Source organism: Petromyzon marinus, unplaced genomic scaffold (assembly GCF_048934315.1).
Source record: "Petromyzon marinus isolate PM22_M1 ecotype Great Lakes invasive population unplaced genomic scaffold, UKy_Petmar_22M1.pri1.0 PM_Scaffold_458, whole genome shotgun sequence".
Classification (NCBI taxonomy): Eukaryota; Metazoa; Chordata; class Hyperoartia; order Petromyzontiformes; family Petromyzontidae; genus Petromyzon; species Petromyzon marinus.
The window spans coordinates 282-72,370 of record NW_027423455.1 but is presented as its reverse complement, the minus strand read 5'-3'; the positions used below and the strand labels follow the sequence as shown (position 1 = coordinate 72,370).

The following is a 72,089-nucleotide window of genomic DNA, read 5'->3' as shown; positions in this document are numbered from 1 at the left end:
CACTCACTCACCACTCACCCACCCACTCACCCACCCACTCACCCACTCACTCATTCACCAACTCACTCACCCACTCATCTCACTCACTCACCCACTCACTCACCCACCCACTCACCCACTCACTCTTCACCAACTCACTCACCCACTCACTCAGCACTCACCCAATCACCACCCACTCACTCACCACTCACTCAGCCACTTACTCACCCACCACTCACTCACCCACCCACTCACCCACTCACTCACTCACTCACTCACCACTCACTCACCACTCACTCACCCACCACTCACTCACCCACTCACCCACCCACTCACCCACTCACTCACCCACTCACTCACCCACCCACTCACCCACCCACTCACCCACTCACTCATTCACCCCCTCACCACTCACTCACTCACTCACCACACCACTCACACCCACCCATTCACCACTCACTCACTCACTCACCCACTCACCCACTCACTCACCCACCCACTCACCCACTCACTCACTCACCCACCCACTCACCCACCCACTCACCCACCACTCACTCACCCACTCACTCACTCACCCACTCACTCACCCACCCACTCACTCACCCACTCACTCACCACCCACCCACCTACCCACCTCACCTCACTCACCATCACCCACCCACACACCACCCACTCACTCACCATCCACTCACCCACTCACTCACCACCACTCACACTACCACTCACTCACCCACTCACTCACCCACCACTCACTCACCACTCACTCACTCACCCACCCACTCACTCACCCACTCACTCACTCACTCACCCACTCACCCACTCACTCACCCACTCACTCACCCACTCACCTACTCACCCACTCACTCACCCACCCACTCACCCACCCACCCACCCACTCACTCACCCACCCACCCACTCACTCACCCACCACTCACTCACCCACTCACCCACCCACCCACTCACCCACCCCACTCACCAACTCACTCACCACTCACTCACTCACTCACCCACTCACCACTCACTCACCCACTCACTCACTCACTCACCCACTCACCCACTCACTCACTCACTCACCCACTCACTCACCCACCACTCACTCACCCACTCACCCACTCACCCACCCACTCACCCACCCACTCACCCACTCACCCACCCACTCACCACTCACCACCCACTCACCCACTCACTCACCCACTCACTCACCCACTCACTCACCCACTCACTCACTCACCCACTCACCACTCACCACTCACTCACCCACTCACCACTCACTCACCCACCCACTCACTCACCCACTCACCCACTCACTCACTCACCCACTCACCCACCCACTCACTCACCCACCACTCCCTCACCCACCACTCACTCACCCACTCACCCACTCACCCACTCACCCACCCACCCACTCACCCACCCACCCACCCACTCACTCACCCACCCACTCACTCACCCACCCACTCACTCACTCACCCACTCACTCACTCACCCACTCACTCACACACTCACTCACCCACTCACCACACTCACCCACTCACCCACCACTCACTCACCCACCACTCACTCACCCACTCACCCACTCACCCACCCACTCACCCACCCACCCACCCACTCACCCACCCACCCACTCACCCACCCACCCACCCACTCACCCACCCACCCACCACTCACCCACCCAGATTCACCACCCACCACTCACCCCCACCCACTCACTCACCCACTCACTCACCCACTCACTCACTCACCCACTCACTCACACACTCACTCACCCACTCACCACACTCACCCACTCACTCACCCACTCACTCACCACCCTCACCACCCACTCACTCACACACTCACTCACTCACTCACCCCTCACTCAACCACTCACTCACCCACTCACTCACCCACACACTCACCCACTCACTCATCCACCACTCACTCACCCACTCACCCACTCACCCACCCACCCACTCACCCACCCACCCACTCACTCACTCACCCACTCACTCACTCACCCACTCACTCACCCACTCACTCACCCACTCACTCACACACTCACCACACTCACCCACTCACTCACCCACTCACTCACCCACTCACTCACTCACCCAGCTCACTCACTCACCCACCCACCCACCCACTCACTCACCCACTCACTCACTCACCCCTCACTCCACTCACTCACCCTCACTCACCCACTCACCTACTCACCCACCCACTCACCCTCCCACTCACCCACCCACCCACCCACTCACTCACCCACCCACTCACTCACCCACCCACTCACTCACCCACCACCCTCACTCACCCACTCACCCACCCACCCACTCACCCACTCACCCACTCACTCACCCACCCACTCACTCACTCACTCACTCTCTCTCTCTCACTCACCCACTCACTCACTCACTCACCCAATCACCCACTCACTCACTCACTCACCCACTCACTCACCCACCACTCACCCACCACTCCTCACCCACTCACCCACTCACCCACCCACTCACCCACCCCATCACCCACTCACCCACCCACTCACCCACTCACCCACCCACTCAACCACTCACTCACCCACTCACTCACCCACTCACTCACCACCACTCCACTCACCACTCACCACTCACTCACCCACCCACTCACTCACTCACCCACTCACCCACTCACTCACTCACCCACTCACCACCCACTCACCCACCACTCACTCACTCACCCACTCACTCACTCACCCACTCACTCACACACTCACTCACCCACTCACCACACTCACCCACTCACTCACCCACTCACTCACCCACTCACTCACCCACTCACCCACCCCCTCACTCACCCACCACTCACTCACCCACCACTCACTCACCCACCCACTCACCCACCCCCACCCACCCACCCACCCACTCACCCACCCACCCACCCACTCACCCACCCACTCACCCACCCACCCACCCACTCACCCACCCTCTCACCCACCCACTCACCCACCCACCCACTCACCCACCCACCCACTCACTCACCCACCCACCCACTCACTCACCCACTCACTCACCCACTCACTCACTCACCCACTCACTCACACACTCACTCACCCACTCACCACACTCACCTACTCACTCACCCACTCACCCACTCACTCACCCACTCACTCACACACTCACTCACTCACCCACTCACTCAACCACTCACTCACCCACTCACTCACCCACAAACTCACCCACTCACTCATCACCACTCACTCACCCACTCACCCACTCACCCACCCACCCACTCACCCACCACCCACTCACTCACTCACCCACTCACTCACTCACCCACTCACTCACCCACTCACCCTCACTCACTCACACACTCACCCACTCACCCACTCACTCACTCACCCACTCACTCACCCACTCACTCACTCACCCACTCACTCACTCACTCACCCACCCACTCACTCACTCACTCACCCACTCACTCACTCACCCACTCACTCAACCACTCACTCACCCACTCACCCACTCACTCACCCACTCACCCACTCCCTCACTCACCCACTCACCACTCACCTCACCACTCACTCACCTCCACTCACTCCACTCACTCACCCACTCACTCACCCACTCACTCACCACTCACCCACTCACTCAACCATCCACTCACCCACTCACCACTCACTCACCCACCCACTCACTCACCCACTCACTCACTCACTCTCACCCACTCACCCACCCACTCACTCACCCACCATTCACTCACCCACCACTCACTCACCCACCACTCACTCACTCACCCACCCACTCACTCACCCACCACTCACTCACCCACCACTCACTCACCCACCACTCACTCACCCACTCACCCACCCACCCACCCACTCACCCACCCACTCACCCACCCACTCACCCACCCACTCACTCACCCACTCACTCACTCACCCACTCACTCACTCACACACTCACCCACTCACCCACTCACTCACCCACTCACTCACCCACTCACCCACTCACCCACTCACTCACTCACTCACCCACTCACCCACCACTCACTCACCCACCACTCACTCACTCACCCACCCACTCACTCACCCACCACTCACTCACCCACCACTCACTCACCCACTCACCCACCCACCCACCCACTCACCCACCCACTCACCCACCCACTCACTCACCCACTCACTCACTCACCCACTCACTCACTCACACACTCACCCACTCACCCACTCACTCACCCACTCACTCACCCACTCACCCACTCACTCACTCACCCACTCACCCACCACTCTGTCACGACTCTTTCTCAGGTTCTGTCCTCGCTGCTCCCAAGAACGCAAGAAGAAGTGAAGACAACAACCACAACAACAATCACAACAATCACAACAATAACAACAACCACAACAACAACAACAAGAACAACAACAATCACAACAACAACAAGAACAACAACAACAACCACAACAACCACAACAACAACCACAACAACAACAAGAACAACAACAACAACCACAACAACAACCACAACAACAACAACCACAACAACAACCACAACAACCACAACAACAACCACAACCACAACAACAACCACAACAACAAAACAACAACAATCACAACAACAAAACAACAACCACAAGAATCACAACAACCACAACAATCACAACAACAACGACAACAATCACAACAACAACAACAACCACAAGAATCACAACAACCACAACAACAACGACAAACACAACAACAACAACGACAAACACAACAACAACAACCACAACAACAACACGGAGAGACACGGGGAGACACGGGGACACTCTGAGAGACACGGGGAGACAGAGAGACACGGGGAGACACGGGGACACTCTGAGAGACACGGGGAGACAGAGAGACACGGGAGACACGGAGAGACACGAGGAGACAGGGAGAGACACGGGGAGACACGGAGAGACACGGGGAGACACGGGGAGACACGGGGAGACACGCAGATACACGGGGAGACAGACACGGGGAGACGGAGAGACACGGGGAGACGGGGAGACACGGAGAGACACGGTGAGACACGGAGAGACACGGGGAGACACGGGGAGACACGGGGAGACACGGAGAGACACGGGGAGACACGGGGAGACACGGAGAGACACGGAGAGACACAGACACGGGAGACACGGGGATACTCTGAGAGACACGGTGAGACAGGGTGAGACACGGAGAGACACGGGGAGACACGGGGATACTCTGAGAGACACGGGGACACTCGGGGAGACACGGAGAGACACGGGGAGACACGGAGAGACACGGAGAGAGACGGAGAGAGACGGAGATACACGGGGAGACTCGCAGAGACACGGGGAGACAGGGAGAGACACGGGGAGACACAGACACGGGGAGACACGGGGAGACACAGACACGGGGAGACACAGGGACACTCTGAGAGACACGGGGAGACAGGGAGAGACACGGGGAGACTCGCAGAGACACGCGGAGACACGGGGCGACACGGTGAGACACGGGGGGACACGGGGAGACACGGAGAGACACGGGGAGACACGGGGAGACAGACACGGGGAGACACGGGGAGACACGGAGAGACACGGGGAGACACGGGGAGACACAGACACGGGGAGAGACATGGGGATACTCGGGGAGCCACGGAGAGACACGGGGACACTGAGAGACACGGGGGCACTCGGGGGGACACGGAGAGACACGGGGAGACAGAGAGACACGGGGAGACTCGCAGAGGACACGGGGAGACGGAGAGACACGGGGAGACACGGAGAGACACGGGGAGACAGAGAGACACGGGGAGACTCGCAGAGACACGGGGAGACAGACACGGGGAGACGGGGAGACACGGAGAGACGCACAGGGAGACACGGGGAGATAGGGAGAGACACGGGGAGACAGGGAGAGACACGGGGAGATAGGGAGAGACACGGAGAGACACGGGGAGACACGGAGAGACACGGGGAGACAGGGAGAGACACGGGGAGACACAGACACGGGGAGACACGGGGAGACACAGACACGGGGAGACACGGGGACACTCTGAGAGACACGGGGACACGTGGAGAGACACGGGGAGACACGGAGAGACACGGGGAGACACGCGGAGACACGCGGAGACACGGGGCGACACGGGGGGACACGGGGAGACAGACACGGGGAGACTCGCAGAGACACGCGGAGACACGGGGACAATACAAGGGGCTGTGATGAGGGGCTGTGGTGAGTGGTTGTGGTGGTGGTGAGTGAGTGGTAGTGTTGAGTAGTGGTGGTGAGTAGTGAGTGGTCGTGGTGAATGGTAGTGGTGAGTGTGAGTGGTTGTGGTGAGTGAGTGGTGGTGGTAGTGGTTGTTATGAGTGAGTGGTGGTGGTGAGTGGTGGTGAGTGGTAGTGGTGAGTTGTGTTGAGTTGTAGTGGTTGTGGTGAGTGAGTGGTTGTGGTGAGTTGTGAGTGGTAGTGGTGAGTGGTTGTGGTGAGTGATAGTGGTGAGTGGTAGTGGTGAGTTGTGTTGAGTTGTAGTGGTTGTGGTGAGTGAGTGGTTGTGGTGAGTGGTTGTGGTGAGTTGTGTTGAGTTGTAGTGGTTGTGGTGAGTGAGTGGTTGTGGTGAGTTGTGAGTGGTAGTGGTGAGTGGTTGTGGTGAGTGATAGTGGTGAGTGATAGTGGTTGTGGTGAGTGATAGTGGTGAGTGATAGTGGTTGTGGTGAGTGATAGTGGTTGTGGTGAGTGATAGTGGTTGTGGTGAGTGGTTGTGGTGAGTGGGAGTGGTAGTGGTGAGTGGTTGTGGTTGTGGTGAGTGGTTGTGGTGAGTGGGAGTGGTTGTGGTGAGTGATAGTGGTTGTGGTGAGTGATAGTGGTTGTGGTGAGTGATAGTGGTTGTGGTGAGTGATAGTGGTTGTGGTGAGTGATAGTGGTTGTGGTGAGTGATAGTGGTTGTGGTGAGTGGTTGTGGTGAGTGATAGTGGTTGTGGTGAGTGATAGTGGTTGTGGTGAGTGGTTGTGGTGAGTGGGAGTGGTTGTGGTGAGTGATAGTGGTGAGTGATAGTGGTGAGTGGGAGTGGTTGTGGTGAGTGATAGTGGTTGTGGTGAGTGATAGTGGTTGTGGTGAGTGATAGTGGTTGTGGTGAGTGATAGTGGTTGTGGTGAGTGGTTGTGGTGAGTGGGAGTGGTTGTGGTGAGTGATAGTGGTGAGTGATAGTGGTGAGTGGGAGTGGTTGTGGTGAGTGATAGTGGTTGTGGTGAGTGATAGTGGTTGTGGTGAGTGGTTGTGTGTGAGTGATAGTGGTTGTGGTGAGTGATAGTGGTTGTGGTGAGTGGTTGTGGTGAGTGATAGTGGTTGTGGTGAGTGGTTGTGGTGAGTGATAGTGGTGAGTGGGAGTGGTTGTGGTGAGTGATAGTGGTTGTGGTGAGTGATAGTGGTTGTGGTGAGTGGTTGTGGTGAGTGATAGTGGTTGTGGTGAGTGGTTGTGGTGAGTGATAGTGGTTGTGGTGAGTTGTGAGTGGTTGTGGTGAGTGATAGTGGTTGTGGTGAGTGAGTGGGAGTGGTTGTGATGAGTGATAGTGGTGAGTGGTGAGTGATAGTGGTGAGTGGGAGTGGTTGTGGTGAGTTGGTTGTGGTGAGTGATAGTGGTTGTGGTGAGTGGTTGTGGTGAGTTTTAAAAGGTCAATGTTTCTGCTCGCCTCGATTCCGATCCTCAATTAAACGTCATGTCTTTGTGACGTCATGTCTACCTCGTGGTTTTATTCTCCCACCCCCCCACCTGGAGACGTCATTTCGTTGATGCAATCTCACGGCCCGCTGCGTCACGACCGCAGCGGGCCTTGCATCTCGTAGTGACGTCACGTGCGATGACGCGTTAACGACGAAGGTTTTTTGACGCTCCGCATTATGACGTCACCGCGCGTGCTTAGTTTTGGCCTGACGTCACCGCGCGTGTTTTTTTCGCGTGACGTCACCCCACGCGTGCGTGTTTTTACTGCGTGACGTCACCGCGCGCGTTATTTTTTCGCGTCAAGTCAACGCGCGCGTGTTTTTTCGCGTGACGTCCCCGCGCGCGTGTTTTCGCGTGACGTCACCGCGCGCGCGTGGTGTTTTTCGTGACGTCGCCGCGATCCCGGAAGTTGCCTACAGTAGACCCCCGTGTCGCGAGACGGCGGTGAGGGAGACAAAGGTGAGGAGACGCCGTGGTGAGGGTGAGGGAGACGCTGTGGTGAGGGTGAGGGTGAGGGAGACAAAGGTGAGGAGACGCCGTGGTGAGGGTGAGGGAGACGCTGTGGTGAGGGTGAGGGAGACGCTGTGGTGAGGGTGAGGGAGACGCCGTGGTCAGGGTGAGGGAGACGCCGTGGTGAGGGTGAGGGTGTGGTGAGGGTGAGGGTGACGCTGTGGTGAGGGTGAGGGAGACGCCGTGGTGAGGGTGAGGGTGAGGGAGACAAAGGTGAGGAGACGCCGTGGTGAGGGTGAGGGAGACGCTGTGGTGAGGGTGAGGGAGACGCTGTGGTGAGGGTGAGGGAGACGCCGTGGTCAGGGTGAGGGAGACGCCGTGGTGAGGGTGAGGGAGACGCCGTGGTGAGGGTGAGGGAGACGCCGTGGTGAGGGTGAGGGAGACGCTGTGGTGAGGGTGAGGGAGACGCTGTGGTGAGGGTGAGGGAGACGCTGTGGTGAGGGTGAGGGAGACGCCGTGGTGAGGGTGAGGGAGACGCTGTGGTGAGGGTGAGGGTGAGGCCGTGGTGAGGGTGAGGGAGACGCTGTGGTGAGGGTGAGGGAGACGCCGTGGTGAGGGTGAGGGAGACGCCGTGGTGAGGGTGAGGGAGAGGGAGACGCTGTGGTGAGGGTGAGGGAGACGCTGTGGTGAGGGTGAGGGAGACGCCGTGGTGAGGGTGAGGGAGAGGGAGACGCTGTGGTGAGGGTGAGGGAGACGCTGTGGTGAGGGTGAGGGAGACGCCGTGGTGAGGGTGAGGGAGACGCCGTGGTGAGGGTGAGGGAGAGGGAGACGCTGTGGTGAGGGTGAGGGAGACGCTGTGGTGAGGGTGAGGGAGACGCCGTGGTGAGGGTGAGGGAGAGGGAGACGTTGTGGTGAGGGTGAGGGAGACGCCGTGGTGAGGGTGAGGGAGACGCCGTGGTGAGGGTGAGGGAGAGGGAGACGCTGTGGTGAGGGTGAGGGAGACGCTGTGGTGAGGGTGAGGGAGACGCCGTGGTGAGGGTGAGGGAGACGCCGTGGTGAGGGTGAGGGAGAGGGAGACGCTGTGGTGAGGGTGAGGGAGACGCTGTGGTGAGGGTGAGGGAGACGCTGTGGTGAGGGTGAGGGAGACGCCGTGGTGAGGGTGAGGGAGAGGGAGACGCTGTGGTGAGGGTGAGGGAGACGTTGTGGTGAGGGTGAGGGAGACGCCGTGGTGAGGGTGAGGGAGACGCCGTGGTGAGGGTGAGGGAGAGGGAGACGCTGTGGTGAGGGTGAGGGAGACGCTGTGGTGAGGGTGAGGGAGACGCTGTGGTGAGGGTGAGGGAGACGCTGTGGTGAGGGAGACGCTGTGGTGAGGGTGAGGGAGACGCTGTGGTGAGGGTGAGGGAGACGCCGTGGTGAGGGTGAGGGAGACGCCGTGGTGAGGAGACGCTGTGGTGAGGGTGAGGGAGACGCTGTGGTGAGGGTGAGGGAGACGTTGTGGTGAGGGAGACGCTGTGGTGAGGGTGAGGGAGACGCTGTGGTGAGGGTGAGGGAGACGCTGTGGTGAGGGAGACGCTGTGGTGAGGGTGAGGGAGACGCTGTGGTGAGGGTGAGGGAGACGCCGTGGTGAGGGTGAGGGAGACGCCGTGGTGAGGAGACGCTGTGGTGAGGGTGAGGGAGACGCTGTGGTGAGGGTGAGGGAGACGCTGTGGTGAGGGTGAGGGAGACGTTGTGGTGAGGGTGAGGGTGAGGGAGACGCTGTGGTGAGGGTGAGGGAGACGTTGTGGTGAGGGTGAGGGAGACGCTGTGGTGAGGGAGACGCCGTGGTGAGGGTGAGGGAGACGTTGTGGTGAGGGTGAGGGAGACGCTGTGGTGAGGGTGAGGGAGACGTTGTGGTGAGGGTGAGGGAGACGCTGTGGTGAGGGAAACGCCGTGGTGAGGGTGAGGGAGACGCCGTGGTGAGGGTGAGGGAGACGCTGTGGTGAGGGTGAGGGAGACGCTGTGGTGAGGGTGAGGGAGACGCCGTGGTGAGGGTGAGGGAGAGGCCGGGGTGAGGGTGAGGGAGACGCCGTGGTGAGGGTGAGGGAGACGCTGTGGTGAGGGTGAGGGAGACGCCGTGGTGAGGGTGAGGGAGACGCTGTGGTGAGGGTGAGGGAGACGCTGTGGTGAGGGTGAGGGAGACGTTGTGGTGAAGGTGAGGGAGACGCCGTGGTGAGGGTGAGGGTGAGGGAGACGCCGTGGTGAGAGTGAGGGAGACGCCGTGGTGAGGGTGAGGGTGAGGGAGACGCTGTGGTGAGGGTGAGGGAGACGTTGTGGTGAGGGTGAGGGAGACGCTGTGGTGAGGGAGACGCCGTGGTGAGGGTGAGGGAGACGCCGTGGTGAGGGTGAGGGAGACGCTGTGGTGAGGGTGAGGGAGACGCTGTGGTGAGGGTGAGGGTGAGGGAGACGCTGTGGTGAGGGTGAGGGAGACGTTGTGGTGAGGGTGAGGGAGACGCTGTGGTGAGGGTGAGGGAGACGTTGTGGTGAGGGTGAGGGAGACGCTGTGGTGAGGGAGACGCCGTGGTGAGGGTGAGGGAGACGCCGTGGTGAGGGTGAGGGAGACGCTGTGGTGAGGGTGAGGGAGACGCTGTGGTGAGGGTGAGGGTGAGGGAGACGCTGTGGTGAGGGTGAGGGAGACGTTGTGGTGAGGGTGAGGGAGACGCTGTGGTGAGGGAGACGCCGTGGTGAGGGTGAGGGAGACGTTGTGGTGAGGGTGAGGGAGACGCTGTGGTGAGGGTGAGGGAGACGTTGTGGTGAGGGTGAGGGAGACGCTGTGGTGAGGGAGACGCCGTGGTGAGGGTGAGGGAGACGCCGTGGTGAGGGTGAGGGAGACGCTGTGGTGAGGGTGAGGGAGACGCCGTGGTGAGGGTGAGGGAGACGCTGTGGTGAGGGTGAGGGAGACGTTGTGGTGAGGGTGAGGGTGAGGGAGACGCTGTGGTGAGGGTGAGGGAGACGCCGTGGTGAGGGTGAGGGAGACGCTGTGGTGAGGGTGAGGGAGACGCCGTGGTGAGGGTGAGGGAGACGCCGTGGTGAGGGTGAGGGAGACGCCATGGTCAGGGTGAGGGAGACGCCGTGGTGAGGGTGAGGGAGACGCCGTGGTGAGGGTGAGGGAGACGCCGTGGTGAGGGTGAGGGAGACGCCGTGGTGAGGGTGAGGGAGACAAAGGTGAGGGAGCGCCGTGGTGAGGGTGAGGGAGACGCTGTGGTGAGGGTGAGGGAGACGCCGTGGTGAGGGTGAGGGAGACGCTGTGGTGAGGGTGAGGGTGAGGCCGTGGTGAGGGTGAGGGAGACGCTGTGGTGAGGGTGAGGCCGTGGTGAGGGTGAGGGAGACGCTGTGGTGAGGGTGAGGGAGACGCCGTGGTGAGGGTGAGGGAGACGTTGTGGTGAGGGTGAGGGAGACGTTGTGGTGAGGGTGAGGGAGACGCCGTGGTGAGGGTGAGGGAGACGCTGTGGTGAGGGTGAGGGAGACGCCGTGGTGAGGGTGAGGGAGACGCCGTGGTGAGGGTGAGGGAGACGCTGTGGTGAGGGTGAGGGAGACGTTGTGGTGAGGGTGAGGGAGACGCCGTGGTGAGGGTGAGGGAGACGCCGTGGTGAGGGTGAGGGAGAGGGAGACGCTGTGGTGAGGGTGAGGGAGACGCTGTGGTGAGGGTGAGGGAGACGTTGTGGTGAGGGTGAGGGAGACGTTGTGGTGAGGGTGAGGGAGACGCCGTGGTGAGGGTGAGGGAGACGCCGTGGTGAGGGTGAGGGAGAGGGAGACGCTGTGGTGAGGGTGAGGGAGACGCTGTGGTGAGGGTGAGGGAGACGCTGTGGTGAGGGTGAGGGAGACGCCGTGGTGAGGGTGAGGGAGACGCCGTGGTGAGGAGACGCTGTGGTGAGGGTGAGGGAGACGCTGTGGTGAGGGTGAGGGAGACGCTGTGGTGAGGGTGAGGGAGACGTTGTGGTGAGGGTGAGGGTGAGGGAGACGCTGTGGTGAGGGTGAGGGAGACGTTGTGGTGAGGGTGAGGGTGAGGGAGACGTTGTGGTGAGGGTGAGGGAGACGTTGTGGTGAGGGTGAGGGAGACGCTGTGGTGAGGGAGACGCTGTGGTGAGGGTGAGGGAGACGCTGTGGTGAGGGAGACGCCGTGGTGAGGGTGAGGGAGACGCTGTGGTGAGGGTGAGGGAGACGCTGTGGTGAGGGTGAGGGAGACGCTGTGGTGAGGGAGACGCCGTGGTGAGGGTGAGGGAGACGCTGTGGTGAGGGTGAGGGAGACGCTGTGGTGAGGGTGAGGGAGACGCCGTGGTGAGGGTGAGGGAGAGGCTGGGGTGAGGGTGAGGGAGAGGCTGGGGTGAGGGTGAGGGAGACGCTGTGGTGAGGGTGAGGGAGACGCCGTGGTGAGAGTGAGGGAGAGGCTGTGGTGAGGGTGAGGGTGACGCTGTGGTGAGGGTGAGGGAGACGTTGTGGTGAAGGTGAGGGAGACGCCGTGGTGAGAGTGAGGGAGACGCCGTGGTGAGGGTGAGGGTGAGGGAGACGCTGTGGTGAGGGTGAGGGAGACGTTGTGGTGAGGGTGAGGGAGACGCTGTGGTGAGGGTGAGGGAGACGCCGTGGTGAGGGTGAGGGAGACGCTGTGGTGAGGGTGAGGGAGACGTTGTGGTGAGGGTGAGGGAGACGTTGTGGTGAGGGTGAGGGAGACGCCGTGGTGAGGGTGAGGGAGAGGCTGGGGTGAGGGTGAGGGAGACGCTGTGGTGAGGGTGAGGGAGACGCTGTGGTGAGGGTGAGGGAGAGGGAGACGCCGTGGTGAGGGTGAGGGAGACGCTGTGGTGAGGGTGAGGGAGACGCTGTGGTGAGGGTGAGGGAGACGCTGTGGTGAGGGAGACGCCGTGGTGAGGGTGAGGGAGACGCTGTGGTGAGGGTGAGGGAGACGTTGTGGTGAGGGTGAGGGAGACGCTGTGGTGAGGGTGAGGGAGACGTTGTGGTGAGGGTGAGGGAGACGCCGTGGTGAGGGTGAGGGAGACGCCGTGGTGAGGGTGAGGGAGACGCTGTGGTGAGGGTGAGGGAGACGCTGTGGTGAGGGTGAGGGTGAGGGAGACGCTGTGGTGAGGGTGAGGGAGACGTTGTGGTGAGGGTGAGGGAGACGCTGTGGTGAGGGTGAGGGAGACGTTGTGGTGAGGGTGAGGGAGACGCCGTGGTGAGAGTGAGGGAGACGCCGTGGTGAGGGTGAGGGAGAGGGAGACGCTGTGGTGAGGGTGAGGGAGACGCTGTGGTGAGGGTGAGGGAGACGCCGTGGTGAGGGTGAGGGAGAGGGAGACGCTGTGGTGAGGGTGAGGGAGACGCTGTGGTGAGGGTGAGGGAGACGCTGTGGTGAGGGTGAGGGAGACGCTGTGGTGAGGGTGAGGCTGTGGTGAGGGTGATGGAGACGCTGTGGTGAGGGTGAGGGAGACAAAGGTGAGGAGACACCGTGGTGAGGGAGACGCTGTGGTGAGGGAGACGCTGTGGTGAGGGTGATGGAGACGCTGTGGTGAGGGTGAGGGTGAGGAGACGCTGTGGTGAGGGTGAGGGTGAGGGAGACGCCGTGGTGAGGGTGAGGCTGTGGTGAGGGTGAGGGTGAGGGAGACGCCGTGGTGAGGGTGACGCTGTGGTGAGGGTGAGGGAGACGCTGTGGTGAGGGTGAGGGAGACGCTGTGGTGAGGGTGAGGGAGACGCTGTGGTGAGGGTGAGGGAGACGTGGTGAGGGTGAGGGAGACGCCGTGGTGAGGGTGAGGGAGACGTGGTGAGGGTGAGGGAGACGCCGTGGTGAGGGTGAGGGAGACGTGGTGAGGGTGAGGGAGACGCCGTGGTGAGGGTGAGGGAGACGCTGTGGTGAGGGTGAGGGTGAGGTAGACACCGTGGTGAGGGTGAGGGAGACGCTGTGGTGAGGGTGAGGGTGAGGTAGACGCCGTGGTGAGGGTGAGGGAGACGCTGTGGTGAGGGTGAGGCTGTGGTGAGGGTGATGGAGACGCTGTGGTGAGGGTGAGGCTGTGGTGAGGGTGAGGGAGACGCTGTGGTGAGGGTGAGGGTGAGGGAGATGCTGTGGTGAGGGTGAGGGAGACGCCGTGGTGAGGGTGAGGGAGACGCTGTGGTGAGGGTGAGGGAGACGCCGTGGTGAGGGTGAGGGAGACGCCGTGGTGAGGGTGAGGGAGACGCCGTGGTGAGGGTGAGGGAGACGCCGTGGTGAGGGTGAGGGAGACTCACTCACCCACCCACCCACTCACCCACCCATCCATCCACCCTCTCACTCACCCCCCCACCCCACCCACCCACCCACCCCGCCAGCCTCCGCCTCCCCACCGATGTTGGCCTCCCTGCGGCCCCCGCCGTGTCTCCACTGCTCGCGACGCCTCTTCGCCGCCGTTGTGCTCCTCGCCGCCTTCCTGTGGCTCATCTCCGGCGGCGGAGGACGCCGCCGCCCTCCCGGCACCGTCGTCACCGGCGCCGGTGACGCCGGTGCCGGCGAGCGGGACCCCTTGGCCGCCCCCTGGGACCCGGCCGACCCGGTGGCGCAGCACCGCCGCCTCCTCATCCTCCTCGCGACCCCCGGCTGGCACGCCGCCGGCCTCACCGGCGACGCCGGCATCACCGGCGGCGTCACCGGCGCCAGGCCGCCGTCGCCGCCGTCGCCGTGCGTCGCCGACGCCGTGCTGCGAGCCGCCGGGCCTCAGCTGCGGACGCTGGACGCCGTCGCGACCTTCGGGGCCCTCGCCCTGACGGGCAACGGCCGCGTGGCCGTGGACGCCCGCGGCAACCGCCTGCTGGTCTGGCCGCCCCCCGCCTCGGCCTCCTCCTCCTCGGCCTCCCCCTCGGCCTCCTCCTCGGCCTCCGTTGCCGCGCCGCTGGACTCCGCCTTCTCCCCGCTGCTGACGGTGCCCGGCCGCCCGCCGGCGACGCGCGTTTCCCTGGTCCGCTTCGGCCACGGCTACGTCACGGACGTGAGCTGCGAGGCCCGGCCCAGCGGCAGTGGGCCGGCGTCGGCGTCGGCGGTGTCGGTGGTGAGCGACGTGGCGGCCCTCCGGGGGACGGGGGCCGCCGGCGACGGCCGCGTCGTCCTGCAGAGGGTGACGGTCGCCAACGGCGGGGCCGCGCCCGTCGGCCTGGCCCTTCGCAGGCCGCCCAGCCCCGGGTACCGGGCGCTGGGCGACGCTCCGGCGGACGCGGAGGTCTGGGCCGGCGTCGCGAGGATCCCCCCGGACGACGAGGAGGAGGAGGAGGAGGAGGAGGAGGGGCGGGAGGAGGTGGGGCGGGAGGAGGGTGGGGGGGTGAAGAGGGGCGACGAGGTGGGTGGAAGGGGGGGAGGAGGAGCGGCGGACGCGGCCGGTAAAACGAGGAAGAGGGCGGGCGGACGAGGTGGTGGTGGACGAGGTGGTGGACGTGGACGAGGTGGTGGTGGTGGACGAGGTGGAGGTGACGCGGCGGAGAAGAGAGGGGTCCTGGTGGTGGTGGCCGTGACGCGGGTGGCGGACACGGTGACCGTGGCAGCGGGGTGAGGGTGGTGGTGGTGAGGGTGGTGGTGAGGGTGGTGGTGAGGGTGGTGGCGCTGTGTGTACGGTGCTGTGTGTGTGTGTGTGAGACGCTGTGTGTGTGACGCAAAACAACCCCCTACCTCCTCGCGGTGCCAGACGGGCAACTCGGTCGTGGACAGTGCTGTGGGGGGAGGTCCAATTCCGATTGGCTCCTCCCCTCATGGCGTCTGTGTCCACCACAGTGGCTAAACGGGGGCTCTGGACGGGTGCGAGAGGCTGGTAACCCCTCCACCTTCAAATTACCACTAAACCACGATTTAAGTATATAACTAATAAGCTTGTGCCGGAGGCCCCGGGGGGCCAGGCGTCTATGACGTCTCCTGGCCAAACCCCAATTGGCGGAGCCAGGAGATTGAATCTCTACCCTCGGGGCTCCTCCAGAAACAACGAAAAACCACTATGGGTGGCCACGTGGAATGTTCGAATGCTCACTGCAGAGGAGAGGCTGCCACTCCTCTGTCGGGAGCTGGACCGGTACCGCCTGGATCTATGCGGCATTCAGGAGGTCCGGTGGACCGGCTCTGGCTCCTGCCACCATGAGGGGTGGACAGTCCTCTACTCGGGGCAGCAGACTGCCAAACAACAGGGTGTGGGTCTTCTTTTGAACAAAAGAATGAAGGGGGCGTGGGAGCGTGGCGGTGAGGTGTGGGAAGCTGTAAGCCCCAGGCTACTTTGGGCTCGCCTTCCCATCAACCGGAGGCGAGGAATGGTGGTCGTGGTTACTTATGCCCCCACCGAAGATGAACATCTGTGGAGGGATGCAAGCAAAGCCGATGAGTCAGATGCCTTCTATGACCTCCTGTCACAGGTGCTGGCTAAAGTGGCCCCTCGGGATAGAGTCATCATGTTGGGTGACTTCAATGCCCGAGTTGGTCATGATACTGGCACCTGGTCTGGAGTGATTGGAGGGCATGGGCCAGATCAGCTCAATAACAACGGTAGGAGGCTGCTAGATTTTTGTGCAGCCCATGGGCTTGTAATTACCAACACGCTGTTCCGGCATCGGCGCACAACATCATGGATGCATGCCGGGTCCAAGCAAGAACATCTGCTGGACTACATAGGTACGGACCAGCGGATGCGAGCCCATGTCCTTGACACCAGGACCTACCGTGGAGCTGATTTGCCCTCTGACCATCGACTAGTCATCTGTAAGATGCACCTGCCATTCTTCCACTCCGGTGGTGGGTGTACACCCAGGACCCCATTCCAACCTAAAGTGGCCTGGTCTCAGTTATCTGATGAAAGTTGCAAGCGAGAATTTCATCATCGCTTGCGGCTGGGATTGGCATCGTCCCCGACTCCTCCTGATGTCGAGGGTAAATGGGCGAGGTTTAGGACTGTGACTCATGCAGTTGCAATGGCTGCTTTGGGTACGCGGTCCAGACCTCCCCAGAGACCCTGGCTGACAGAAGAGGTGTTCAGGATGGTTGAGAAAAAGCGACAGGCCCACTGTAATCGGCTACAGAATCCCACGTCAGAGAATGAGAGGAGGCTTACCGCAGCCTTCGCTCGGAGGTTCGGAGAGCCGTGAGGCGCTGCAAGGATGGGTGGTGGTCGCGGGTTGCTGAGGAGATGGAGTCTGCCTCAGTAGCCCGTGATCATAAATCTCTATTTAACTCCATCAAAAAAGTAATCTGCAGCGCCACACCTATTACCATCATTAGGGGAAAAAGCGGTGATCCAATCTCCGACCCCCAGGAACAGGTTTGCAGATTTGCTGAGCATTTCTGTGAGGTCCTGGGGGAGGGAAAATCCCTCAGCCAGGAAAATATCGTGGCACAAAGTGAGGATGACCCTGCTGAGGCTGCGGTGCCTCAAATATTGGAAGAAGTCACCCCCTGTGAGTGGCTGGCTGAGGCGCCATCTGCTGAGGAAGTATTGAAGGCGATCCGGAGTCTGAGACCAGGAAAGGCAGCGGGCAGAGATGATCTCCCAAGCGAAATGCTGAGGTAGGGCAGCGTTTGTGCACAGACTGCCCTCATGACATCATAACAACAGTCTGGACCACTGGATGGGTTCCGCAGGATTGGAAGGATGCCCTGGTGATCCCCCTTTTTAAGAAGGGGGACCGCACAGACTGTAACACCTACAGAGGCATCTCACTCCTCAGTGTGCCGGGAAAGGTCCTGGCAAGGATTATTCAACATCGCCTTGCCAGGCACACTGAGGAGAGGCTTGCAGAGCCCCAATGCGGTTTCAGGAAAGGGCGGTCCTGCACAGATGCCATATTTTCTGTCCCTCTGCTACAGCAGAGGTGTAGGGAATTCCAACAAGACCTACATATCTGCTTTATTGACCTGGTCAAGGCCTATGATACCATCAGTAGACCTGGGCTCTGGGTAGTTCTTTGTGCTTTTGGAGTACCTGACCCTCTGCTCACGATCATTAAGGACCTTCATGATGGTGAGCGGGCCCGGGTAAAACTAGGTGGCCGGGAGTCAGAGCCATTCCCTGTACACCTTGGGGTGCGACAGGGATGTCCTCTGGCTCCCACATTATTTAACATCTATTTTGACCACGTAGTTCGTGAAGCCTTCAATAGCTGTACCGGGGGAATCTCCATATGGTACAGATATAATGGGAGGCTGATCGATGCCCGGGTGCGGTCAAGGGATGGCTCCCTATTGCTCAACCACGTTATGTATGCTGATGATTTGTTAATAGCTGCTCATTTAGAGGAGGAGTTGGAGACTCTGCTGCTGAGACTGGAGCTTGCCACTAAGAGGTGGGGCCTTACCATCAGCCCCACCAAAACTAAGCACCTGCCTGGGGTATTTTGTATCATCGGACACTCCACCCCCACAACTCCCAATCGGTGATGGGGCAGTTGTAGAGAGAGTGGAGAGTTTCCCATACCTGGGCAGTGTGCTTATGACTGGCTCCAGTTTAACAGCAGAGGTCTCACTCCGAATCAGTCGAGCGGCAATATCTTTTCATCGGCTGCGTAACGCTGTGTGGAAGCTACCTGGTCTATCGCTCCGCACTAAGCTTCAGGTCTTCTCGGCCAGTCATTCCCTCCCTTCTCTACGCTTGCGAAACGTGGAACCCCCTAATGGAACATCTTCGCCGGTTAGAAACATTTAGGCTGGCCTGCCTACGATCCATCCTGGGTTTAAACAGACTGGATTGTGTGAGGACCTCACAAATCCTTGAAAGATCTGGGCAAGGTCCCATCGGTGAGCTCCTCCGGCGGGGAAGGCTGTGATGGCTGGGTCATGTAGCCCGCATGGCCAGCCACCGCATGCCGAAACAGCTTTTGTTCGGCCGGATCGAGGGGGCTAAGCGGGCGCGGCACGGGCTAGAGAAAAGATGGAGTGACGTGGTACAGGAGGACGTGGAGCTGAGTGGACTTGCCGATGACCGGTACCAGCGGTGTCAAGATCGGCCTCTGTGGAGGAGGCTCATGAAGGACGCTACTGGGCAGCTGGAGGCAGTCACCCTCCAACAACAACGGAGGGCGGAGGAGCGACGCTCAGAACAACGAGCGGAGCGCCGGGTGGCTAAAGCACAGCAGGTTGGCACAGTAGGGGGCACAGGTGGTGCATCAGCCAGTCATCTCAGTCAGTCGACCCGTGGCACCTGCTGGGTCTGCCCCGTGACCTCCTGCCAGCGGGCGTTCGACACTTCACGTGGCCTCAGGGTGCACATAGCCTGGCACAAGCGTCGTGGTGACGTCACCCCCACATAGTGGCGAATGGCGGTTGTTGTTGTTGTGTGACACTGTGTGTACACTGTGTGTGTGACACTGTGTGACACTGTGTGTGTGTACACTGTGTGTGTGTGTGTGTACACTGTGTGTGTGACGCTGTGTGTGTGATGCTGTGTGTGTGTACACTGTGTGTACACTGTGTGACGCTGTGTGTATGACGCTGTGTGTGTGACGCTGTGTGTGTACACTGTGTGTGTGTGTACACTGTGTGTGTGTGTGTGTGTACACTGTGTGTGTGTGTGTGTACACTGTGTGTGTGTATACTGTGTGTACACTGTGTGTGTGTGTATACTGTGTGTACACTGTGTGTGTGTGTATACTGTGTGTACACTGTGTGTGTGTACACTGTGTGTGTACACTGTGTGTGTGTACACTGTGTGTGTACACTGTGTGTGTGTGTGTACACTGTGTGTGTGTACACTGTGTGTGTGTACACTGTGTGTGTGTACACTGTGTGTACACTGTGTGTGTGTACACTGTGTGTACACTGTGTGTGTGTACACTGTGTGTGTACACTGTGTGTGTGTACACTGTGTGTGTGTGTACACTGTGTGTGTGTGTACACTGTGTGTGTGTACACTGTGTGTGTACACTGTGTGTGTGTACACTGTGTGTGTGTACACTGTGTGTGTGTACACTGTGTGTGTGTGTACACTGTGTGTGTGTGTACACTGTGTGTGTGTACACTGTGTGTGTGTACACTGTGTGTGTACACTGTGTGTGTGTGTACACTGTGTGTGTGTACACTGTGTGTGTGTACACTGTGTGTGTACACTGTGTGTGTGTGTACACTGTGTGTGTGTACACTGTGTGTGTGTGTGTACACTGTGTGTGTGTACACTGTGTGTGTGTACACTGTGTGTGTACACTGTGTGTGTGTACACTGTGTGTGTGTACACTGTGTGTGTACACTGTGTGTGTGTACACTGTGTGTGTGTACACTGTGTGTGTGTACACTGTGTGTGTACACTGTGTGTGTGTACACTGTGTGTGTACACTGTGTGTGTGTACACTGTGTGTGTGTACACTGTGTGTGTGTACACTGTGTGTGTACACTGTGTGTGTACACTGTGTGTGTGTACACTGTGTGTGTACACTGTGTGTGTGTACACTGTGTGTGTGTACACTGTGTGTGTGTACACTGTGTGTGTGTACACTGTGTGTGTGTACACTGTGTGTGTGTACACTGTGTGTGTGTGTGTACACTGTGTGTGTGTGTGTACACTGTGTGTGTGTACACTGTGTGTGTGTGTGTACACTGTGTGTGTGTACACTGTGTGTGTGTGTGTACACTGTGTGTGTGTACACTGTGTGTGTGTGTACACTGTGTGTGTGTGTGTGTGTACACTGTGTGTGTGTACACTGTGTGTGTGTACACTGTGTGTGTGTACACTGTGTGTGTGTACACTGTGTGTACACTGTGTGTACACTGTGTGTGTGTACACTGTGTGTGTGTACACTGTGTGTGTACACTGTGTGTGTGTGTGTACACTGTGTGTGTGTACACTGTGTGTGTGTACACTGTGTGTGTGTACACTGTGTGTACACTGTGTGTACACTGTGTGTGTGTGTGTGTACACTGCAGCGGCGAGGTGGTCCTCGCGGCGCTCCTCTCCGTGCAGGTCTCCGGCCCCCTTCCCATGGATGCGGCCGCGGCCGCGCTTGGGGGGGGCCGCAGCTCCGGCGGGGGGGGGCCGGGGGGGCCGCTGGTGGCCTCGCTGAGGGAGGCGGCCCTGCTGGAGCTGAGAGGCGCCGCTCGGCTTGGGCACGCGGCCCTCATGGCGGGCCACACGGCGGCCTGGGAGGAACTCTACAAGGCCGGTGGGCGTACACACACAGACACACACACACGTACACACACAGTGTACACACCTACACTCACACGTACACAGACACACGCGCACGTACACACACCTACACACACACACACGTACACACCTACACACACACGTACACACACACGTACACACGCACACACACACGTACACAGACACACACACACACACGTACACACACACGTACACACACACGTACACACCTACACACACACATACACAGACACACATGCACACACATACACACACACGTACACACCTACACTCACACGTACACACGCACACACACACACGTACACACACGCACGCACACACACACACGTACACACCTACACACACACGTACACACGCACACACACGCACGTACACACACACGTACACACGCACACACACACACGTACACACACACGTACACACACACGTACACACACACACACACACGTACACACACAGTGTACACACACCTACACACCTACACACGTACACACCTACACACACACGTACACACACATACACACCTACACACACACATACACAGACACACATGCACACACGTACACACACACACACGCACACACACACACACCTACACACACACGTGTACACACGTACACACACACGTACACACACACACGTACACACACACACACACGTATACACACACACGTACACACACACACACGTACACACACACGTACACAGACACACACACGTACACACACGCACGTACACACACACACGTACACACGTACACACACGCACATACACACACGTACACACGCACACACGTACACACACACGTACACACACACACACGCGTACACACACACGCGTACACACACGCACACGTACACAGACACATACACACGTACACACACACATACACGCACACACACACGTACACAGACACACACACGTACACAGACACACACACACGTACACACCACACACGTACACACACACACACACGTACACACACACACGTACACAGACACACACGTACACACACGTACACACACACACGTACACAGACACACACGTACACACACGCACGCACACACACACACACGTACACACGCACACACGTACACACACACACACACGCACACACGTACACACACACACACGTACACACACACAGTGTACACACACGTACACACCTACACACGTACATACCTACACACACACGTACACGGACACACACGCACACACGCACACACGTACACACACACGTACACACCTACACACACATACACACCTACACACACACGTACACAGACACACACGCACACACCTACACACACGTACACACACACACACACACGTACACAGACACACGCACACACACGCATACACGTACAACAACAACCGCCATTCGCCACTAAGTGGCGGTGACGTCACCACGACGCTTGTGCCAGGCTATGTGCACCCTGAGGCCACGTGAAGTGTCGAACGCCCGCTGGCAGGAGGTCACGGGGCAGACCCAGGTGCCACGGGTCGACTGACTGAGATGACTGGCTGATGCACCACCTGTGCCCCCTACTGTGCCAACCTGCTGTGCTTTAGCCACCCGGCGCTCCGCTCGCTGTTGTGAGCGTCGCTCCTCCGCCCTCCGTTGTTGTTGGAGGGCGACTGCCTCCAACTGCCCAGTAGCATCCTTCACGAGCCTTCTCCACAGAGGCCGATCTTGACACCGCTGGTACCAGTCATCGGCAAGTCCACTCAGCTCCACGTCCTCCTGTACCACATCACTCCATCTCTTCTCTAGCCCGTGCCGTGCCCGCTTAGCCCCCTCAATCCGGCCAAACAAAAGCTGTTTCGGCATGCGGTGGCTGGGCATGCGGGCTACATGACCCAGCCATCGCAGCCTTGCCTGCCGGAGGAGCTCACCGATGGGACCCTGCCCAGATCTTTCAAGGATTTGTGAGCTCCTCACACAATCCAGTCTGGTTAAACCCAGGATGGATCGTAGGCAGGCCAGCCTAAATGTTTCTAACCGGCGAAGATGTTCCATTAGGGGGGTCCACGTTTCGCAAGCGTAGAGAAGGGAGGGAATGACCGTGGCCGAGAAGACCTGAAGCTTAGTGCGGAGCGACAGACCAGGTAGCTTCCACACATGGGAAACTCTCCACTCTCTCCACAACTGCCCCATCACCGATTGGGAGTTGTGGGGGTGGAGTGTCGGATGGTACAAAATACCCAGGCAGGTGCTTAGTTTTGGTGGGGCTGATGGTAAGGCCCCACCTCTTAGTGGCACGCTCCAGTCTCAGCAGCAGCGTCTCCAACTCCTCCTCTGACTGAGCAGCTATTACCAAGTCATCAGCATACATAACGTGGTTGAGCAATAGGGAGCCATCCCTTGACCGCACCCGGGCATCGATTAGCCTCCCATTATATCTGTACCATATGGAGATTCCCCCGGTACAGCTATTGAAGGCTTCACGAACTACGTGGTCAAAATAGATGTTAAATAATGTGGGAGCCAGAGGACATCCCTGTCGCACCCCAAGGTGTACAGGGAATGGCTCTGACTCCCGGCCACGTAGTTTTACCCGGGCCCGCTCACCATCATGAAGGTCCTTAATGATCGTGAGCAGAGGGTCAGGTACTCCAAAAGCACGAAGAACGACCCAAAGCCCAGGCCTACTGATGGTATCATAGGCCTTGACCAGGTCAATAAAGCAGAGATGTAGGTCTTGTTGGAATTCCCTACACCTCTGCTGTAGCAGACGGACTGAAAATATGGCATCTGTGCAGGACCGCCCTTTCCTGAAACCGCATTGGGGCTCCGCAAGCCTCTCCTCAGCGTGCCTGGCAAGGCGATGCTGAATAATCCTTGCCAGGACCTTTCCCGGCACACTGAGGAGTGAGATGCCCCTGTAGTTGTTACAGTCTGTGCGGTCCCCCTTCTTAAAAAGGGGGACCACCAGGGCATCCTTCCAATCCTGCGGAACCCGTCCAGTGGTCCAGACTGTTGTTATGATGTCATATAGGGCAGTCTGTGCACAAACGCCACCCTCCCTCAGCATTTCGCTTGGGAGATCATCTCTGCCCGCTGCCTTTCCTGGTCTCAGACTCCGGATCGCCTTCACGTACACACACGTACACAAACACGCACGCACACGTACACACGCACATGTACACACACACACAGTGTACACACACGTACACACACACACACAACAACAACAACCGCCATTCGCCACTAAGTGGCGGTGACGTCACCACGACGCTTGTGCCAGGCTATGTGCACCTTGAGGCCACGTGAAGTGTCGAACGCCCGCTAGCAGGAGGTCACGGGGCAGACCCAGGTGCCACGGGTCGACTGACTGAGATGACTGGCTGATGCACCACCTGTGCCCCCTACTGTGCCAACCTGCTGTGCTTTAGCCACCCGGCGCTCCGCTCGTTGTTGTGAGCGTCGCTCTTCCGCCCTCCGTTGTTGTTGGAGGGCGACTACCTCCAACTGCCCAGTAGCATCCTTCACGAGCCTCCTCCACAGAGGTCGATCTTGACACCGCTGGTACCAGTCATCGGCAAGTCCACTCAGCTCCACGTCCTCCCGTACCACATCACTCCATCTCTTCTCTAGCCCGTGCCACGCCCGCTTAGCCCCCTCAATCCGGTCGAACAAAAGCTGTTTCAGCATGCGGTGGCTGGGCATGCGGGCTACATGACCCAGCCATCGCAGCCTTGCCCACCGTAGGAGCTCACCGATGGGACCTTGCCCAGATCTTTCAAGGATTTGTGAGTTCCTCACACAATCCAGTCTGGTTAAAACCAGGATGGATCGTAGGCAGGCCAGCCTAAATGTTTCTAACCGGCGAAGATGTTCCATTAGGGGGGTCCACGTTTCGCAAGCGTAGAGAAGAGAGGGAATGACCGTGGCCGAGAAGACCTGAAGCTTAGTGCGGAGCGACAGACCAGGTAGCTTCCACACAGCGTTACGCAACCGATGAAAAGATATTGCCGCTCGACTGATTCGGAGTGAGACCTCTGCTGTTAAACTGGAGCCAGTCATAAGCACACTGCCCAGGTATGGGAAACTCTCCACTCTCTCCACAACTGCCCCATCACCGATTGGGAGTTGTGGGGGTGGAGTGTCCGATGGTACAAAATACCCAGGCAGGTGCTTAGTTTTGGTGGGGCTGATGGTAAGTCCCCATCTCTGTGTGTGTATGTGTGTGTGTACACGTACACACACACATACACACACACACACACGGATACCTGGGTGACCTTTGTGAGTAACCTTCCACCCCCCTCCTCTATCCCCCCCTCCCTCCCCCTGCCCCCCCTCTACCCCCTCTACCCCTCTCTACCCCCCCTCTACCCCCCCTCTACCCCCTCCATCCCCCCCTCTACCCCCCCTCTACCCCCTCCACCCCCCCCTCTACCCCCCTCTACCCCCCCTCTACCCCCTCTACCCCCCCTCTACCCCCTCCACCCCCCCCTCTACCCCCTCTCTACCCCCCTCTACCCCCCTCTACCCCCCTCTCTACCCCCCCTCTACCCCCTCTAACCCCCCTCTCTACCCCCTCTCTACCCCCTCTACCCCCTCTCTACCCCTCTCTACCCCCTCTCTACCCCCTCTACCCCCTCTAACCCCCTCTCTACCCCCTCTCTACCCCCTCTACCCCCTCTCTACCCCTCTCTACCCCCCTCTACCCCCTCTACCCCCTCTCTACCCCCTCTCTACCCCCCCTCTACCCCCTCTACCCCCTCTCTACCCCCTCTACCCCCTCTAACCCCCCCTCTACCCCTCTCTACCCCCCTCTACCCCCCTCTACCCCCCCACTCTACCCCCTCTACCCCCCTCTACCCCCCCTCTACCCCCCCTCCACCCCCCTCTACCCCCTCTACCCCCTCTCTACCCCCTCTACCCCCCCTCTACCCCCTCCACCCCCCCCTCTCTACCCCCTCTCTACCCCCCCTCTACCCCCCTCTACCCCCTCTACCCCCCCACCCCCCCTCTCTACCCCTCTCTACCCCCTCTCTACCCCCCTCTCTACCCCCTCTACCCCCTCTCTACCCCCTCTCTACCCCCTCTCTACCCCCTCTACCCCCTCTAACCCCCCCTCTACCCCTCTCTACCCCCCTCTACCCCCCTCTACCCCCCCTCTCTACCCCCTCTACCCCCCTCTACCCCCCCTCTACCCCCCCTCCACCCCCCTCTACCCCCCTCTACCCCCTCTCTACCCCCTCTACCCCCCCTCTACCCCCTCCACCCCCCCCTCTCTACCCCCTCTCTACCCCCCCTCTACCCCCCTCTACCCCCCTCTACCCCCCTCTACCCCCCTCTACCCCCTCTACCCCCCCCACCCCCCTCTCTACCCCTCTCTACCCCCTCTCTACCCCCTCTACCCCCTCTCTACCCCCTCTCTACCCCCTCTACCCCCCTCTACCCCCTCTCTACCCCCTCTCTACCCCTCTCTACCCCTCTCTACCCCCTCTACCCCCTCTCTACCCCCTCTCTACCCCCTCTACCCCCCCTCTACCCCCTCTACCCCCCTCTCTACCCCACTCTACCCCCTCTCTACCCCCCTCTCTACCCCCTTTACCCCCTCTCTACCCCCTCTACCCCCCCCTCTACCCCTCTACCCCCCTCCACCCCCCCTCTCTACCCCTCTCTACCCCCCCCCTCTACCTCACCTCTACCCCCTCTACCCCCCTCTACCCCCTCTACCCCCCTCTACCCCCCCTCTACCCCCTCTACCCCCCCCCATCCACCCCCCCCTCTACCCCCTCTACCCCCCCCACCCCCCCTCTCTACCCCCTCTCTACCCCCTCTCTACCCCTCTCTACCCCCCCTCTCTACCCCCTCTCTACCCCTCTCTACCCCCCCTCTCTACCCCTCTCTACCCCTCTCTACCCCACCCCCCCTACCCCTCTACCCCTCTACCCCTCCCCCCCCCCCCAAGGCATCGAGGTGGAGGAGGTGTACGAGGAGTCTCCGTCTCCGCTGGCCGTCAACGCGACCCTCCACTCGCTCCTCTCGGCCACGCCCCTCGCGCCCCCGGGCGGCGGAGGGGGCCGGCCCCCCCCCGCGGGGGGCCTCGCCCTCCCCGGGGACGGCGGGGGGGGCCCCTGTTTCGGGGGCCACCCCAGCATGGCGGCCCGGGCCCTGTGGCCTCCCGCGGGCCCGGCCAACATGGCCGCCTTCCGGAGTCTCGTGCGGCTGTGGACGCTGACCCTGAGGAAGCGAGGATGCAGTGGGCTCCTGGATAGGGGGGCACAGGTGACTGAGTGGGTGACTGAGTGACTGAGTGACTGGGTGAGTGACTGAGTGACTGAGTGACTGAGTGAGTGACTGAGTGACTGAGTGACTGACTGAGTGACTGACTGAGTGACTGAGTGACTGAGTGAGTGACTGACTGAGTGACTGAGTGACTGAGTGAGTGACTGAGTGAGTGACTGAGTGACTGAGTGACTGAGTGAGTGACTGAGTGACTGAGTGAGTGACTGAGTGACTGAGTGAGTGAGTGACTGACTGAGTGAGTGACTGAGTGACTGACTGAGTGACTAAGTGAGTGACTGAGTGACTGAGAGTCTCGTGCGGCTGTGGACGCTGACCCTGAGGAAGCGAGGATGCAGCGGGCTCCTGGATAGGGGGGCACAGGTGACTGAGTGGGTGACTGAGTGGGTGACTGTGTGGGTGACTGAGTGACTGAGTGACTGAGTGAGTGACTGAGTGAGTGGGTGGCTGAGTGGGTGACTGACTGACTGAGTGGGTGACTGAGTGACTGAGTGGGTGACTGAGTGACTGAGTGGATGACTGAGTGACTGACTGAGTGACTGACTGAGTGACTGACTGAGTGACTGAGTGGGTGACTGAGTGACTGACTGAGTGACTGAGTGGGTGACTGACTGACTGAGTGACTGAGTGGGTGACTGAGTGGGTGACTGTGTGGGTGACTGTGTGGGTGACTGAGTGACTGACTGAGTGAGTGACTGAGTGACTGAGTGATTGAGTGAGTGACTGAGTGACTGACTGAGTGAGTGACTGAGTTACTGAGTGAGTGACTGAGTGAGTGACTGAGTGACTGAGTGACTGAGTGAGTGACTGAGTGAGTGACTGAGTGACTGAGTGACTGAGTGGGTGACTGACTGACTGAGTGACTGAGAGTCTCGTGCGGCTGTGGACGCTGACCCTGAGGAAGCGAGGATGCAGTGGGCTCCTGGATAGGGGGGCACAGATGACTGAGTGGGTGGCTGAGTGGGTGACTGAGTGGGTGACTGTGTGGGTGACTGTGTGGGTGACTGAGTAAGTGACTGAGTGGGTGACTGACTGAGTGACTGAGTGAGTGACTGAGTGAGTGCGTGAGTGGGTGACTGAGTGGGTGACTGAGTGGATGACTGAGTGACTGAGTGAGTGACTGAGTGGGTGACTGATTGACTGAGTGACTGAGTAAGTGACTGACTGACTGAGTGACTGACTGACTGACTGAGTGACTGACTGAGAGTCTCGTGCGGCTGTGGACGCTGACCCTGAGGAAGCGAGGATGCAGCGGGCTCCTGGATAGGGGGGCACAGGTGACTGAGTGGGTGGCTGAGTGAGTGACTGAGTGACTGAGTGGGTGACTGACTGACTGAGTGACTGAGTGGGTGACTGAGTGGGTGACTGTGTGGGTGACTGTGTGGGTGACTGAGTGACTGACTGAGTGAGTGACTGAGTGACTGAGTGATTGAGTGAGTGACTGACTGAGTGAGTGACTGAGTGACTGAGTGACTGACTGAGTGACTGAGTGAGAGACTGAGTGAGTGACTGAGTGACTGAGAGTCTCGTGCGGCTGTGGACGCTGACCCTGAGGAAGCGAAGATGCAGCGGGCTCTTGGATAGGGGGGCACAGGTGACTGAGTGGGTGGCTGAGTGGGTGACTGAGTGACTGACTGAGTGAGTGACTGAGTGGGTGACTGACTGAGTGACTGAGTGACTGAGTGGGTGACTTAGTAGGTGACTGAGTGACTGAATGACTGAGTGAGTGACTGAGTGACTGACTGAGTGACTGAGTGAGTGACTGAGTGACTGAGTGACTGAGAGTCTCGTGCGGCTGTGGACGCTGACCCTGAGGAAGCGAGGATGCAGCGGGCTCCTGGATAGGGGGGCACAGGTGACTGAGTGGGTGACTTAGTGACTGACTGAGTGACTGAGTGGGTGACTGAGTGACTGAGTGGGTGACTGAGTGGGTGACTGAGTGGGTGACTGAGTGAGTGAGTGACTGAGTGAGTGACTGAGTGAGTGACTGAGTGAGTGACTGACTGAGTGAGTGATTGACTGACTGAGTGAGTGACTGACTGAGTGACTGAGTGACTGAGTGAGTGACTGAGTGGGTGACTGAGTGAGTGACTGAGTGGGTGACTGAGTGAGTGACTGACTGAGTGAGTGACTGACTGAGTGGGTGACTGAGTGACTGAGTGGATGACTGAGTGACTAACTGAGTGACTGAGTGACTGACTGGCTAAGTGACTGAGTAAGTGACTGAGTGACTGAGAGTCTCGTGCGGCTGTGGACGCTGACCCTCAGGAAGCGAGGATGCAGCGGGCTCCTGGATAGGGGGGCACAGGTGACTGAGTGGGTGACTGAGTGAGTGAGTGAGTGACTGACTGAGTGAGTGACTGAGTGACTGAGTGGGTGACTGAGTGAGTGAGTGAGTGACTGACTGAGCGACTGAGTGAATGACTGACTGAGTGACTGAGTGAGTGAGTGACTGACTGAGTGACTGAGTGACTGAGTGACTGAGTGGGTGACTGAGTGGGTGACTGAGTGACTGAGTGAGTGACTGAGTGACTGAGTGTGTGGGTGACTGAGTGACTGACTGAGTGACTGAGTGGGTGACTGAGTGAGTGACTGACTGAGTGAGTGACTGAGTGAGTGACTGTCTGAGTGAGTGACTGAGTGAGTGTCTGAGTGACTGAGTGAGTCTCCGAGTGAGTGACTGAATGAGTGAGTCTCCGTGTGAGTGACTGAGTGACTGAGTGAGCGACTGAGCGAGTGACTGAGTGAGTCTCCGAGTGACTGTCTGAGTGAGTGAGTGTCTGTGTGAGTGAGTGTCTGAGTGAGTGAGTGACTGAGTGACTGACTGAGTGAGTGACTGACTGAGTGACTGACTGAGTGTCTGAGTGACTGACTGAGTGACTGACTGAGTGACTGACTGAGTGACTGACTGAGTGAGTGACTGAGTGAGTGAGTGGGTGACTTAGTGGGTGACTGAGTGACTGAATGACTGAGTGGGTGACTGAGTGACTGAGTGACTGACTGAGTGACTGACTGAGTGACTGACTGAGTGACTGAGTGACTGACTGAGTGACTGAGTGGGTGACTGAGTGAGTGACTGAGTGACTGACTGAGTGGGTGACTGAGTGACTGAGTGATTGACTGTGTGGGTGACTGAGTGACTGAGTGGGTGACTGGGTGACTGAGTGGGTGACTGAGTGGGTGACTGAGTTACTGAGTGACTGAGTGGGTGACTGAGTGACTGAGTGAGTGACTGAGTGATTGAGTGGGTGACTGAGTGACTGAGTGATTGACTGACTGAGTGAGTGACTGAGTGAGCGACTGACTGAGTGACTGACTGAGTGAGTGACTAGTGGTTGACTGAGTGGCTAAGTGAGTGACTGAGTGACTGAGTGACTGACTGAGTGACTGACTGAGTGACTGAGTGAGTGACTGAGTGACTTACTGAGTGACTGAGTGAGTGACTGAGTGAGCGTCTGACTGAGTGACTGACTGAGTGAGTGACTAGTGGTTGACTGAGTGACTAAGTGAGTGACTGAGTGACTGAGAGTCTCGTGCGGCTGTGGACGCTGACCCTCAGGAAGCGTGGATGCAGCGGGCTCCTGGATAGGGGGGCACAGATGACTGAGTGAGTGACTTAGTGACTGACTGAGTGACTGAGTGACTGAGTGGGTGACTGAGTGGGTGACTGACTGAGTGACTGAGTGACTGAATGAGTGAGTGACTGAGTGACTGAGTGTGTGACTGAGTAACTGACTGAGTGAGTGACTGAGTGACTGACTGAGCGACTGAGTGACTGAGTGACTGAGTGAGTGACTGAGTGAGTGAGTGACTGACTGAGTGAGTGACTGACTGAGTGACTGAGTGAGTGACTGAGTGACTGAGTGGGTGACTGAGTGACTGACTGAGTGAGTGAGTGACTGACTGAGCGACTGAGTGAGTGAGTGACTGACTGAGTGACTGAGTGACTGAGTGAGTGAATGACTGACTGAGTGACTGAGTGACTGAGTGACTGAGTGGATGACTGACTGAGTGACTGAGTGACTGAATGAGTGAGTGAGTGAGTGACTGAGTGACTGAGTGCGTGACTGAGTGACTGACTGAGTGAGTGACTGAGTGACTGACTGAGCGACTGAGTGACTGAGTGACTGAGTGAGTGACTGAGTGAGTGAGTGACTGAATGAGTGAGTGACTGACTGAGTGACTGAGTGAGTGACTGAGTGACTGAGTGGGTGACTGAGTGACTGAGTGACTGACTGAGTGAGTGAGTGAGTGACTGACTGAGCGACTGAGTGAGTGAGTGACTGACTGAGTGACTGAGTGAGTGAGTGACTGAGTGGGTGACTGAGTGAGTGACTGATTGGGTGACTGAGTGACTGAGTGAGTGACTGAGTGACTGAGTGTGTGGGTGACTGAGTGACTGACTGAGTGACTGAGTGGGTGACTGAGTGAGTGACTGAGTGAGTGAGTGACTGAGTGAGTGACTGAGTGACTGAGTGACTGAGTGGATGACTGACTGAGTGACTGAGTGACTGAATGAGTGAGTGAGTGACTGAGTGCGTGACTGAGTGACTGACTGAGTGAGTGACTGAGTGACTGACTGAGCGACTGAGTGACTGAGTGACTGAGTGAGTGACTGAGTGAGTGAGTGACTGAGTGAGTGACTGACTGAGTGACTGAGTGAGTGACTGAGTGACTGAGTGACTGAGTGGGTGACTGAGTGGGTGACTGAGTGACTGAGTGAGTGACTGAGTGACTGAGTGTGTGGGTGACTGAGTGACTGACTGAGTGACTGAGTGGGTGACTGAGTGAGTGACTGACTGAGTGAGTGAGTGAGTGAGTGACTGTCTGAGTGAGTGACTGAGTGAGTGTCTGAGTGACTGAGTGAGTCTCCGAGTGAGTGACTGAATGAGTGAGTCTCCGTGTGAGTGACTGAGTGACTGAGTGAGCGACTGAGCGAGTGACTGAGTGAGTCTCCGAGTGACTGTCTGAGTGAGTGAGTGTCTGAGTGAGTGAGTGTCTGAGTGAGTGAGTGACTGAGTGACTGACTGAGTGAGTGACTGACTGAGTGACTGACTGAGTGTCTGAGTGACTGACTGAGTGACTGACTGAGTGACTGACTGAGTGACTGACTGAGTGAGTGACTGAGTGAGTGACTGAGTGACTGAGTGGGTGACTTAGGGGGGACTGAGTGACTGAATGACTGAGTGGGTGACTGAGTGACTGACTGAGTGACTGACTGAGTGACTGACTGAGTGACTGAGTGGGTGACTGAGTGAGTGACTGAGTGACTGACTGAGTGGGTGACTGAGTGACTGAGTGATTGACTGTGTGGGTGACTGAGTGACTGAGTGGGTGACTGGGTGACTGAGTGGGTGACTGAGTGGGTGACTGAGTTACTGAGTGACTGAGTGGGTGACTGAGTGACTGAGTGAGTGACTGAGTGATTGAGTGGGTGACTGAGTGACTGAGTGATTGACTGACTGAGTGAGTGACTGAGTGAGCGACTGACTGAATGACTGACTGAGTGAGTGACTGAGTGACTGAGTGAGTGACTGACTGAGTGACTGAGTGACTGAGTGGGTGACTGAGTGAGTGACTAGTGGTTGACTGAGTGGCTAAGTGAGTGACTGAGTGACTGAGTGACTGACTGAGTGACTGACTGAGTGACTGAGTGAGTGACTGAGTGACTTACTGAGTGACTAAGTGAATGACTGAGTGACTGAGAGTCTCGTGCGGCTGTGGACGCTGACCCTCAGGAAGCGTGGATGCAGCGGGCTCCTGGATAGGGGGGCACAGATGACTGAGTGAGTGACTTAGTGACTGACTGAGTGACTGAGTGACTGAGTGGGTGACTGAGTGGGTGACTGACTGAGTGACTGAGTGACTGAGTGACTGAATGAGTGAGTGACTGAGTGACTGAGTGACTGAGTGACTGAGTGACTGACTGAGTGAGTGACTGAGTGACTGACTGAGCGACTGAGTGACTGAGTGAGTGACTGAGTGAGTGAGTGACTGAGTGAGTGACTGACTGAGTGACTGAGTGAGTGACTGAGTGAGTGACTGAGTGGGTGACTGAGTGACTGACTGAGTGAGTGAGTGACTGACTGAGCGACTGAGTGAGTGAGTGAGTGACTGAGTGAGTGAGTGACTGACTGAGTGACTGAGTGACTGAGTGACTGAGTGGATGACTGACTGAGTGACTGAGTGACTGAATGAGTGAGTGAGTGACTGAGTGACTGAGTGCGTGACTGAGTGACTGACTGAGTGAGTGACTGAGTGACTGACTGAGCGACTGAGTGACTGAGTGACTGAGTGAGTGACTGAGTGAGTGAGTGACTGAGTGAGTGAGTGACTGATTGAGTGACTGAGTGAGTGACTGAGTGACTGAGTGGGTGACTGAGTGACTGAGTGACTGACTGAGTGAGTGAGTGAGTGACTGACTGAGCGACTGAGTGAGTGAGTGACTGACTGAGTGACTGAGTGAGTGAGTGACTGACTGAGTGACTGAGTGACTGAGTGGGTGACTGAGTGAGTGACTGATTGGGTGACTGAGTGACTGAGTGAGTGACTGAGTGACTGAGTGTGTGGGTGACTGAGTGACTGACTGAGTGACTGAGTGGGTGACTGAGTGAGTGACTGACTGAGTGAGTGACTGAGTGAGTGACTGTCTGAGTGAGTGACTGAGTGTCTGAGTGACTGAGTGACTGAGTGGGTGACTGAGTGGGTGACTGAGTGCCTGACTGAGTGACTGAGTGACTGAGTGAGTGACTGAGTGAGTGACTGAGTGGGTGACTGAGTGACTGACTGAGTGGGTGACTGAGTGAGTGAGTGACTGAGTGAGTGACTGAGTGGGTGACTGTGGTGGGTGTCTGACTGACTGAGTGACTGACTGAGTGACTGACTGACTCAGTGACTGACTGAGTGACTGAGTGGGTGACTGACTGCCTGAGTGACTGACTGAGTGGGTGACTGACTGACTGACTGAGTGACTGACTGAGTGACTGACTTAGTGCCTGAGTGGGTGACTGACTGACTGAGTGACTGAGTAGTGTGATTGACTGAGTGACTGAGTGGGTGACTGACTGACTGTCTGAGTGTCTGTCTGAGTGACTGACTGAGTGACTGAGTGACTGACTGACTGAGTGACTGAGTGACTGTGTGACTGTGTGACTGAGTGAGTGACTGAGTGAGTGACTGAGTGAGTGAGTGAGTGTCTTAGTGAGTGACTGAGTGTCTGAGTGAGTGACTGAGTGTCTGAGTGACTGAGTGAGTGACTGACTGTCTGAGTGACTGACTGTCTGTCTGACTGTCTGACTGACTGACTGTCTGACTGACTGACTGTCTGACTGTCTGAGTGACTGACTGTCTGTCTGACTGACTGACTGACTGTCTGACTGACTGACTGTCTGACTGACTGACTGTCTGACTGACTGTCTGACTGTCTGACTGACTGACTGACTGTCTGACTGACTGACTGACTGTCTGACTGACTGACTGTCTGACTAACTGACTGTCTGACGGACTGACTGACTGTCTGACTAACTGACTGACTGTCTGACTGACTGTCTGACTGACTGTCTGACTGACTGTCTGACTGACTGACTGACTGTCTGACTGACTGACTGTCTGACTGACTGACTGTCTGACTAACTGACTGACTGACTGTCTGACTGACTGACTGACTGTCTGACTGACTGACTGTCTGACTGACTGACTGACTGTCTGACTGACTGACTGTCTGACTGTCTGACTGACTGACTGTCTGACTGACTGAGTGACTGACTGACTGAATGTCTGACTGACTGACTGAGTGACTGACTGACTGTCTGACTGACTAACTGAGTGACTGACTAACTGAGTGACTGACTGAGTGACTGACTGACTGTCTGAGTGACTGACTGACTGAGTGACTGACTGAATGAGTGACTGACTGACTGAGTGACTGACTGACTGAGTGACTGAGTGACTGACTGACTGAGTGACTGACTGACTGACTGAGTGACTGACTGACGGCTCACCAGTCGGCGGTTCGGCCACAGAACATCGCCCCACCCACTCAGTCAGAACATCCGCGACTGCCACACCCGCTGCTGAAATCTCTCCCCCCACCTCCCCCCCACCACTCCCCCCCACCACTTCCCCCCACCACCACCACCACCCACCACCACCAGGGCTTGCTGCAGGCGGTGGTGCTGAGCTTCGCCGGCGTCCAGCACGCCGAGCTCCACCTGCAGCTGGGCGCCGACCCGGCGCTCCTGCACAATGGCTTCCTCCTGCGGGGCATTCGCGTCGGAGACGCCACGCTCCGCCTGGCTGTGAGACGCCACAACCACATCAACAACAACAACCACAACCACAACAACATCAACAACGACAACAACAATAATAACAACAACCACGACAACAACAACGACGACCACGACAACAACCGCCGGTCGTCCACGGCGGGTTCCGCCGGCCACGGCCACGGCCTCGCCGACGGAGAACCGACGATCCACCTGTGGGCGAAGCCGGCGTCGGCGTCGGCGTCGGCGGCTAACGCCGGGCGGCTCTACGCCTGCCCCGCCGGCTGCCCCGGCGAGCCGCTGCCGGTGCCGTGGGGCCCGCCGCTGGTTCTGCCGGCGCGGGTGACGGCGCCGCTGACGGCGTTCCTGTACGTGTCCGGCGACGCCGGCCATCTCCGGGAGCTCGCCGGCTCCCTCCACATCAGCTCGGTGGAGGGGCACGCCGAGCACATGGCGAGGGCCGCGGCCGCGGCGGCCGCGGCCCGGCACCGGCGGTTGCCGCCGGCGTTCTGGGCCGGCGTGGCGTCGTCCATCGCCCTGTTCCACCTCTTCCTGTTCCGGCTCGTCTACAACGAGTACTGTGGTGGTGGAGGTGGAGGCGGTGGAGGCGGTGGTGGCGGTGCGGGGAAGTCGCGGGCCTAGCTGTGCGGTGGTGGTGGTGGCAATGATAGCGGTGGTGGTGGTGGTGGTAGTGGTGGCGGTGATGGTGATGATGGTGGTAGTGGTGGCGGTTGCGGTGGTGGTGGTGGCGGTGGTGGCGGTGCAGGCTATGATAGCGGTGGTGGTGGTGGTGGTGGTAGTGGTGGCGGTGATGGTGGTGATGGTGGTAGTGGTGGCGGTGGCGGTGGTGGTGGTGGCGGTGGTGGCGGTGCAGGCTATGATAGTGGTGGTGGTGGTGATGATGAGTCTGCTGTTGTGTGGTGCTGTAGTCTAGGGGGACACCCCCAGTGACAGCTGTCCCTGTGTGCGAGTCTGCTGTGTGGTGCTGTAGCCTAGGGGACACCCCCAGTGACAGCTGTCCCTGTGTGTGAGTCTGCTGCTGCTGTGTGGTGCTGTAGCCTAGGGGGCACCCCCAGTGACAGCTGTCTCTGTGTGTGAGTCTGTAGCCTAGGGGACACCCCCAGTGACAGCTGTCCCTGTGTGTGAGTCTGTAGCCTAGGGGACACCCCCAGTGACAGCTGTCCCTGTGTGTGAGTGTCTGTAGCCTAGGGGACACCCCCAGTGACAGCTGTCCCTGTGTGTGAGTCTGTAGCCTAGGGGACACCCCCAGTGACAGCTGTCCCTGTGTGTGAGTCTGTAGCCTAGGGGACACCCCCAGTGACAGCTGTCCCTGTGTGTGAGGCTGCTGCGGCTGTGTGGTGCTGTAGCCTAGGGGGGCACCCCCAGCGGCAGCTGTCCCTGTGTGCGAGGCTGCTGCTGCTGTGTGGTCCCAGCTGAGTAATTATTTGTGTAATTTGTTTTGTTTAATATGGAAAATGTGACCGGTGTACAGGTGTGTGAAAGTGTGTGGGTGGGTGTGTGGGTGTGTGGGTGGATGTGTGGGTGGGTGTGAGTGGTGTGAGCGTGTGTGGGTGGGTGTGGGTGGGTGGGTGTGTGTGAGCGTGTGAGTGTGTGTGGGAGTGGTGTGTGTGTGTGTGAGTGTGTGTGTGTGAATGGGTGTGTGAGTGGGTGTGTGTGTGAGTGGCTGTGTGTGTGTGAGGGTGTGAGTGTGTGTGAGAGTGGTGTGTGTGTGAGTGTGTGTGTGAGTGGTGTGTGTGTGTGTGTGAGTGTGTGTGAGTGTGTGTGTGAGTGGTGTGTGTGTGAGTGGTGTGTGTGTATGTGAGTGTGTGAGTGTGTGTGTGAGTGTGTATGTGTCTGTGTGTATGTGAGTGTGTGTGTGTCTGTGTGTCTGTGTGTGTGAGTGTGTGTGAGTGTGTGTATGTGTGAGTGTGTGTGTCTGTGTGTGTGTGTCTGTGTGTGTGAGTGAGTGTGTGTGTGGAGCGGTGTAGTAGTGATCACCGCCACGCTGCGCTACGAACCTGGCGACCCAGGTTCAATTCCCACTCGCGTCAAACACCACCAGTGACGATTATCTGAACCGGTCCTGGGCCTCCCCTAGGTCGACTCAGCCTCAAATGAGTACCTGGTGTAGCGGTGGTTGTGGTGGTGGTGTAGTAAACATCGCTAGCACTGGGGGAGACAAAGGCGGCCGGGCGTGGCGGTGCTGGGCCACCCACCCCCCTCGTGTGCCACAGTGCCGGTAGCCTTCATAGGCGCTGATCGCCAACACAGCACTTGCCCCTTCAGCCTGTTGCAGGCTACACGGGGGACATTTGTCTTTGTGTTTGAGAGTGTACATACGGATGGGTTTACGGTGTGTGAACAGTCACGTGGTAGGGGTGTGTGTGTGTGTGTACAGACATTGGGTATTGTGTGTACACACATTGGTACACGTATACATACATATAGTAGGGTACAAACTGTGAGAATACGGAGCTCTGTGCACGTCTATGGGTGTCTGCATGATGAGTGTGTGGTGAGTCTGTGGGTCTCTGTGTGGTGAGTCTATGGGTCTCTGTGTGGTGAGTCTGTGGGTCTCTGTGTGGTGAGTCTGTGGGTCTCTGTGTGGTGAGTCTGTGGGTCTCTGTGTGGTGAGTCTGTGGGTCTCTGTGTGGTGAGCCTGTTGGTCTCTTTGTGGTGAGTCTGTGGGTCTCTGTGTGGTGAGTCTGTGGGTCTCTGTGTGGTGAGTCTGTGGGTCTCTGTGTGGTGAGTCTGTGGGTCTCTGTGTGTGGTGAGTTTGTGGGTCTCTGTGTGAATCTATGGGTCTCTGTGTGGTGAATCTGTGGGTCTCTGTGTGTGGTGAGTCTGTGGGTCTCTGTGTGAATCTATGGGTCTCTGTGTGGTGAGTCTGTGGGTCTCTGTGTGAGTCTATGGGTCTCTGTATGGTGAGTCTGTGGGTCTCTGTGTGGTGAGTCTGTGGGTCTCTGTGTGGTGAGTCTGTGGGTCTCTGTGTGGTTTGTCTGTGGGTCTCTGTGTGGTGAGTCTGTGGGTCTCTGTGTGATGAGTCTGTGGGTCTCTGTGTGGTGAGTCTATGGGTCTCTGTATGGTGAGTCTATGGTTCTCTGTGTGTGGTGAGTCTGTGGGTCTCTGTGTGGTGAGTCTATGGGTCTCTGTGTTGTGAATCTGTGGGTCTCTGTGTGAGTCTATGGGTCTCTGTATGGTGAGTCTGTGAGTCTGTGTGGTGATTCTGTGAGTCTCTGCGTGGTGAGTCTGTGGGTCTCTGTGTGTGGTGAGTCTGTGGGTCTCTGTGTGGTGAGTCTATGGGTCTCTGTGTGAATCTATGGGTCTCTGTGTGGTGAGTCTGTGGGTCTCTGTGTGAGTCTATGGGTCTCTGTATGGTGAGTCTGTGGGTCTCTGTGTGGTGAGTCTGTGGGTCTCTGTGTGGTGAGTCTGTGGGTCTCTGTGTGGTGAGTCTGTGGGTCTCTGTGTGATGAGTCTGTGGGTCTCTGTGTGGTGAGTCTATGGGTCTCTGTATGGTGAGTCTATGGTTCTCTGTGTGTGGTGAGTCTGTGGGTCTCTGTGTGGTGAGTCTGTGGGTCTCTGTGTTGTGAATCTGTGGGTCTCTGTGTGAGTCTATGGGTCTCTGTATGGTGAGTCTGTGAGTCTGTGTGGTGATTCTGTGAGTCTCTGCGTGGTGAGTCTGTGGGTCTCTGCGTGGTGAGTCTGTCGGTCTCTGTGTGTGGTGAGTCTGTGGGTCTCTGTGTGATGAGTCAGTGGGTCTCTGTGTGGTGAGTCTGTGGGTCTCTGTGTGGTGAATCTGTGGGTCTCTGTGTGGTGAGTCTGTGAGTCTCTGTGTGATGAGTCTATGGGTCTCTGTGTGGTGAGTCTGTGGGTCTCTGTGTGATGAGTCTGTGGGTCTCTGTGTGGTGAGTCTGTGGGTCTCTGTGTGGTGAGTCTGTGGGTCTCTGTGTGGTGAGTCTGTGGGTCTCTGTGTGATGAGTCTATGGGTCTCTGTGTGGTGAGTCTGTGGGTCTCTGTGTGAGTCTATGGGTCTCTGTGTGTGGTGAGTCTGTGGGTCTCTGTGTGATGAGTCTATGGGTCTCTATGTGTGGTGAGTCTGGCGCGATGTCCGACGTTCCGGTCCACACCCTGGGGCCTCCCACAGGAGCCCGCTGCCCCCCGTTCTTTCGCGGCAAGTGCTGTTAGTAGCGAGCGGGCTCCATGAATCATCATCATCTGCAGCAGCAACGCCTACGAAGGCCCACAAGGGCCAGGCACTTGCCCCTACTGTGTAGTGTAGGCTACACGCGGGTGGCTGGACCTTTGTCTTTGTACCGGGAGGTGGCCGTCTGACGCAACCAGTTGCACGCGGTTGCGCGCGACTTTCATTACCGATTTGCGGAAGTCTCACTGCAACCAGTTGCAAGCGGCTGCCCGCGGTTGCACGTGACTCGAGAAAACTAATATGTGGACGTGGACCGCAACCAGTTGCACGCGGTTGCATTTGACTTCAGTTACTAATAAGCGGAGGTCTGCTGCAACCAGTTGCAAGCGGTTGCGCGCGACTTTCATTACCGATATGCGGAAGTTTACTGCAACCAGTTGCAAGCGCGCGTTGACCGACCGGTTGAGTGTAAATAGTTGGGTCCAGTTGTTCAACTTGGTTGCACGCAACTACAGTCGCAACAGATTGCATGCACGTGAAACCCGGTGTTTTTATTGGTTGAGATTTACTGCACTCTGGTTGGCCGAGGTTTCTCCTTTTCTGATTGGCTGAGGATTCATGGTCCGTGATTGGCTGGGGGATTCCCGGTCTGTGATTGGCTGAGGATTCCCGGGCTGTGGTTGGTCCTTGGTCTCAGACGTGTTCTGGTCTCTGATTGGTTGGTGGGGAAGGGGGGGGTTGCTGTGTTGTGATTGGACAATAAATTAACCTCTCTCTCGAGGCCACGTGACTGTCCTGATGTGATGGTGATGATGATGGTGGTGATGGTGGTGGTGATGGTGATGATGGTAGTTGTGATGGTGGTGATGGTGGTGGTGATGGGATGGTGATGGTGGTGATGGTGGTGATGGTGGTGATGGTGGTGGTGATGGTGATGGTGGTGATGGTGGTGGTGATGGTGGTGGTGATGGTGGTGGTGATGGTGGTGGTGATGGTGGTGGTGATGGGATGGTGGTGATGGGATGGTGGTGGTGATGGTGATGATGGTGGTGGTGATGGTGGTGGTGATGGTGGTGGTGATGGTGGTGATGGTGGTGATGGTGGTGGTGATGGTGATGGTGGTGGTAATGGTGGTGGTGATGGTGGTGATGGTGATGGTGGTGGTGATGGTGGTGGTGGTGATGGGATGGTGGTGATGGGATGGTGGTGGTGATGGGATGGTGGTGGTGATGGTGGTGATGGTGGTGGTGATGGTGGTGGTGGTGATGGTGGTGGTGATGGTGGTGGTGATGGGATGGTGATGGTGGTGATGATGGTGGTGGTGATGGGATGGTGGTGGTGGTGATGGTGATGATGGTGGTGGTGATGATGGTGGTGGTGGTGATGGTGGTGATGGGATGGTGGTGATGGGATGGTGGTGATGGTGGTGATGATGGTGGTGATGGTGGTGATGGGATGGTGGTGATGATGATGGTGGTGATGATGATGGTGGTGGTGATGTGATGATGGTGGTTATGGAATGGTGATGATGGTGATGGTGGTGATGATGGTGGTGGTGATGGTGATGATGGTGATGGTGGCGGTGGTGATGATGGTGATGGTGGTGATGGTGGTGGTGATGGTGGTGATGGGATGGTGATGATGGTGGTGATGGTGATGATGATGATGGTGGTGGTGGTGATGGTGGTGATGGTGATGGTGGTGATGGTGGTGGTGATGATGGGATGGTGGTGATGATGGTGATGGGATGGTGGTGATGGTGGTGATGATGGTGGTGATGGTGGTGATGATGGTGGTGATGGTGGTGATGGGATGGTGGTGATGATGATGGTGGTGGTGATGGTGGTGGTGATGTGATGATGGTGGTTATGGGATGGTGATGATGATGGTGGTGATGATGGTGATTGTGGTGATGGTGGTGGTGATGGTGGTGATGATAATGGTGATGATGATGGTGCTGGTGGTGATGGTGGTGATGGTGGTGATGATGGTGATTGTGATGGTGGTGGTGATAGTGGTGGTGATGGTGGTGGTGATGGTGGTGATGATAATTGTGATGATGGTGCTGGTGGTGATGGTGGTGGTGATGGTTATGATGGTGGTGATGGTAATGATGGTGATGGTGGTGGTGATGGTGGTGGTGATGTGATGATGGTGGTGATGGTGAAGGTGGTGGTGATGTGATGGTGGTAATGATGGTAGTGATGGTGGTGGTGATGATGGTATTGGTGATGGTGGTGATGATGTTGGTGATGATGGTGGTGATGGTGGTGATGATGGTGGTGATGGTGATGATGGTGGTGATGGTGATGGTGGTAATGGTGATGATGATGGTGATGATGGTGGTGATGATGTGATGGTGGTAATGGTGATGATGGTAGTGGTGGTGATGGTGATGATGGTGATGATGGTGGTGATGATGTGATGGTGATGGTAGTGATGGTGGTAATGGTGATGATGGTAGTGGTGATGATGGTGATGGTAGTGATGGTGGTGATGGTGATGATTGTGGTGGTGATGGTGATGATGGTGGTGGTGATGTGATGATGGTGGTGATGTTAGGGTTGTGAAGGAGGAGGCTCGTGAAGGACGCTACTGGGCAGTTGGAGGCAGTCGCCCTCCAACAACAATGGAGGGCGGAGGAGCGACGCTCACAACAACGAGCGGAGCGCCGGGTGTCTAAAGCACAGCAGGTTGGCACAGTAGGGGGCACAGGTGGTGCATCAGCCAGTCATCTCAGTCAGTCGACCCGTGGCACCTGGGTCTGTCACGTGACCTCTTGCACCTAGCCTGGCACAGCAGTCAACCCATGGCACCTGCTGGGTCTGTCACGTGATCTCCTCCTGCACCTAGCCTGGCACAGCAGTCAATCGACGGCACCCCCGGTTGTTGGTATTGGTAGTGATGCTGATGATGTTGTGGTGGTGATGTGATGATGGGACGTTAGTGATGGTGATGATGTTTAGTGATGGTGATGATGATGTTAGTGATGGTGATGATGATGTTAGTGATGGTGATGTTAGTGATGGTGATGTTAGTGATGGTGATGATGATGTTAGTGATAGTGATGGTGATGATGTTCGTGATGATGATGATGTTAGTGATGGTGATGATGTTAGTGATGGTGATGTTGTTCGTGATGATGATGTTAGTGATGGTGATGATGTTAGTGATGGTGATGATGATGTTAGTGATGGTGATGATGATGTTAGTGATGGTGATGATGATGTTAGTGATGGTGATGTTAGTGATGGTGATGATGATGTTAGTGATGGTGATGTTAGTGATGGTGATTATGATGTTAGTGATGGTGATGTTAGTGATGGTGATAATGATGTTAGTGATGGTGATGATGTTTAGTGATGGTGATGATGATGTTTAGTGATGATGATGTTAGTGATAATGTTAGTGATGGTGATGTTAGTGATGGTGATGATGATGTTAGTGATGATGATGTTAGTGATGGTGATGATGTTAGTGATGATGATGTTAGTGATGATGATGTTAGTGATGGTGATGATGTTAGTGATGATGATGTTAGTGATGATGATGTTAGTGATGGTGATGATGTTAGTGATGATGATGTTAGTGATGGTGATGATGATGTTAGTGATGGTGATGTTAGTGATAGTGATGATGATGTTAGTGATGGTGATGATGTTAGTGATGGTGATGATGTTAGTGATGATGATGTTAGTGATGATGATGTCAGTGATGGTAATGTTAGTGATGGTGATGATGATGTTAGTGATGGTGATGTTAGTGATGGTGATGATGATGTTAATGATGATGACGTTAGTGATGATCATGATGTTAGTGATGGTGATGTTAGTAATGGTGATGTTAGTGATGGTGATGATGATGTTAGTAATGATGATGATGTTAGTGATGGTGATGATATTAGTGATTTTAGTGATGGTGATGATGTTAGTGATGGTGATGATGATGTTATTGATGGTGATGTTAGTGATAGTGATGATGATGTTAGTGATGGTGATGATGATGTTAGTGATGGTGGTGATGTTAGTGATGATGATGTCAGTGATGGTAATGTTAGTGATGGTGATGATGATGTTAGTGATGGTGATGATGTTAGTGATGGTGATGATGATGTTAGTGATGGTGATGTTAGTGATGGTGATGATGTTAGTGATTATGATGTTAGTGACGGTGATGATGTTAGTGATGGTGATGATGTTAGTGATGTTAGTGATGGTGATGATGTTAGTGATGGCGATGTTAGTGATGATGATAATGTTAGTGATGGTGATGTTAGTGATGGTGATGATGATGTTAATGATGATGACGTTAGTGATGATCATGATGTTAGTGATGGTGATGTTAGTGATGGTGATGATGTTAGTGATGGTGATGATGTTAGTGATGTTAGTGATGATGTTAGTGATGGCGATGTTAGTGATGATGATAATGTTAGTGATGGTGATGTTAGTGATGGTGATGATGATGTTAATGATGATGACGTTAGTGATGATCATGATGTTAGTGATGGTGATGTTAGTAATGGTGATGTTAGTGATGATGATGTTAGTAATGATGATGATGTTAGTGATGGTGATGATATTAGTGATTTTAGTGATGGTGATGATGTTAGTGATGGTGATGATGATGTTATTGATGGTGATGTTAGTGATAGTGATGATGATGTTAGTGATGGTGATGTTAGTGATGGTGGTGATGTTAGTGATGATGAAGTTAGTGATGATGATGGTAGTGATGGAGATGATGTTAGGGATGGTGATGATGTTAGTGATGGTGATGTTAGTGATGGTGATGTTAGTGATGGTGATGTTAGTGATGGTGATGATGTTAGTGATGGTGATGATGTTAGTGATGGTGATGATATTAGTGATGATGATGATGTTAGTGATGATGATGTTAGTGATGGTGATGATGATGTTAGTGATGATGATGTTAGTGATGGTGATGATGTTATTGATGGTGATGATGTTAGTGATGATGATGATGTTAGTGATGATGATGTTAGTGATGGTGATGATGATGTTAGTGATGATGATGTTAGTGATGGTGATGTTAGTGATGGTGATGTTAGTGATGGTGATGATGTTCGTGATGATGATGTTAATGATGGTGATGATGATGTTAGTGATGATGATGTTAGTGATGGTGATGATGTTAGTGATGGTGAGGTTAGTGATGGTGATGATGATGTTAGTGATGGTGATGTTAGTGATGGTGATGATGATGTTAGTGATGTTGGTGATGGTGATGTTAGTGATGGTGATGATGATGTTAGTGATGGTGATGATGATGTATAGTGATGGTGATGTTAGTGATAGTGATGATGATGTTAGTGATGGTGATGATGTTAGTGATGGTGATGATGTTAGTGATGATGATGTTAGTGATGATGATGTCAGTGATGGTAATGTTAGTGATGGTGATGATGATGTTAGTGATGGTGATGATGTTAGTGATGGTGATGATGATGTTAGTGATGGTGATGTTAGTGATGGTGATGATGTTAGTGATTATGATGTTAGTGACGGTTATGATGTTAGTGATGGTGATGATGTTAGTGATGTTAGTGATGGTGATGATGTTAGTGATGGCGATGTTAGTGATGATGATAATGTTAGTGATGGTGATGTTAGTGATGGTGATGATGATGTTAATGATGATGACGTTAGTGATGATCATGATGTTAGTGATGGTGATGTTAGTGATGGTGATGATGTTAGTGATGGTGATGATGTTAGTGATGTTAGTGATGGTGATGATGTTAGTGATGGCGATGTTAGTGATGATGATAATGTTAGTGATGGTGATGTTAGTGATGGTGATGATGTTAATGATGATGACGTTAGTGATGATCATGATGTTAGTGATGGTGATGTTAGTAATGGTGATGTTAGTGATGGTGATGATGATGTTAGTAATGATGATGATGTTAGTGATGGTGATGATATTAGTGATTTTAGTGATGGTGATGATGTTAGTGATGGTGATGATGATGTTATTGATGGTGATGTTAGTGATAGTGATGATGATGTTAGTGATGGTGATGATGATGTTAGTGATGGTGGTGATGTTAGTGATGATGAAGTTAGTGATTATGATGGTAGTGATGGAGATGATGTTAGTGATGGTGATGATGTTAGTGATGGTGATGTTAGTGATGGTGATGTTAGTGATGGTGATGTTAGTGATGGTGATGATGTTAGTGATGGTGATGATGTTAGTGATGGTGATGATGTTAGTGATGGTGATGATATTAGTGATGATGATGATGATGTTAGTGATGATGATGTTAGTGATGGTGATGATGATGTTAGTGATGATGATGTTAGTGATGGTGATGATGTTATTGATGGTGATGATGTTAGTGATGATGATGATGTTAGTGATGATGATGTTAGTGATGGTGATGATGATGTTAGTGATGATGATGTTAGTGATGGTGATGATCGTGATGATGATGTTAGTGATGATGATGTTAGTGATGGTGAGGTTAGTGATGGTGATGATGTTAGTGATGGTGATGATGTTCGTGATGATGATGTTAGTGATGGTGATGATGTTAGTGATGGTGATGATGATGTTAGTGATGTTGGTGATGGTGATGTTAGTGATGGTGATGATGATGTTAGTGATGGTGATGATGATGTATAGTGATGGTGATGATGTTAGTGGTGATGATGTTAGTGATGGTGATGCTAGTGATGGTGATGTTAGTGATGATGATGATGTTAGTGATGGTGATGATGTTCGTGATGATGATGTTAGTGATGGTGATGATGTTAGTGATGGTGATGATGATGTTAGTGATGTTGGTGATGGTGATGTTAGTGATGGTGATGATGATGTTAGTGATGGTGATGATGATGCTAGTGATGGTGATGATGATGTTAGTGATGGTGATGATGGTGATGATGATGTTAGTGATGGTGATGTTAGTGATGGTGATGTTAGTGATGGTGATGATGATGTTAGTGATGGTGATGATGTTAGTGATGATGATAGTGATGATGATGTTTAGTGATGGTGATGATGATGATGATGTTAGTGATGATGATGTTTAGTGATGGTGATGATGTTAGTGATGGTGATGATGTTAGTGATGTTAGTGATGATGTTAGTGATGGTGATGATGATGTTAGTGATGGTGATGATGATGTTAGTGATGGTGATGATGATGTTAGTGATGGTGATGATGTTAGTGATGATGATGTTAGTGATGATGTTAGTGATGGTGATGATGATGTTAGTGATGGTGATGATGATGTTAGTGATGGTGATGATGATGTTAGTGATGGTGATGATGATGTTAGTGATGGTGATGATGATGTTAGTGATGGTGATGATGTTAGTGATGGTGATGATGATGTTAGTGATGGTGATATTAGTGATAGTGATGATGATGATGATGTTAGTGATGGTGATGATGATGTTAGTGATGGTGATGATGATGTTAGTGATGGTGATGTGAGTGATGGTGGTGATGATGTTAGTGATGTTGGTGGTGATGTTAGTGATGGTGATGGTCGCGAGATGGCGACGTTGCCACGTGAAGGCGAGTGACGTCATAAAATTATGCCGTGACGTCACAAAATAAATGTCGACCTCAACGTCACTTCCCGTTGTCTGCCCACCATCTTGCTATGGGAATATAACAGGGTGCTCATTACGTCACTTCCTGCTAACACCACTCCCCACAGGGAAGATGGCGACCGACGTATTTCCGTTTCCGGCGTGTTACTAGGGGGGTTGCCATGGAGACTCACGTCATGGCGGCCTTAATAACAGCAGCATCAATTTTTTTATTTTATGATAGTTTTATTTCATTATTTAAAATAACAACTTTAACAACTGCAACCTTCACGACAACTACAACCTTAACAACAATCACGGCGATGTTAATGTGGCACCGGCTGCAGCGTCACCCACCATCACCACTACCATCATCACCACCATCACCACCACTACCATCATCACTACCATCAACACCACTACCATCATCACTACCATCACCACCATCATCATCACCATCATCACCACCATCACCACTACCATCACCACTACCATCATCACCACCATCAACACCACTACCATCATCACCATCATCACCACCATCATCATCACCATCACCACCATCATCACTACCATCACCACCATCATCACCACCATCACCACTACCATCACCACTACCATCATCACCACCATTAACACCACTACCATCATCACTACCATCACCATCAACATCACTACCATCACCACCATCATCACCATCATCACCACTACCATCACCACTACCATCACCACCATTAACACCACTACCATCATCACTACCATCACCATCACCACCATCATCATCACCATCATCACCACTATCACCACTACCATCATCACCACCATTAACACCACTACCATCATCACTACCATCACCATCAACACCACTACCATCATTACTACCATCATCACCACCATCATCACCACCATCACCACCATCATCACCACCACCATCACCACCACCATCATCACCACCATCATCATCACCATCACCACCATCACCACTACCATCATCACCACCATCAACACCACTACCATCGTCACTACCATCACCATCGCTACCATCATCATCACCATCACCACCATCAACACCACTACCATCATCACAACCCTCACCATCATCACCATCACCACCATCACCACTACCATCATCACCACTACCATCATCACCATCACCACCATCATCACCACTACCATCATCACCACCATCAACACCACTACCATCATCACTACCATCACCACCATCATCATCACCATCATCACCACCATCACCACTACCATCACCACTACCATCATCACCACCATCAACACCACTACCATCATCACCACTACCATCACCATCATCACCACTACCATCACCACTACCGTCATCACCACCATCAACACCACTACTATCATCACCATCATCATCACCATCATCACCACCATCATCATCACCATCATCACCACCATCACCACTACCGTCATCATCCCCACCACCATCATCACCATCATCACCACCATCAACACCACTACCTTCATCATCACCACCATCATCATCACCATCATCACCACCATCAACACCACTACCATCATCACCACCATCATCACCACCAACACCACAACCATCACCACCACTACCATCATCACCACCATCATCACCACCATCATCACCTCTACCATCATCACCACTACATTCATCACCACCATCAACACCACTACCATCTTCACCACCATCATCATCATCACCACTACCATCACCATCATCACCACAACCATCATCACTACCATCACCATCATCATCACGGTCATGATCACCACGACCATCATCACCACTACCATCACCATCATCACCACCACTACCATCATCACTACCATCACCACCATCATCACCACTACCATCATCACCACTTCCATCACCATCATCACCACTACCATCATCACCACTACCATCACCATCATCACCACAACCATCATGACCATCACCACTACCATCACCACCATCATCACCACTACAATCATCACCACCATCAACACCACCATCAACACCACTACCATCATCACCACTACCATCATCACCACCATCATCACCACCATCATCACCACTACCATCATCACCACCACCATCACCACCATCAACACCACTACCATCATCACCACCATCAACACTACTACCATCATCACCACCATCAATACCACTACCATCATCACCATCATCAACACCACTACCATCATCACCACCATCAACACCACTACCATAATCACCATCATCAGCACCATCAACACCACTACCATCACCACCATCAAAACCACTACCATCACCATCATCACCATCACCACAACCATCATCACCACCATCAACACCACTACCATCATCACCACCATCAACACCACTACCATCATCACAACCCTCACCATCATCACCATCACCACCATCACCACTACCATCATCACCACTACCATCATCACCATCACCACCATCATCACCACCATCAACACCACTACCATCATCACTACCATCACCACCATCATCATCACCATCATCACCACCATCACCACTACCATCACCACTACCATCATCACCACCATCAACACCACTACCATCATCACCACTACCATCACCATCATCACCACTACCATCACCACTACCGTCATCACCACCATCAACACCACTACTATCATCACCATCATCATCACCATCATCACCACCATCATCATCACCATCATCACCACCATCACCACTACCGTCATCATCCCCACCACCATCATCACCATCATCACCACCATCAACACCACTACCTTCATCATCACCACCATCATCATCACCATCATCACCACCATCAACACCACTACCATCATCACCACCATCATCACCACCAACACCACAACCATCACCACCACTACCATCATCACCACCATCATCACCACCATCATCACCTCTACCATCATCACCACTACATTCATCACCACCATCAACACCACTACCATCTTCACCACCATCATCATCATCACCACTACCATCACCATCATCACCACAACCATCATCACTACCATCACCATCATCATCACGGTCATGATCACCACGACCATCATCACCACTACCATCACCATCATCACCACCACTACCATCATCACTACCATCACCACCATCATCACCACTACCATCATCACCACTTCCATCACCATCATCACCACTACCATCATCACCACTACCATCACCATCATCACCACAACCATCATGACCATCACCACTACCATCACCACCATCATCACCACTACAATCATCACCACCATCAACACCACCATCAACACCACTACCATCATCACCACTACCATCATCACCATCATCACCACCATCATCACCACTACCATCATCACCACCACCATCACCACCATCAACACCACTACCATCATCACCACCATCAACACTACTACCATCATCACCACCATCAATACCACTACCATCATCACCATCATCAACACCACTACCATCATCACCACCATCAACACCACTACCATAATCACCATCATCAGCACCATCAACACCACTACCATCATCACTACCATCACCACCATCATCATCACCATCATCACCACCATCAACACCACTACCATCATCACCACTACCATCACCATCAACACCACTACTATCACCACCATCATCATCACCATCATCACCACCATCACCACTACCGTCATCATCCCCACCACCATCATCACCATCATCACCACCATCAACACCACTACCTTCATCATCACCACCATCATCATCACCATCATCACCACCATCAACACCACTACCATCATCACCACCATCATCACCACCAACACCACAACCATCACCACCACTACCATCATCACCACCATCATCACCACCATCATCACCACTACATTCATCACCACCATCAACACCACTACCATCTTCACCACCATCATCATCACCACTACCATCACCATCATCACCACAACCATCATCACTACCATCACCATCATCATCACGGTCATGATCACCACGACCATCATCACCACTACCATCACCATCATCACCACCACTACCATCATCACTACCATCACCACCATCATCACCACTACCATCATCACCACTTCCATCACCATCATCACCCACTACCATCATCACCACTACCATCACCATCATCACCACAACCATCATGACCATCACCACTACCATCACCACCATCATCACCACTACAATCATCACCACCATCAACACCACCATCAACACCACTACCATCATCACCACTACCATCATCACCACCATCATCACCACCATCATCACCACTACCATCATCACCACCACCATCACCACCATCAACACCACTACCATCATCACCACCATCAACACTACTACCATCATCACCACCATCAATACCACTACCATCATCACCATCATCAACACCACTACCATCATCACCACCATCAACACCACTACCATAATCACCATCATCAGCACCATCAACACCACTACCATCACCACCATCAAAACCACTACCATCACCATCATCACCATCACCACAACCATCATCACCACCATCAACACCACTACCATCATCACCACCATCATCACCACTACCATCATCACCACCATCATCACCACTACCACCATCACCACCATCAACACCACTACCATCACCATCATCACCACACATCATCATCACCATCAACACCACTACCATAATCACCATCATCCTCACCACCATCATCAACACCACTACCATCACCACCATCATCATCACCATCATCACCACCATCACCACTACCATCACCACTACCATCATCACCACCATCAACACCACTATCATCATCACCATCATCACCACCATCATCATCACCATCACCACCACCATCATCACTACCATCACCACCATCATCACCATCATCACCACCATCACCACTACCATCACCACTACCATCATCACCACCATTAACACCACTACCATCATCACTACCATCACCATCAACATCACTACCATCACCACCATCATCACCATCATCACCACCATCACCACTACCATCACCACTACCATCATCACCACCATCACCACTACCATCATCACTACCATCACCATCACCACCATCATCATCACCATCATCACCACTATCACCACTACCATCATCACCACCATTAACACCACTACCATCATCACTACCATCACCATCAACACCACTACCATCATTACTACCATCATCACCACCATCATCACCACCATCACCACCATCATCACCACCACCATCACCACCACCATCATCACCACCATCATCATCACCATCACCACCATCACCACTACCATCATCACCACCATCAACACCACTACCATCGTCACTACCATCACCATCGCTACCATCATCATCACCATCACCACCATCAACACCACTACCATCATCACAACCCTCACCATCATCACCATCACCACCATCACCACTACCATCATCACCACTACCATCATCACCATCACCACCATCATCACCACTACCATCATCACCACCATCAACACCACTACCATCATCACTACCATCACCACCATCATCATCACCATCATCACCACCATCACCACTACCATCACCACTACCATCATCACCACCATCAACACACTACCATCATCACCACTACCATCACCATCATCACCACTACCATCACCACTACCGTCATCACCACCATCAACACCACTACTATCATCACCATCATCATCACCATCATCACCATCATCACCACCATCATCATCACCATCATCACCACCATCACCACTACCGTCATCATCCCCACCCCATCATGCATCCATCATCACCATCAACACCACCATCATCATCACCATCATCACCACCATCATCATCACCATCATCACCACCATCAACACCACTACCATCATCACCACCATCATCACCACCAACACCACAACCATCACCACCACTACCATCATCACCACCATCATCACCACCATCATCACCTCTACCATCATCACCACTACATTCATCACCACCATCAACACCACTACCATCTTCACCACCATCATCACCACTACCATCACCATCATCACCACAACCATCATCACTACCATCACCATCATCATCACGGTCATGATCACCACGACCATCATCACCACTACCATCACCATCATCACCACCACTACCATCATCACTACCATCACCACCATATCCCACATCACCACTTCCATCACCATCATCACCACTACCATCATCACCACTACCATCACCATCATCACCACAACCATCATGACCATCACCACTACCATCACCACCATCATCACCACTACAATCATCACCACCATCAACACCACCATCAACACCACTACCATCATCACCACTACCATCATCACCACCATCATCACCACCATCATCACCACTACCATCATCACCACCACCATCACCACCATCAACACCACTACCATCATCACCACCATCAACACTACTACCATCATCACCACCATCAATACCACTACCATCATCACCATCATCAACACCACTACCATCATCACCACCATCAACACCACTACCATAATCACCATCATCAGCACCATCAACACCACTACCATCACCACCATCAAACCACTACCATCACCATCATCACCATCACCACAACCATCATCACCACCATCAACACCACTACCATCATCACCACCATCAACACCACTACCATCATCACAACCCTCACCATCATCACCATCACCACCATCACCACTACCATCATCACCACTACCATCATCACCATCACCACCATCATCACCACTACCATCATCACCACCATCAACACCACTACCATCATCACTACCATCACCACCATCCCATCATCACCATCATCACCACCATCACCACTACCATCACCACTACCATCATCACCACCATCAACACCACTACCATCATCACCACTACCATCACCATCATCACCACTACCATCACCACTACCGTCATCACCACCATCAACACCACTACTATCATCACCATCATCATCACCATCATCACCATCATCACCACCATCATCATCACCATCATCACCACCATCACCACTACCGTCATCATCCCCACCACCATCATCACCATCATCACCACCATCAACACCACTACCTTCATCATCACCACCATCATCATCACCATCATCACCACCATCAACACCACTACCATCATCACCACCATCATCACCACCAACACCACAACCATCACCACCACTACCATCATCACCACCATCATCACCACCATCATCACCTCTACCATCATCACCACTACATTCATCACCACCATCAACACCACTACCATCTTCACCACCATCATCATCATCACCACTACCATCACCATCATCACCACAACCATCATCACTACCATCACCATCATCATCACGGTCATGATCACCACGACCATCATCACCACTACCATCACCATCATCACCACCACTACCATCATCACTACCATCACCACCATCATCACCACTACCATCATCACCACTTCCATCACCATCATCACCACTACCATCATCACCACTACCATCACCATCATCACCACAACCATCATGACCATCACCACTACCATCACCACCATCATCACCACTACAATCATCACCACCATCAACACCACCATCAACACCACTACCATCATCACCACTACCATCATCACCACCATCATCACCACCATCATCACCACTACCATCATCACCACCACCATCACCACCATCAACACCACTACCATCATCACCACCATCAACACTACTACCATCATCACCACCATCAATACCACTACCATCATCACCATCATCAACACCACTACCATCATCACCACCATCAACACCACTACCATAATCACCATCATCAGCACCATCAACACCACTACCATCACCACCATCAAACCACTACCATCACCATCATCACCATCACCACAACCATCATCACCACCATCAACACCACTACCATCATCACCACCATCATCACCACTACCATCATCACCACCATCATCACCACTACCACCATCACCACCATCAACACCACTACCATCACCATCATCACCACAACCATCATCACCATCATCAACACCACTACCATAATCACCATCATCCTCACCACCATCATCAACACCACTACCATCACCACCATCATCATCACCACTACCATCATCACCACCATCAACACCACTACCATCATCACCACCATCACACCACTACCATCATCACCATCATCACCACCACTACCATCATCACCACCATCATCACCACTACCATCATCACCACCATCAACACCACTACCATCATCACCATCATCACCACCACTACCATCATCACCACCATCAACACCACTACCATCATCACCACCATCAACACCACTACCATCATCACCATCATCAACACGAACTACCATCATCACCACCATCATCACCACAACCATCATGACCATCATCACCACTACCATCACCACCATCATCACCACTACAATCATCACCACCATCAACACCACCATCAACCCACTACCATCATCACCACTACCATCATCACCACCATCATCACCACCATCATCACCACTACCATCATCACCACCACCATCACCACCACCAAACACCACTACCATCATCACCACCATCAACACTACTACCATCATCACCACCATCAATACCACTACCATCATCACCATCATCAACACCACTACCATCATCACCACCATCAACACCACTACCATAATCACCATCATCAGCACCATCAACACCACTACCATCACCACCATCAAAACCACTACCATCACCATCATCACCATCACCACAACCATCATCACCACCATCAACACCACTACCATCATCACCACCATCATCACCACTACCATCATCACCACCATCATCACCACTACCACCATCACCACCATCAACACCACTACCATCACCATCATCACCACAACCATCATCACCATCATCAACACCCACTACCATAATCACCATCATCCTCACCACCATCATCAACACCACTACCATCACCACCATCATCATCACCACTACCATCATCACCACCATCCACACCACTACCATCATCACCACCATCCACCACTACCATCATCACCATCATCACCACCACTACCATCATCACCACCATCATCACCACTACCATCATCACCACCATCAACACCACTACCATCATCACCATCATCACCACCACTACCATCATCACCACCATCAACACCACTACCATCATCACCACCATCAACACCACTACCATCATCACCATCATCAACACCACTACCATCATCACCACCATCATCACCACTACCATCATCACCACCATCAACACCACTAATCATCATCACCATCATCACCACCACTACCATCATCACCACCATCACACCACTACCATCATCACCACCATCAACACCACTACCATCATCACCATCATCAACACCACTACCATCATCACCACTACCTCATCACCACTACCATCATCACCACTACCACCATCACCACCATCATCACCACCATCACTACCATCATCACCACCACTACCATCATCACCATCAACACCACTGCCATCATCACCACCATCAACACCACTACCATCACCACCATCATCACCACTGCCATCATTATCACCATCATCACCACCACTACCATCATCACCCCCATCACCACTACCATCATCACCACCATCAACACCACTACCATCATCACCACCATCAACACCACTACCATCATCACCATCATCACCACCATCAACACCACTACTATCATCACCACCATCATCACCACCACTACCATCATCACCACCATCATCACCAACATCATCATCACCATCATCACCACCATCATCACCACCAACACCACAACCATTACCATCATCACCACCACTACCATCATCACCACCATCATCACCACCATCATCACCACTACCATCATCACCACCATCATCACCACTACCATCACCATCATCACCACAACCATCATTACTACGATCACCATCATCATCACCATCATCACCATCACCACCACTACCATCATCACCACCATCATCACCACTACCATCACCATAATCACCACAACCATCATCACTACCATCATCACCACCACTACACCACTACCATCATCACCACTACCATCACCACCATCATCACCACTACCATCATCACCACCAATACCATCATCACCACCATCAACACCACTACTATCACCACCATCAGCACCACTACCATCATCACCATCATCACCACCATTATCATCACCATCATCAACATCATCACCACCATCACCACTACCGTCATCATCCCCACCACCATCATCACCATCATCACCACCATCAACACCACTACCTTCATCATCACCACCATCATCACCATCATCACCACCATCAACACCACTACCATCATCACCACCATCATCACCACCAACACCACAACCATCACCACCACTACCATCATCACCACCATCATCACCACTACCATCATCACCACTACATTCATCACCACCATCAACACCACTACCATCTTCACCACCATCATCATCATCACCACTACCATCACCATCATCACCACAACCATCATCACTACCATCACCATCATCATCACGGTCATGATCACCACGACCATCATCACCACTACCATCACCATCATCACCACCACTACCATCATCACTACCATCACCACCATCATCACCACTACCATCATCACCACTACCATCACCATCATCACCACTACCATCATCACCACTACCATCACCATCATCACCACAACCATCATCACCATCATCACCACTACCATCACCACCATCATCACCACTACAATCATCACCACCATCAACACCACCATCACACCACTACCATCATCACCACTACCATCATCATCACCACCATCATCACCACCATCATCACCACTACCATCATCACCACCACCATCATCACCACCATCAACACCACTACCATCATCACCACCATCAACACTACTACCATCATCACCACCAACCATCAACACCACTACCATCATCACCACCATCAACACCATCACCTACCATCATCACCATCATCATCACCACCATCAACACCACTACCATCACCACCATCAAAACCACTACCATCACCATCATCACCACAACCATCATCACCACCATCAACACCACTACCATCATCACCACCATCAACACCACTACCATCATCACCACCATCATCACCACTACCATCATCACCACCATCATCACCACTACCACCATCACCATCATCAACACCACTACCATAATCACCATCATCCTCACCACCATCATCACCACCATCAACACCACTACCATCACCACCATCATCATCATCACCACTACCATCATCACCACCATCAACACCACTACCATCATCACCACCATCAACACCACTACCATCATCACCATCATCACCACCACTACCATCACCACCATCATCACCACTACCATCATCACCACCATCAACACCACTACCATCATCACCATCATCACCACCACTACCATCATCACCACCATCAACACCACTACCATCATCACCACCATCAACACCACTACCATCATCACCACCATCAACACCACTACCATCATCACCATCATCATCACCACTACCATCATCACCACTACCATCATCACCACTACCACCATCACCACCATCATCACCACCATCACTACCATCATCACTACCATCATCACCATCAACACCACTGCCATCATCACCACCATTAACACCACTACCATCACCATCATCACCACCATCATCACCACCATCAACACCACTGCCATCATCACCACCATCAACACCACTACCATCATCACCATCATCAACACCACTACCATCATCACCACCATCAACACCACTACCATCATCACCACCATCACCACTACCATCATCACCACCATCAACACCACTACCATCATCACCACCATCAACACCACTACCATCATCACCATCATCACCACCATCAACACCACTACTATCATCACCACCATCATCACCACCACTACCATCATGACCACCATCATCACCACCACTACCATCACCACCATCAACACCACTACCATCATCACCACCACCATCATCACCACCATCATCATCACCACCATCATCACCATCATCACCACTACCATCATCACCACCATCATCACCACTACCATCACTACCATCACCACAACCATCATCACTACCATCATCACCACCACTACCATCACCATCATCATCATCACCACTACCATCATCACCACCATCATCACCACTACCATAATCACCACGATGATCATCACTACCATCACCACCATCATCACCACTACCATCATCACCACCATCAACACCACTACCATCAACATTATCACCACAACCATCATCACTACCATCACCATCATCACCATCACCACTACCATCACCACCACCATCAACACCACTACCATCGTCACCATCATCACCATCAACACCACTACCATCATCACCACCATCATCATCACCACCATCAACATCACCAACATCACCACCATCATCACCATCATCACCACCATCAACACCACCATCATCACCACCATCATCACCACCATCATCATCACCATCATCACCACCATCATCACCACCATCATCACCACCAACACCACAACCATCACCATCATCACCACCACTACCATCATCACCACCATCATCACCACCATCATTACCACCATCATTACCATCATCACCACAACCATCATCACTACCATCACCATCATCACCATCATCACCACTACCATCACCACCATCATCACCACTACCATCATCACCACTACCATCACCATCATCACCACCATCATCACCACTACCATCACCATCATCACCACTACCATCACCATCATCACCACAACCATCATCACCATCATCACCACTACCATCACCACCATCATCACCACTACAATCATCACCACCATCAACACCACCATCAACACCACTACCATCATCACCACTACCATCATCATCACCACCATCATCACCACCATCATCACCACTACCATCATCACCACCACCATCATCACCACCATCACACCACTACCATCATCACCACCATCAACACTACTACCATCATCACCACCATCAATACCACTACCATCATCACCACCATCAACACCACTACCATCATCACCACCATCAACACCACTACCATCATCACCATCATCATCACCACCATCAACACCACTACCATCACCACCATCAAAACCACTACCATCACCATCATCACCACAACCATCATCACCACCATCAACACCACTACCATCATCACCACCATCAACACCACTACCATCATCACCACCATCATCACCACTACCATCATCACCACCATCATCACCACTACCACCATCACCATCATCAACACCACTACCATAATCACCATCATCCTCACCACCATCATCACCACCATCAACACCACTACCATCACCACCATCATCATCATCACCACTACCATCATCACCACCATCAACACCACTACCATCATCACCACCATCAACACCACTACCATCATCACCATCATCACCACCACTACCATCACCACCATCATCACCACTACCATCATCACCACCATCAACACCACTACCATCATCACCATCATCACCACCACTACCATCATCACCACCATCAACACCACTACCATCATCACCACCATCAACACCACTACCATCATCACCACCATCAACACCACTACCATCATCACCATCATCATCACCACTACCATCATCACCACTACCATCATCACCACTACCACCATCACCACCATCATCACCACCATCACTACCATCATCACTACCATCATCACCATCAACACCACTGCCATCATCACCACCATTAACACCACTACCATCACCATCATCACCACCATCATCACCACCATCAACACCACTGCCATCATCACCACCATCAACACCACTACCATCATCACCATCATCAACACCACTACCATCATCACCACCATCAACACCACTACCATCATCACCACCATCACCACTACCATCATCACCACCATCAACACCACTACCATCATCACCACCATCAACACCACTACCATCATCACCATCATCACCACCATCAACACCACTACTATCATCACCACCATCATCACCACCACTACCATCATGACCACCATCATCACCACCACTACCATCACCACCATCAACACCACTACCATCATCACCACCACCATCATCACCACCATCATCATCACCACCATCATCACCATCATCACCACTACCATCATCACCACCATCATCACCACTACCATCACTACCATCACCACAACCATCATCACTACCATCATCACCACCACTACCATCACCATCATCATCATCACCACTACCATCATCACCACCATCATCACCACTACCATAATCACCACGATGATCATCACTACCATCACCACCATCATCACCACTACCATCATCACCACCATCAACACCACTACCATCAACATTATCACCACAACCATCATCACTACCATCACCATCATCACCATCACCACTACCATCACCACCACCATCAACACCACTACCATCGTCACCATCATCACCATCAACACCACTACCATCATCACCACCATCATCATCACCACCATCATCATCACCATCATCACCACCATCATCACCATCATCACCACCATCAACACCACCATCATCACCACCATCATCACCACCATCATCATCACCATCATCACCACCATCATCACCACCATCATCACCACCAACACCACAACCATCACCATCATCACCACCACTACCATCATCACCACCATCATCACCACCATCATTACCACCATCATTACCATCATCACCACAACCATCATCACTACCATCACCATCATCACCATCATCACCACTACCATCACCACCATCATCACCACTACCATCATCACCACTACCATCACCATCATCACCACCATCATCACCACTACCATCACCATCAACACCACTACCATCATCATCATCATCACCACCACCACCACCATCATCACCACCATCAACACCACTACCATCATCACCACCACCACCATCATCATCACCATCATCACCACCATCAACACCACTACCATCATCACCTCCATCATCACCACCATCATCACCACCATCAAAACCACTACCATCTTCACCACCATCATCATCACCACTACCATCACCATCATCACCACTACCATCATCACCACCACTACCATCATCACCACCATAATGACCACTACCATCATCACCACTACCATCACCAGCATCATCACCACTACCATCACCATCATCACCACAACCATCATCACCATCATCACCACTACCATCATCACCACCATCACCACTACAATCATCACCACCATCAACACCACCATCAACAGCACTACCATCACCACTACCATCATCACCACTACCATCACCACCATCATCACCACTACCATCATCACCACCACCATGATCACCACCATCAACACCACTACCATCATCACCACTACCATCATCACGACCATTATCACCACCATCAACACTACTACCATCATCACCACCATCAATACCACTACCATCATCACCACCATCAACACCACTACCATCATCACCACCATCAACACCACTGCCATCATCACCACCATCAACACCACTACCATCACCACCATCAAAACCACTACCATCACCATCATCACCACAACCATCATCATCACCATCAACACCACTACCATCATCACCACTACCATCATCACCACTACCGTCATCACCACCATCATCACCACTACCACCATCACCACCATCAACACCACTACCATCACCATCATCACCACAACCATCATCACCATCATTCAACACCACTACCATAATCACCATCATCTTCAGCACCATCAACAACACTACCATCACCACCATCATCACCACTACCATCTTCACCACCATCAACACCACTACCATCATCACAACCATTAACACCACTACCATCATCACCATCATCACCACCACTACCATCATCACCACCACCATCAACACCACTACCATCATCACCATCATCACCACCACTACCATCATTACCACCATCAACACCACTACCATCATCACGACCATCATCACCATCATCAACACCACTACCATCATCACCACTACCATCATCACCACTACCATCATCACCACCATCATCACCACTACCACCATCACCACCATCATCACCACCATCACTACCATCATCACCACCACTACCATCATCATCACCATCAACACCACTGCCATCATCACCACCATTAACACCACTACCATCACCATCATCACCACCATCATCACCACCATCAACACCACTACCATCATCACCACCATCAACACCACTACCATCATCACCATCATCAACACCACTACCATCATCACCACCTTCAACACCACTACCATCATCACCACCATCAACACCACTACCATCATCACCACCATCAACACCACTACCATCATCTCCATCATCACCACTACCACCATTATCACCATCGTCACCACCAGTACCATCATCACCACTACCATCATCACCACCATCAACACCACTACCATCATCACCACCATCAACACCACTACCATCATCACCATCATCACCACCATCAACACCACCATCATCACCACCATCATCACCACCATCATCATCACCATCATCACCACCATCATCACCACCATCATCACCACCAACACCACAACCATCACCATCATCACCACCACTACCATCATCACCACCATCATCACCACCATCATTACCACCATCATTACCATCATCACCACAACCATCATCACTTCCATCACCATCATCACCATCATCACCACTACCATCACCACCATCATCACCACTACCATCATCACCACTACCATCACCATCATCACCACCATCATCACCACTACCATCACCATCATCACCACTACCATCATCATCATCACCACCACCACCACCATCATCACCACCATCAACACCACTACCATCATCACCACCACCACCATCATCATCACCATCATCACCACCATCAACACCACTACCATCATCACCTCCATCATCACCACCATCATCACCACCATCAAAACAACTACCATCTTCACCACCATCATCATCATCACCACTACCATCACCATCATCACCACAACCATCATCACTACCATCATCATCACGATCATGACCACCATGACCATCATCACCACCATCATCACCACTACCATCATCACCACCACTACCATCATCACCACCATAATGACCACTACCATCATCACCACTACCATCACCACCATCATCACCACTACCATCATCACCACTACCATCACCATCATCACCACAACCATCATCACCATCATCACCACTACCATCATCACCACCATCACCACTACAATCATCACCACCATCAACACCACCATCAACAGCACTACCATCACCACTACCATCATCACCACTACCATCACCACCATCATCACCACTACCATCATCACCACCACCATGATCACCACCATCAACACCACTACCATCATCACCACTACCATCATCACCACCATTATCACCACCATCAACACTACTACCATCATCACCACCATCAATACCACTACCATCATCACCACCATCAACACCACTACCATCATCACCACCATCAACACCACTACCATCATCACCACCATCAACACCACTACCATCACCACCATCAAAACCACTACCATCACCATCATCACCACAACCATCACCATCATCACCACAACCATCATCATCACCATCAACACCACTACCATCATAACCACTACCATCATCACCACTACCGTCATCACCACCATCATCACCACTACCACCATCACCACCATCAACACCACTACCATCACCATCATCACCACAACCATCATCACCATCATCAACACCACTACCATAATCACCATCATCTTCAGCACCATCAACAACACTACCATCACCACCATCATCACCACTACCATCTTCACCACCATCAACACCACTACCATCATCACAACCATTAACACCACTACCATGATCACCATCATCACCACCACCATCAACACCACTACCATCATCACCATCATCACCACCACTACCATCATTACCACCATCAACACCACTACCATCATCACGACCATCAACACCACTACCATCATCACCATCATCAACACCACTACCATCATCACCACTACCATCATCACCACTACCATCATCACCACCATCATCACCACTACCACCATCACCACCATCATCACCACCATCACTACCATCATCACCACCACTACCATCATCATCACCATCAACACCACTGCCATAATCACCACCATTAACACCACTACCATCACCATCATCACCACCATCATCACCACCATCAACACCACTACCATCATCACCACCACGATCACCATCACCACTACCACCACCATCATCACCACCATCAAAACCACCACCATCATCATCATCATCAGCATGAGGATTGGTCCTGAACCTCACCCATTACCACCATCATCATCACCACCACCACCACAATCACGACTTCCACCACCATCATCATCATCAGCTGCATGAAGATCAGTCCTAAACCTCACCCATCATCACCACCACCACCATCATCATCACCACAATCACGACTTCCACCACCATCATCATCAGCTGCATGAGGATCAGTCCTGAACCTCACCCATCACCACCACCATCATCATCACAATCACGACTTCCACCACCATCATCATCATCACCACAATCACGACTTCCACCACCATCATCACCACCACCACAATCACGACTTACACCACCACCACCACCACCATCATCATCAGCTGCATGAGGATCAGTCCTGAACCTCACCCATCATCACCACCACCATCATCATCACCACCACCACCACAATCACGACTTACACCACCATCATCATCATCAGCTGCATGAGGATCAGTCCTGAACCCCACCCATCATCACCACCACCATCATCATCATCAGCTGCATGAGGATCAGTCCTAAACCTCACCCATCATCACCACCACCACCACAATCACGACTTACACCACCATCATCATCATCAGTTGCATGAGGATCAGTCCTGAACCTCACCCATCACCACCACCATCATCATCACCAAAATCACGACTTCCACCACCATCATCATCATCATCACCACCACAATCACGACTTCCACCACCATCATCATCATCAGCTGCATGAGGATCAGTCCTGAACCTCACCCACCACCACCACCACCATCATCATCATCAGCTGCATGAGGATCAGTCCTGAACCCCACCCATCACCACCACCATCATCATCATCACGACAATCACGACATCCACCATCATCATCAGCTGCATGAGGATCAGTCCTGAACCTCACCCATCACCATCATCATCAGCTGCATGAGGATCAGTCCTGAACCCTCACCCGTCACCACCACCATCATCATCAGCTGCATGAGGATCATTCCTAAACCTCACCCATCATCATCACCACCACCATCATCATCACCACAATCACGACTTCCATCACCACCATCATCATCAGCTGCATGAGGATCAGTCCTACACCTCACCCATCACCACCATCATCACCACAATCACGACTTCCATCACCACCATCATCATCAGCTGCATGAGGGTCAGTCCTAAACCTCACCCATCACCACCATCATCATCATCAGCTGCATGGGGATCAGTCCTGAACCTCACCCATCACCACCACCATCATCATCACCACAATCACAATCACGACTACCACCACCATCATCAGCTGCATGAGGATCAGTCCTGAACCTCACCCATCACCACCACCACCACCATCATCATCATCAGCTGCATGAGGATCAGTCCTAAACCTCACCCATCATCACCACCACCACCACCATCATCAGCTGCATGAGGATCAGTCCTGAACCTCACCCATCACCACCACCACCATCATCATCAGCTGCATGAGGATCAGTCCTGAACCTGACCCATCACCATCATCATCAGCTGCATGAGGATCAGTCCTGAACCTCACCCATCACCACCACCACCATCATCATCATCAGCTGCATGAGGATCAGTCCTGAACCTCACCCATCACCACCACCATCATCATCAGCTGCATGAGGATCAGTCCTGAACCTCACCCATCATCACCACCACCACCACCATCATCAGCTGCATGAGGATCAGTCCTGAACCTCACCCATCACCACCACCATCATCATCAGCTGCATGAGGATCAGTCCTGAACCTCACGCATCACCACCACCACCATCATCATCATCATCAGCTGCATGAGGATCAGTCCTAAACCTCACCCATCACCACCACCACCATCATCATCACCACAATCACGACTTCCACCATCATCATCATCAGCTGCATGAGGATCAGTCCTGAACCTCACCCATCACCACCACCATCATCATCACCACAATAACAATCACGACTACCACCACCATCATCAGCTGCATGAGGATCAGTCCTGAACCTCACCCATCACCACCACCACCATCATCATCAGCTGCATGAGGATCAGTCCTGAACCTCACCCATCACCACCACCATCATCATCAGCTGCATGAGGATCAGTCCTGAACCTCACCCATCACCACCACCACCATCATCATCAACTGCATGAGGATCAGTCCTAAACCTCACCCATCATCACCACTATCATCATCATGAGCTGCATGAGGATCAGTCCTGAACCTCACCCATCACCACCACCATCATCATCACCTGCATGAGGATCAGTCCTGAACCTCACGCATCACCACCACCACCATCATCATCATCAGCTGCATGAGGATCAGTCCTAAACCTCACCCATCACCACCACCACCACCACCATCATCATCACCACAATCACGACTTCCACCATCATCATCATCAGCTGCATGAGGATCAGTCCTGAACCTCACCCATCACCACCACCACCATCATCATCACCACAATAACAATCACGACTACCACCACCATCATCAGCTGCATGAGGATCAGTCCTGAACCTCACCCATCACCACCACCACCATCATCATCAGCTGCATGAGGATCAGTCCTGACCCTCACCCATCACCACCACCATCATCATCAGCTGCTTGAGGATCAGTCCTGAACCTCACCCATCACCACCACCACCACCATCATCATCAACTGCATGAGGATCAGTCCTGAACCTCATCCATCACCATCACCACCACCATCATCAACTGCATGAGGATCAGTCCTAAACCTCACCCATCACCACCATCATCATCAACTGCATGAGGATCAGTCCTAAACCTCACCCATCATCACCACCACCACCACCATCATCATCAGCTGCATGAGGATCAGTCCTGAACCTCACCCATCACCACCACCACCATCATCAACTGCATGAGGATCAGTCCTGAACCTCACCCATCATCACCACCATCATCATCATCAGCTGCATGAGGATCAGTCCTGAACCTCACCCATCGCCACCACCACCATCACCACCACCACCACCACCACAATAATCACTACTTCCACCACCATCATCATCATCAGCTGCATGAGGATCAGTCCTGAACCTCACCCATCACCACCACCACCACCATCATCATCACCACAATCACAATCACGACTACCACCACCATCATCAGCTGCATGAGGTTCAGTCCTGAACCTCACCCATCACCACCACCATCATCATCAACTGCATGAGGATCAGTCCTAAACCTCACCCATCATCACCACCACCACCATCATCATCATCAGTTGCATGAGGATCAGTCTTGAACCTCACCCATCACCACCACCACCACCATCATCAGCTGCATGAGGATCAGTCCTGAACCTCACCCATCACCACCACCATCATCATCACCACAATCACGACTTCCACCACCATCATCATCAGCTGCATGAGGATCAGTCCTGAACCTCACCCATCACCACCACCATCATCATCACCACAATCACGACTTCCACCACCATCATCATCAGCTGCATGAGGATCAGTCCTGAACCTCACCCATCACCACCACTACCATCATCACCACAATCACAATCACGACTACCACCACCATCATCAGCTGCATGAGGATCAGTCCTGAACCTCACCCATCACCACCACCATCATCATCACCACCATCATCATCATCAGCTGCATGAGGATCAGTCCTGAACCTCACCCATCACCACCACCATCATCATCACCACCACCACCACCATCATCATCAGCTGCATGAGGATCAGTCCTGTACCCCACCCATTTCCCCTCGGCATCAGGAGGAGGTCTATGACGATGCCAGGCCTAGCTTGCTAGCGACGTCCAACTTCTCGCTTGCAACTCCCCGCTGCCAGCTGAGACGAGACCACTGTGGGTTTGAATGGGGTCCCAGATAGACACCCACCACCGGAGTGGAATAATGGGATAGAGACTCACACAGACCCACAGAGACCCATACTCAGAGACCAACAGAGACCCATACAGACCCACAAAGACTCATACTCATAGAGACCCATACTCATAGAGACCCACAGAGACCCACAGAGAACCATACCCATAGAGACCCATACAGACCCACAGAGACCCATACTCATAGAGACCCATACAGACCCACAGAGACCCATACTCATAGAGACCCATACAGACCCACAAAGACCCATACTCTTAGAGACCCACAGAGACCCATACTCATAGAGACCCACAGAGACCCATAGAGACCCACAGAAACCCATACTCATAGAGACCCACAGAGACCCACAGAGACCCATACTCATAGAGACCCACAGAGGCCCATACTCAGAGACCCATACTCATAGAGACCCACAGAGACCCATACTCATAGAGACCCACAGAGACCCATAGAGACCCATACAGACCCACAGAGACCCATAGAGACCCACAGAGACCCATACCCATAGAGACCCACAGAGACCCATAAAGACCCAAACTCATAGAGACCCACAGAGACCCATACCCGTAGAGACCCACAGAGACCCACAGGGACCCATAGAGGCCCACAGAGACCCATACTCATAGAGACCCACAGAGACCCATAGAGACCCACAGAACCCATAGAGACCCACAGACACCCATAGAGACCCACAGACACCCATAGAGACCCACAGAAACCCATACTCATAGAGACCCACAGAGACCCACAGAGACCCATACCCACAGAGACCCAAACTCATAGAGACCCACAGAGACCCATAGAGACCCATACTCATAGAGACCCATAGAGACCCATACTCATAGAGACCCACAGAGACCCATAGAGACCCACACGCATAGAATCTTACCATACTCACTCACCACACTCACCACACACACACCACTCACCACACACACCACTCACCACACACACTCACCACACACACTCACCACACACAGACTCACCACACACCACACACACTCACCAAACACACACACTCACCACACAGACCACACACACACACTCACCACACACACACACACTCACCACACACACTCACCACACACACTCACTCACCACACACAGACTCACCACACACCACACACACCACACACACACACACTCACCACACACACTCACCACACACACACACTCACCACACACACTCACCACACACACACACTCACCACACACACTCACCAAACACACTCACCACACACACACTCACCACACACACAGACTCACCACACACACACACTCACCACACACTCACCACACACACAGACTCACCACACACTCACCACACACACACTCACCACACACACAGATTCACCACACACACACACTCACCACACACTCACCACGCACTCACACTCACCACACACACTCACCACACACTCACCACACACACACTCACCACACACTTACCACACACACTCACCACACACACTCACCACACACACACACTCACCACACTCACTCACTCACCACACACACACACACTCACCATACACACACTCACCACACACCCACCACACACACAGACCCACCACACACACTCACCACACACACACAGACTCACCACACACTCACCACACACACTCACCACACACACACACACACTCACCACACACACCACACACACACCACACACACTCACCACACACACACAGACTCACCACACACTCACCACACACACACACACACACCACACACACACACACCACACACACACACTCACCACACACACTCACCACACACATTCACCACACACACACACACACCACACTCACCACACACACACTCACCACACACTCACCACACACACACAGACTCACCACACACCACACACACACAGACTCACCACACACTCACCACACACACAGACTCACCACACACTCACCACACACTCACCACACACACTCACCACACACTCACCACACACACTCACCACACACAAACAGACTCACCACACACTCACCACACACTCACCACACACACTCACCACACACTCACCACACACACACCACACACCACACACAGACTCACCACACACTCACCACACACACACTCACCACACACTCACCACACACACTCACCACACACTCACCACACACACACACTCACCACACACACACTCACCACACACACACACCACACACACACACTCACCACACACACACAGACTCACCACACACCACCCACACACTCACCACACACTCACCACACACTCACCACACACACTCACCACACACACACCACACACACACACACTCATCACACACACACACTCACCACACACACAGACTCACCACACACACACACTCACCACACACACTCACCACACACTCACCACTCACTCACCACACAGACACTCACCATACACACACACTCACC

The 72,089-nt window shown here is 53.5% G+C and overlaps 1 protein-coding gene across 1 annotated transcript; it reads left to right on the top strand.

Moving 5' to 3' along the window:
- The first annotated feature begins 13,526 nt into the window (after positions 1-13,526).
- Positions 13,527-40,663, top strand: KIAA2013 (KIAA2013 ortholog). Its single transcript, XM_076064454.1, has 5 exons — positions 13,527-13,548; positions 14,416-15,619; positions 20,957-21,192; positions 27,128-27,444; positions 35,616-40,663. The coding sequence occupies exons 2-5, from the start codon at positions 14,433-14,435 to the stop codon at positions 36,369-36,371; spliced, it is 2,496 nt and encodes an 831-aa protein (XP_075920569.1). The 5' UTR covers positions 13,527-13,548; positions 14,416-14,432; the 3' UTR covers positions 36,372-40,663.
- Positions 40,664-72,089: the final 31,426 nt, after the last annotated feature.

Coding starts and splice junctions, on each gene's coding strand:
- KIAA2013 (XM_076064454.1), top strand. CDS start 14,433: ATGTTGGCCTCCCTGCGGCCCCCGCCGTGTCTCCACTGCTCGCGACGC. Junction 21,193..27,127: donor GGAGGAACTCTACAAGGCCG/GTGGGCGTACAC, acceptor CCCCCCCCCAAG/GCATCGAGGTGGAGGAGGTG. Junction 27,445..35,615: donor TCCTGGATAGGGGGGCACAG/GTGACTGAGTGG, acceptor CACCACCACCAG/GGCTTGCTGCAGGCGGTGGT.